Here is a 70,871-nt window from a genome sequence, read left to right as displayed (position 1 = left end):
AGAAGGCTCAAGGTCATTGGCCATAGATAAAAAAGACGTCAAATCATGTTATATCTACAGTAACTTTGATTGGACTGGTCATGTCAACATCATACTTTCAAAATCTTAGCTAGCAAGATAGCAGTCATCATCATGAATCAAGTCGACAATCTACTGGCAAATCCTTTTCAATCCTTGTCATATGAAGAGAAATAATGAAGAGAAATTATAGATAAAACGTATCGGTGCTCATCGGCCATTGGACATAAACATTACACAACAAGTTGGAAATCACAAATTCAACAATAAGTGGTTTGGAACGAATCAGTGGCTAACTGCAAGCATTGCAAAGCAATCACTAGCCTGCTATTCAGTGGAGTGGATGTGTGGTCCAAGTCTGGGTTTAAGGGTCACTTTTCCAAGCTTAAAAGGATAAACATTTAACATTGGCCATGCTGTCAATCCAGCATGACTTCTGCCGCTTTCAAAACAACTGGAAACTTGGAATTGGGAAATCTCTGACTTCAGTGAGTTCAAGACAACTGGGAACTCGGAAGAAAACTAGCTCCGACTGGGAAAATACGTTTTGAACGGTCATCCAACTCAGAATTCCATGTTGGGAACTCAGGCCTCTTTCTAGAGCTCCGACCTGAAGATCACTAACATCATGATTCTACCTTGTTTTTTGGCGAGTTCCCAGTTGTCTTGAGAGCACCATAAATCCAGGCAATGCCAGACTTTGATGACAAAATTTGCCCATGAAGGACCGCCGCGCCACCTTCCTGTTCAAGTGAGCACAGCACAACAACGGGAGTCCAGAAATGTATTGTATGCTGCTGCATAAATTATGTAATATGCCATGGAGATATGTATACTGTAGCTAAGAAGGTAATACTAAGTGTATGTTGTGTAGTAAGCTGTTAGTAGCCCATGTGCCTCACCCTAATAAATGTGGTCCCTTTTCCCCTCATAATTCAGCCTACTGTTCTGACTTGGTTGTGCACATGTAGCGTATAGCCTGTTTTAGAGAAATGTCATCATTGAATATTGTAAGAGCTTTCATTGTCTGCTTATATTCCCCCTTTATTGATCCTACTTGGTGTACAGGGAGAATTCTGTAAGAACAGCCCATGTTCTGAATTCCGTCGCTGTACATTTAAAAAGTGATGAACAAATAGTTATTGACTACGTCAGTCCTAGCTCGCTCATTAATTAATGTCTTAATCGAAATTACGGATTGCCTCATCCACTCGTCGTCCCCTTATGCCATAGTTTGTACATCTCAATTGTCAGTAGAAACCACATTTTTTTAAGCAAGTCAGCCATATCAGCTATGTTTTTTTAAAGGCAGTAAATGAGGCTGAATGAACTGTTTCGCTGCCAGACAAGGCTCCACTGATAGCCAGGTGTAACAGTGGTAAGGTGTTGGGACTGCTGTTGGGACTCTGCTGTTGGGACAGCTTTATGTAGGCCCTAACAGTTTGTGGGCACAGTTTGTCACCGTTACCGTCCAATTAATGTATTGTTTAGTGTTGTGTTGTGCAGTGACTTTGCTGGCATGCATCAATAACAAAAAAATGATTTACATGCTAAAATCGGCACTCTATATGTTCATAGTGACTTCAGTTATTTCCTATAATGCTGTGTGTGCTCCAACGTGATTAAGATATAATAGCGCCAGAGAAGATGGCTGCTGTTTTACGGGCTCCTAAACAATTGTGCCATTCTGTGTGATTTTGTATTTTGTACATAATGTTTCTACCACCATCTCTTATGACCGAAAATAGCTTCTGGATATCAGGACAGCGATTACTCACCTTGTACTGTACGAAGATTTTTTCTTTAAAGAGTCGGACGCGAAGGATTAACTTCAGACACCCGACAAGGCCCAAATCCCTGTCATTCACAGGAGAAAGAGACATCGGGGACGTAGGTCGGGGTGCCTTGTAAGGATCTGACGGTGAGTAGGTAATCTGCCTCTACCATCAGTCCTATTAGCCAACGTACAATTATTGGATTACAAAATAGACAAGCTACGATCACGAATATCCTACCAATGGGATATTAAAAACGGTAATATCTTATGTTGTTTCACCGAGTCGTGGCTGAACGACGACATGGATAACATACAGCTGTGACACTAGCACAGACTGGAATATGTACCGGGATTCTTCCGATGGCATTGAGGAGTACACCACATCAGTCACTGGCTTCATCAATAAGTGCATTGATGACGTCGTCCCCACAGTGACCGTACGTACATACCCCAACCAGAAGCCATGGATTACAGGCAACATCCGCACTGAGCTAAAGGGTAGAGCTGCCGCGTTCAAGGAGCGGGACTCTAACCCGGAAGCTTATAAGAAATCCCGCTGTGCCCTCCGACGAACCATCAAACAGTAAAGCGTCAATACAGGACTAAGATTAAATCGTACTACACTGGCTCCGACACTCGTCGGATGTGGCAGGGCTTGCAAACTATTACAGACTAGTGACTACAAAGGGAAGCACAGCCACGAGCTGCCCAGTGACACAAGCCTACCAAACGAGCTAAATTACTTCTATGCTTGCTTCGAGGCAAGTAACACTGAAGCATGCATGAGAGCATCAGCTGTTCCGGACGACTGTGTGATCACGCGCTCCGTAGCCTATGTGAGTAAGACCTTTAAACAGGTCAACATTCACAAGGCCACAGGGCCAGACGGATTACCAGGACGTGTACTCCGAGCATGCTCTGACCAACTGGCAAGTGTCTTCACTGACATTTTCAACCTGTCCCTGACAGAGTCTGTAATACCAACATGTTTCAAGCACACCACCATAGTACCTGTGCCCAGGAACACTAAGGTAACCTGCCTAAATGACTACTGACCTGTAGCACTCACGTCTGTAGCCATGAAGTGCTTTGAAAGGCTGGTCATGGCTCACATCAACACCATTATCCCAGAAACCCTAGACCCACTCCAATTTGCATACTGCCCCAACACATCCACAGATGATGCAATCTCTATTGCACTCCACACTGCCCTTTCCCACCTGGACAAAAGGAACACCTACGTGAGAATGCTATTAATTGACTACAGCTCAGCGTTCAACACCATAGTGCCCTCAAAGCTCATCACCAAGCTAAGGACCCTGGGACTAAACACCTCCCTCTGCAACTGGATCCTGGACTTCCTGACGGGCCGCCCCCAGGTGGTAAGTGTAGGTAACAACACATCTGCCACGCTGATCCTCAACACGGGGGCCCCTCAGGGGTGTGTGCTCAGTCCCCTCCTGTACTCCCTGTTCACCCATGACTGCATGGCCAGGCACGACTCCAACACCATCATTAGGTTTGCCGACAACACAACAGTGGTAGGCCTGATCACTGACAACGATGAGACAGCCTATATGGAGGAGGTCAGAGACCTGGCCCTGTGGTGCCAGGATAACAACCTCTCCCTCAACGTGATCAAGATAAAGGAGATGATTTTGGACTACAGGAAAAGGAGGACCGAGCACGCCCCCATTCTCATCGACGAGGCTGTAGTGGAGCAGGTTGAGAGCTTCAAGTTCCTTGGTGTCCACATCACCAACAAACTATCATGGTCCAAACACACCAAGACAGTCGTGAAGAGGGCACGACAAAGTATATTCCCTCTCAGGAGACTGAAAAGATTTGGCATGGGTCCTCAGATCCTCAAAAGGTTATACAGCTGCACCACCGAGAGCATCCTGACTGGTTGCGTCACTACCTGGTATGGCAACTGCTCGGCCGCCGACCTTAAGGCACTACAGAGGGTAGTGCGTACGGCCCAGTACATCACTGGGGCCAAGCTTCCTGCCATCCAGGACATCTATACCAGGCGGTGTCAGAGGAAGACCCTAAAAATTGTCAAGGACTCCAGCCACCCTAGTCATAGACTGTTCTCTCTGCTACCGCACGGCAAGTGGTACCGGAGCGCCAAGTCTAGGTCCAAAAGGCTTTTTAACAGCTTCTACCCCCAAGCCATATGACTCCTGAACAGCTAATCAAATGGCTACCCGGACTATTTGCATTGTTCCCCCACGCTGCTGCCACGCTCTGTTTTTATCTATGCATAGTCACTTTAACTCTACCTACATGTACATATTACCTCAATTAACTTGACTAACCTGTGCCCCAGCACATTGACTCTGTACCGGTACCCCCTGTATATAGCCTCCCTACTGTTTTTTTATTTTTTACTTATCCATTTTTTACTCAACACTTATTTTTCTTAAAACTGCATTGTTGGTTAAGGCTTGTAAGTAAGCATTTCACTCTATTCGGCGCATGTGACTAATAAAATGTGATTTGAGATGACTTACGTTGTCTGATCTCAGACATCTTCAGAATGATAAGTTAGTAATACAGGGAATTATAGAAAGCTCAACAGGTCAGGGAGGAGAGAGAGAGAGCGACCCACTGGACACAGACCTCAGTCCAACGTCTAGTTTTGACTTACATTTGGTTGAGTTGTCAACTAACGTGAATTCAACGTGAAATCAACAAAAAAACTTCAGTCACCATGTCATTGGATTTAGGTTAAAAGTTGGGTGAAAAAAAAGACGAAATGACCTTTTTTGATGATTTTTTGCAAATCCAATCAGTTTACCACATCGATTCAACCTCATCACAGATTTTTTTGTTGAAACAATGTTGATTCAACCAGTTTTTGCACAGTGGGGACAGACACACAGAGAGAACTCGTTCACCAACTACCATTGTACCACAGACACAGCTTCTGTCCTGGAACTACATATCAGATGGAAGTGTTCATGTTTTTTTTTGTGGGTTTTTTAACCTTTATCTAACCAGGTAAGACCCATTGAGGTTAAAAACCTATTTTGCGTGGGCGTCCTGGCAAGAAGGCAAATGTATTCAACACTACACATATCAAGACATTATGCCTACTTCGTGATTTGACACAGCGCATCCCATATTTATTTCCCATTTATGGAGTGGCACAAGAGACTATTTTATGTTTTTCTGAGCACTTGTCGTAACAGTAGTCAAACGTGGGGTTTGAGTGCCACCCAGTGCGGAGTACAGATATAACCTATATAATCTCTCAAAACTACACATCGGCTGCGGCACACACAGAGACCATACTCAATCATCTATAATATATCAAATATCTAAATGGAGCCCTAAATTACCCAGTCTAGCAGTTTTAGATGTGATTTGTGATAGCCGTTATCCCTGCAAATATAACCACCACTAAGCATCAGTCAATCTACTCATATAAAGACGGTAAGCTCTTCATTCAGTGGTTTAGAGCTCAGTTTCTCCTTTTCATACATTTTGGCCACATTTCTAAGTAATGTCAGATCACATTCAATGTGTATCAGTCTGTAAATGGAGAGTCCACTAAAACTCAATTTAAAATGATTGAGGGTCCTTTTATGATTAATGAACCAGAAGGTTAGTGTCAGAAAATAGGGTAAGTCAATGGCTGTTGGTGATTAACTGCATATGTGCAAACACACACCCACGCTTATAAATCAGACAATAGATGTCGCTTTTGCTTTATCAGCATGTTCAAGGCAAATCATGAGGAAATGCTCCAATGTTAAGTAGGCGACTACGGGTCCTTCATAAACCACTCACTAGAACCAGACCTCAGGAACTTTCACTCTGTCTAACATCTGACTTTAGTTGTTATCAAACTGAATCTTTCTCTTGTTTAATTGTGTGCTAGGTAGGTACCCTATGCATGTGTCTGGATCTGTACCTATGCACAAACTCTTCATGAAGGTAAATGAGCTCCCTGTGTCTCTCTCTCCCTCCCCTCAACAGTCTTATTTTTCCTAATGTTTCCTAAGATCTAAAAGCCCTTTCAGGATGGAAGAAGCGGAAATAATGCATGTTTCTCGTGTCAGAACGACGAGTAATAATTAGCGCTGAGTTCCTGAACCATAATCTCTCCTTTCAAAGGAAACACATTCTTCATGTTCAAACGCTTAACACACGTTGTGGTTAGCAGGTTTCTCTGTTGGAGCCAGCGCTGTGGAGCGTGCTCGTTAGGGTAAGGATCTGCTGTATGCCCTCTGAGTCATCCTGTTCTCCTGCTCAGCTCAGCAGCAATCCGTCCCAGACAGGCTTCAGAAAGACACTAATTAGGGAAATCTCTGCTCTGGTACTGTAAGCTGTTAGCATGCTGAGGGGAGCGGAGCTCTGCCTGCTCATCCTGTAATGTTATGAGGGGAAGGGAAGGTGAGACCGAGGTATAAATCTCATTTACAACTTGTTCTCGTTTTCGCTGGTTCTCTCCCTAAAATCAGTCGAAAAGAGAGTTTTCTCCATATACTGTAAGTGGCATGATCAAGCCGTGGTTTAAGGTAAACATACATTACAGTCTGTCTTGGTTATGCAAGTTGGGGGATAAGGTTCACTCGTTCCATTGAGGGGAAAGTGTGTGTGTGCGCGGGTCTTAGTTCTTCTCTTTACCCATTCATTTTCCAATTAATTGTTTAATAGGCCTGTTTTTCAGGCTGAAATGAGTGAGAGAGATACTATCGCTGGGGAATTTTCTTATTATTTTTAATTGTGTTATGTATCTGTCTCTTTCTGCCAAGCGGCTGTACTTACAGAGCGATTGTCTCCCTCCAAGAAGCGAGATTAAGATGTAATCAGTTTCGCCACCAGCAGCCCTGTGTCGAGAGCAAAGAGACAAGGACATGCGTCTTAATTCAGCCGCGCACCTGTCAGCATTACACACATGCGCGCGTACACACAATATTCCATCTCCTATGTGCCAGCATGTGTAGCACTGTTTCTCTACTTTAGCTCCTCTTCTCTCCATTTCTGAAACAGACAAAAAGTGTGCAGGCAACAAGGAACCTGTTATCTCCTATTTGGGGTGTATTCTGCTGTTCATAAAAATATGAAGTAAATGCAGATATTTCAAGGCAGGATTGCTGCACTACAAAACCCCTGTCTGGGTGGTAGGTAGGCAAAATATCCCGCTGATCAATGATTAATCTGGAGTAAACTTTACATACTGAAGACTCTACTGTTAGGTTATGTAACATTAGATACCTTAGTTCCACTTTATCATCATCTAATAACACTTTGGGTTCTCAGTATTGCAAACCAATAGATCAGGGATGGACAACTGGCAACCCAGGCCCTCGGATCAATAAAAAAATAAGACAAAATAAAAACAATTGAAACTCAGTCGGGGTCTCAACTTGCAAGTTAGAATAGTAGAATACACAAGGTGCAATTTCAAAATGTGGTTGTGCATCAGCAGTTTTTCTCTTGTTATGTCAGTCACTGATAGTCACTGAATTAGCCCATGTCAGCTAACATTTTTTAGATTGGTAAATTAGTCTAGCGGCCAGCTATCTAAATGTAGTAATCATGGTTGAATTACCGTCCAGGAGGCCCCCACTGATTTTGTTAGTCAGTCTCACTCAGATATCATATTAAAAACTGCAAACATTTCTCTCCACCCTATGGCAAAACGTGTAGAATTGCAGGAAATTAGCTGTAAAACATAGAATTGCATGAAATGAGTTATAAATTTGGCAAATCTTATCTCCGCCCCATGGCAAAATGTGTAGAATTGCACAAAAGTAATGGGGGGGGGGGGGGCTGCTCAAATGTTTTGCTCTAAATATGGGTACATGTGGGTATGCAGACCAGCGAGCAACTGCGGCCCCTCATGATGAGCAGATTTTTTTGTGGCCCCCACCCCCATCAAAGTTGCCCATCCCTGCCATAGATTATCTGGCATGTCCAACATACATGGCCAGAGCAGGGCGAGGAAAACATGCATGACCAGGGAGACATTCTGAACAGAAGTATTCAACCACACTCACACCTGTTTGGTCTCCCCCTAGCTGCGGGTCATTGGTGGCTGGGTGTGATGTGGTCCAGGTGACGGTAGAGGCTGTAGCGGCAGTGGCGATGACAGCGGATCGCCGTTGGTGTTCACCTTCCAGCAGCAGACCGAGAGTGAACTGGAAGCTCAATTTTAAGGAGCTCAGGTAGCCCCTTAGTTAATCAGGCCCAGGTGTGACAGACCGGCCAACTCCAGTCTCCAAGGACACAGGCCAAGGTGGAGTTGTCTACAATAAATCAATTGGAAAGCACAAAAGGCGGGAGAGGCACAGCAAAACATAGAAATTCAACAAACCATAGAAATGAATGCAACATTTTAATAAGGCACGCAAAATATGTTAAATAAAAGATCGATGCAAACTCAAAATAAAAGTAATAAATACACATAAAAAGGGGGGAAACACGGGAGGACAATACGTGACATCTTCAGGGTCAAGCTGCTTGTAGAAAGCTATTTATCCAAACTTCCAGTTGGTGACGTAACAGTAAAGTACATTGCGTGAGAACGCGGTAGTAGCGAGCATAAAACAGCATGAAAACGGTCCGTGCTATCGGGGATCCTTGGGACGTCCCTACACCATTGAAGGTCATATTTAAAATGGTTAGGTAAGGGTTATGGTTAGGGTCAGGGTTGCCATGTCAGTGATTTTCCTGAAATTGGGCTACTTTGGAAACTATGTCGCGGGTGAAAATGTATTTGTCTCGGGTTGCGGGTTTTTGGGCTATTTCTAAATTGCACCGCGGCCGCCATGGCAATTTCTTAAAAATATATATTTCACTGTGACCTGCTACTGCTGACTATCAGGCAGTGAGGCAGCCTGTTTCTGAGTGAGAAGTGGGGAGGGCCGGAGGGGTGTGTGTGTGTTGAGAAGACAGTTGGCTGAGTCGCGTCAGTGAGAGGAGACAGAGCAGCACGCGCACACGTCTGTAGGCTATTTAGATTGTCATTATGGAGACACCTATTTCCAACCCCTTTTCCATAAAACATATTAACGCGCTAGAACTGATGGGCATCAAGAAACAACGGTGACAAAGCACATGAAAACTACTTTAGGCGCTCTAGAAGAGCGAATTCGCTCGGAGGTGGTTTAAACTGCATTCTAACCATATTAAGAGAAGTGTTTTAAGCATGCTCAGTTATTGAGTCTCGAGCGCTGCCCGAGTAGAAATTTGAAATGCAAGTTATGGAACTCCCTCTCTGGCTTCTGTTATGGGGAAAAGAAACTGACATTACATGTGGAGAATGATACATTTGCATCTGTTGGCCATCAATTATCCTATTAATTTATATGCCAATGTAGGCTACTGTAGTCTACCATTTTATACAATAAATATGTTGAAATGGCAATATCACTGGAGTCATTGCAAATCAATTTGTGCCACTTGTGTAGCCTACCTGGCAGGGGCGGCCTGTTCAATAGGGCGATATGGGCGACGCACTGCCAAACGGGAAAAGGAAGGGATTTTTTTTCTAATCAATTATATCACGGCAACAGTAGTTATCAGTGTTGTAATCTATACGTCTGATCTGCCACAGTGCCACACTGCCACTAAATGTCGAATCAGGCTAAAGTCGTGCTTCAAATGGCTCCCCCCCCTTTTGGGGCGATTTCAGTCAGGTTGAAAATCGCCCAGAAGTCTCTCATAGCCTCTAATGTAAAATCTATTTTTTTCAAATTTCAGAGCCTTCAATACAATCTCTATGGGTGTCTGAGGGCTTGCACTTACGCGCTTTCGTCATACGTAACGTAACGTAACCATGAACGTAACTGAGAAAAGAGCGGATTGTGTCTTTGAAAGAAGTTCCTTTTTGTCGGCGAACAAATGAAGATAAATTGGCAACGAAACAATTAGGACCTCCCAGACCAAATTTAATAATTCAACAGGTTTCTACTAAAGGCGGAAAGTCCTACACCCGAGGATTTTCCAAAAATTGGTACGAACGGAAAAATAACATTGCCACTCAACTTGATGAGGGATACAGGCTAGCTGTCCGCCGCCACAACGATGAGGTTAGTGTTGATAATCACAAGTTTACTGGAGAACTGAGACCAAGTAGAGACTTTGGACAGGGTGGATATGGTATAATAAAGGCAGTTTATTCAGAGGTAAAGATATCTGGAATCGCGTGCACGGACCCGTTCGTCAAACTCTTAGGGAGCTATAAATTAAGCCCCATTACTTACCATATCAGATAAGAGAAATTGCTGCAGCTACATATATTTTACATCCTGGCCCTACATAGTTCACTATTTGCATCACTTACCAAAATATTACATGTGGTCATATATGCTTGGAAAGTGGAGATGCCATAGAACGTCAAAAAAGTAAACATTGCTGGAGACACATTGCCGTTTTGGAGAAGACATCGCGTTTGCTAGCGAAGAGATTTGTTGTGGCAAATGAACTTGGGCTGGGAATTGCCAGGAACCTCACGATAAGATATATGCATCAGCATTGCGAGTCTCATGATTCTATACGTATTGCGATTCGATACTGTGATTTTATTGCGCACCATATGTCTGTTGCAGAGGGATCAGAAAGCCATGAGAACGAGTTTTGATCAGTCATGGAAATAAAAGTGCTGAAAACAAATTGGCTCCCAATGTGAAAAGATTGAGAACAAGCTATGAAGGAACAATAATGGTGTTTTGGTGCAGGTACATCCAACTAGCGCTAAAATATTGCGATATTGTCAATACAGTATATCGTAAAGTATCACTATGTAACTCGATTTCTTTCACCCCAATCCCTCAAATTAACGGTAAATAACTGAATTGTTTGCCCCACATTTAGCTAAGATGATTAGCTAGCCAGCTAAAATGTTTTATTTAGTTAGCAGTCGCATCTACAATAGTTTACTGTCAATAACATGTCTCCAAAAATGACGTGGTGTCTCCAATTGTGTTGACATTTTACAATTGCGATGCGCATCCATGAGTATCCACTTTCTGTAGCTCAGCTGGTAGAGCATGGCGCTTGTAACGCCAAGGTAGTGGGTTCGATCCCCGGGACCACCCATACACAAAAATGTATGCACGCATGACTGTAAGTCGCTTTGGATAAAAGCGTCTGCTAAATGGCATATTATTATTATTATTATTATTATCTGAAGAGAGCCCCGAAACATTGTGTGCAGACATTTTATGCAATAAATGAAGTAGGTTGAATCTAGTAGTTCTGATCTTCTGATTGGTCCTGATGAGTTGGGCGAGGTCCCCTCCAGGCTACTGTCACTGTTGCATTGGCTCTGAGTCGGGTTCTCTGTCTTCAAATGTTCAGCCTAAGAGAGGGGATTTGTGTGTGTGTGTGTGTGTGTGTGTGTTTAACAGTGATGATGTGTGTGTGTGTGTGTGTGTGTGTGTGTGTGTGTGTGTGTGTGTGTGTGTGTGTGTGTGTTTAACAGTGATGATGTGTGTGTGTGTGTGTTTGTGTGTGTGTGTGTGTGTGTCCTCAGAGCAAGAACTTGTGAGTTGGAAGAACTGAGAGGCCTATGGCGTGGGTGTTGTCCTTGGCCACCTGCTGACAAGGCTGACAAGATAGGACCCTTTTGTCCATTGTTATTGGATAGGAACAGAACTTATAACCAGCTCCTGACCTAAATAGATCTTAGCACAACATTTTACTCAACATATCATATTCCATATTCACTATAACAAATATATTTACTACGACATTAGCAAGAACCGCCACATCCTCAGCCGGCTAATCCAGTGTGTGAAGTTTTGCGGAGTGTTTGAGTTAGCTTTGCGAGGCAAAGATGAAACTGAGGGCTCCACCAACCCTGGTAAGCCAACACTTTTGAGATCAGTCAATAAATGCTTCTGGTATTGACTTATATGCTGCCCCTGTCTTCATGTTGTTGCTGGACATATCTTTTTTAAAATGTGTGTAGGTCACCTAAATCATCAGAAAAATTGCCCCCCCTGAGAATTTTTTCAGGAGCCGCCACTGCTACCTGGAGCCTGCAAATGGGTTTAATAAATAGCCTATAACTTCAGTTTATTGTTGTTGTAGCCTTGTGTTATTATGCTGTTATTAATGGCCATGTTTAGTTAATGAAATTGGAAGTTATCAATTGTGATCATGGTAACAGTTCTATCGCAATTGCCGATCAACTGTTGTTAGAATGCATTAGATTGAAGGTAATGGTCAGTCAGATTAGGCTACAGGTAGTTTTTTTTTACTTTTAAAAACACTGGCTGTTGTTGACAAGCATAGGCCTATTCATATTTTAATATTTGATTCAGTGATTGAAATTACGAACCCATCCTCAGTAGCCTATTCCAGCAGGCTATTGGGCAACATAAGCATTTCTTACCTCGAAATCGCCTCCCTATTCATGTTGAATAAATTAGTCTGTCAATGTGAACTAAGCAAGCTGCTAAATTGTTCATTTTACATCTTGCCTAGGCTACTGTAAGTTGTCTGAAATAAGATGTAGGCCTATCAGGGGCTATAGGCTACCTGCATCCAGCTAAGCAAACCATTGCAAAATTGAATTACAATCATAAACCCAGATTTTAGTCAGTAGGCCTAGCCTCTACCTATTGAAATGACAAGTACATCTCACAATTTGGCCATTAATAACATCTGGCACATAATAAAGGCACAATTACCAGAAAATAGCCTAACATTCGTTTTTTGAAGTTTAATAAGGGCGAATTATATTTTCTCTTGAAACATATTAAAATTCCTTTATTAGTCACATTAGCTCGCAATAAATATTATTTTGATGGAAAACCGAATTTGCTTCTTAGGTCGTTAGAAGTTAAGTCATGATTCCTTCTTAATTCGCTTGATAACGTTATGGGGAAATGGTTTATTGGCTAAATGTGGCAACTCCTGCTATGGAAAAAAATGTGTATGGACATACAAAGGATTCTTGATTGCACGGACGGCATAAAAACAGCTGTACAGATCAATCCATTGGCAGTTGGAATCGGGGGGTGGTTTTCTGGGAACGTTGCTTTAAATCTCTCAATATAATGAATAATGTGGTTTGATTAAGGGCATCTCTAAACCAATAATTACTACAGATATATTTGGATTGACAAGATTTTCCAGCATTTGTATTTATGGTTTTGACATCATTTTTCGTTATCCCCCCTCGAAATTGTAGTTCAAAGAACCCCTGAGAAATATGATGAAACTTCTGCCGGTTATACTTTGCTACTGATACAAACGTGAGAGAATGTTGTGTTCATAGAATGCTCTCGCTATTTGTATGTAAATGGTTGGAATTTGACAGGGCTGTCGAGTGTAGGGGCTGACTGAAGGAGGCTGTTACGGTAGGCGCCTCGCCGCTCTCTCGTTCACTGGTTGTACCAGAACCTTGGCGACTGATTGTACCAGAACCGGAGCGAGGCATGTATCCGGCTCGTCGGTGTTCGGTCCTTCACCGAGACTTGGCAGCATTTTGTCTTGCCTCCCTGGGGCCGGCAGCTAAGAAAGAGCCAGCTCCGAGGAGATTCTCCCTTCCGGCTTCACGGTACTGTCACACCGGAGGAGGAGACGGCAGAAGCGGCAAGCCACAGGTGAAATCACGCGGCTCATCGTCCGCGTCGGTGAGCTCTGGACCAGGTAGGCTTTTCCAGAGTTCAGGAGGCATCTTCTATTTTAGGCCAGCGTGTCTGAAACTCAGACCTGGGGACCCAAGGGATGCACGTTTTAGTTTTTGCCCTAGCACTACACAGCTGATTCAAATCATACAAGTTTGATGATGAGTTGATTATTTTAAGCTGTCAGGTGCTAGGGCCAAAACCAAAATGTGCACCCCTTGGGGTCCCCAGGACCGAGTTTAGGAAACGCAGCTCTAGGCCTTTCTGTTATGTAAAAAAAAAAAAAAAAAAGACAATTATATAATAACGTTATTCATGGATTCTGTTGAAATGATCTTATAAACCATATTGTTGCTCCTTTCACCATCGGAAACTTGTTTCATTATGTTCAATGAATGTCAAGGCCTTCCCTTGCTGACTGGATTCAGGTTTGTTTTCCAAGACATGTCCCTTCCATGCCCCATGTTAGTTCAAGGGCACCAAAGCCCTTAAAGCTCACACACATGGATTGACCATGCAGGAACAACATTAAGTAAGAACCATGCCACTGAGAGGCCCAGGGTTGACCTACTAGGCACCTCAAGGAGGAATAGCCAGGGAAGTAGGGGTGCTGAGGGTGTATGTATCACTGATCAAAAGTTTGCCAGAACATTCTCATAAAAGGTCTGCAGCAGTCCCTGTACCCACCGTCGCCATGACATCGCCTGCAAGTATGATCAGGGATTTCTATTGGAGAAGCAATTTTAGCCTATCTTCATACTGTACTGTCTGGTTTAAGCCTAAACTTTCACCCCATGGTCTAGCTAGCCTAGAGGCTAGCCTACAGTGGGGAAAAAAAGTATTTAGTCAGCCACCAATTGTGCAAGTTCTCCCACTTAAAAAGATGAGAGGCCTGTAATTTTCATCATAGGTACACGTCAACTATGACAGACAAAATGAGAAAAACAAATCCAGAAAATCACATTGTAGGATTTTTTATGAATTTATTAGCAAATTATGGTGGAAAATAAGTATTTGGTCAATAACAAAAGTTTCTCAATACTTTGTTATATACCCTTTGTTGGCAATGACACAGGTCAAACGTTTTCTGTAAGTCTTCACAAGGTTTTCACACACTGTTGCTGGTATTTTGGCCCATTCCTCCATGCAGATCTCCTCTAGAGCAGTGATGTTTTGGGGCTGTCGCTGGGCAACACAGACTTTCAACTCCCTCCAAAGATTTTCTATGGGGTTGAGATCTGGAGACTGGCTAGGCCACACCAGGACCTTGAAATGCTTCTTACGAAGCCACTCCTTCGTTGCCCGGGCGTTGTGTTTGGGATCATTGTCATGCTGAAAGACCCAGCCACGTTTCATCTTCAATGCCCTTGCTGATGGAAGGAGGTTTTCACTCAAAATCTCACGATACATGGCCCCATTCATTCTTTCCTTTTTCTGGGAACGTTGCTTTAAATCTCTCAATATAATGAATAATGTGGTTTGATTAAGGGCATCTCTAAACCAATAATTACTACAGATATATTTGGATTGACAAGATTTTCCAGCATTTGTATTTATGGTTTTGACATCATTTTTCGTTATCCCCCCTCGAAATTGTAATTCAAAGAACCCCTGAGAAATATGATGAAACTTCTGCCGGTTATACTTTGCTACTGATACAAACGTGAGAGAATGTTGTGTTCATAGAATGCTCTCGCTATTTGTATGTAAATGGTTGGAATTTGACAGGGCTGTCGAGTGTAGGGGCTGACTGAAGGAGGCTGTTACGGTAGGCGCCTCGCCGCTCTCTCGTTCACTGGTTGTACCAGAACCTTGGCGACTGATTGTACCAGAACCGGAGCGAGGCATGTATCCGGCTCGTCGGTGTTCGGTCCTTCACCGAGACTTGGCAGCATTTTGTCTTGCCTCCCTGGGGCCGGCAGCTAAGAAAGAGCCAGCTCCGAGGAGATTCTCCCTTCCGGCTTCACGGTACTGTCACACCGGAGGAGGAGACGGCAGAAGCGGCAAGCCACAGGTGAAATCACGCGGCTCATCGTCCGCGTCGGTGAGCTCTGGACCAGGTAGGCTTTTCCAGAGTTCAGGAGGCATCTTCTATTTTAGGCCAGCGTGTCTGAAACTCAGACCTGGGGACCCAAGGGATGCACGTTTTAGTTTTTGCCCTAGCACTACACAGCTGATTCAAATCATACAAGTTTGATGATGAGTTGATTATTTTAAGCTGTCAGGTGCTAGGGCCAAAACCAAAATGTGCAGGTTTGTTTTCCAAGACATGTCCCTTCCATGCCCCATGTTAGTTCAAGGGCACCAAAGCCCTTAAAGCTCACACACATGGATTGACCATGCAGGAACAACATTAAGTAAGAACCATGCCACTGAGAGGCCCAGGGTTGACCTACTAGGCACCTCAAGGAGGAATAGCCAGGGAAGTAGGGGTGCTGAGGGTGTATGTATCACTGATCAAAAGTTTGCCAGAACATTCTCATAAAAGGTCTGCAGCAGTCCCTGTACCCACCGTCGCCATGACATCGCCATGACATTCTGGACAACTTTTACTTTTACTCCACTACATTCTTAAAGAAAATCATGTACTTTTTACTCCATAGACTTTCCCTGCCACCCAAAAGTACTTGTTACATTTTGAACGCTTAGCAGGACAGGAAAATGGTCCAACTCACACACTTATCAAGAGAACATCCCTGGTCATCCCTTCTGCCTCTGACTCACTAAACACAAATGCTTCTTTGTAAATTATTGAGAGTGTTGGAGTGTGCCCCTGGCTACCCGTAAGTAAGTAAGTAAATAAAAACCGTGCCGTCTGGTTTACTTAATATAAGGAATTTGAAATTATTTATACTTTTACTTTTGATACTTATGTATATTTAAAACCAAATACTTGTAGACTTTACTCAAGTATTATTTTACTGGGTGACTTTCACTTTTACTTGAATCATTTTCTATTAAGGTATCTTTACTTTTACTCAAGTATGACAGTTGGGTACTTTTTCCACCACTGCAAACACTCAGCAAAATGGCTCCAACACAGTAGGAGAAAGGTCAGACTCAGAGGTTAAAAAAGGTAACCTCACCACATAGCCTATAGAGGTTATGGCACCTTTTTTACTTCAGGCCTTAATTTTTCCTACCTGTGACCTCCTTTTCCTGCCTCGTTGAAATAGTGTTTCTGAGTCGTTACAGTCAAAGGTTAAAAGGTGAAGGCTGACTGAGGAGGAGCTATGAAGGCACAGATCAGAATCAGAGAGGGGTTGAGTTATTTTAGGTTTCGTAATGTCAGTAAAAGCAGGTCATGGTGATAGAAGCCCCTGTACCTCGCTGTATCCAGACAGCTAACAGTACACTGATCCATAGAGTGCGGCTAAGGGGGTTTCATAACTAGCTACGTTCACCCACTAATGGTAAATCCTCAGAGGAAGGAATGTGTTTTGTTTTAATTCCACTAGTGGATTAAACTATTATCTAATGACGAGGGGGGTAAAAAGGAAGAAACTAAAATAGCTTTATTTGTTTTTTCCCTTGGTGCACTGCCTGTTTTAATGAGATGAGGGTTGCATAACTGTGTTACGACTCAAGAGAAAGGTTTCCTTATTAAGAATGTGCACTCACACACTCAGAAATACTCTGAAAGTGAGGCGGCCGGGCCAGGCAATTTTTCTGCTGTTCCCCCTCCCATTCATGGGCAGGAGTACTAGGGGCATTTGGGGTCAGTCCTCTGGCTGCCTCCCAACCCCAAAATGTATAAACCATCATCATTCAATGTATTCAAAATTAAGATTAGGAGAAGGATCTTTTTTCATTTCAATTTACCCGGATGACTAATCTCTTCCATGCTCCCATCCTTCATATGATAATTGCCTGGAGCAGTCATGTGATTGTCTCATTCAACGTGGATGTCACCCACATTCCTAAGGAGAGGTTCTGCTCTCCAGTTGAAATGTAGGCCTGTAGATAGATGTGCTGTGCTGTGCTGTTGTAACATATGTATATCATACTCTCCTTGTGTTGTGTTTTCTCTTAATAAATCACATCAGCCAGTGGTCCCAGTTGAGCATAATTTATTTCTGTTGTTAAATGGGAAACAGCACGTTAGTTGTGCAGAGCTTAACGATATTGATGGCTGTCGATGGCAAAATCCCTTGCATCACATTTTCATACTGGGAAAACAAAATACAAAAATACTATACAAAATATAACATGTGTAAATACCTGTTGTTAAATGGGAAACAGCACGTTAGTGCAGAGCTTAACGATATTGATGGCTGTCGATGGCAAAATCTGTAACATGAAGGCAACTGTGTTAGCAGTGGGCTCATGTGACCATTACGTCGGTGTATGCTAGCTAACACACTTATCTACAGCAATCATATGCCAAAGCACATCCCAGAAAGCCCCTCAATCCCTAACAGGTATCATATACCCACACATGTATGAATCAGTAATGTACAGCAACCTTGTACACATTGTAAAATATAAAACAGTATTCAGAACATGACCTACCCCTTGCATCACATTTTCATACTGGGAAGACCTGACGTTCACGATCTCCCTCTAGCTGCAAGCGGGGCCAATCACAACACGCCTTATTGTCATCAGAGTTGAACCAACCAAAAAGAATGCTTGAACATTAAATACACATTTCTTTAGAGGCAAGTGGAAACATAACCAACCCTGTTACACTGTCAATGCAGTTTTTTTTATGGAGAACAACTGATTTAGTTCTACAGAATAAATGAGTAGGCTGTCACGATCGTCGTATGGAGTAGACCAATGCGCAGCGTTAGTTGCGAACATACTTCTTTATTTAAGTGAAAGCACGAACAAAACAAGAAAACGATAACGTGACAGTCAACGGTCAAACACAAACCAACTCGAACAAGATCCCACAAAACACAAAGGGCAAACAGACAGTTTAAATATGGCTCCCAATCAGAGACAACCAGCCACAGCTGACACTCGTTGCCTCTGATTGGGAGTCACTCTGGCCAACATAGAAACAGCACAACTAGAACTCCCGACATAGAAATACGACACATAGAATGACCACACCCTGGCTCAACATATAGAGTCCCAGAGCCCGGATGTGACAGTACCCCCCCCCCCCAAAGGCGCGGACTGCGACCGCGCCTCAACTAGAACCAAACAGGGGAGGGCTGGGTGGGCATTCCTCCTCGGCGGCGGTTCTGGCTCCGGGCTTGCCCACCACCCTCCAATAATCCCCCCATAGCGCCCCTGGTCCGGTCTGGCCCCGCTGGCTGGAGCTGAACTGGACATCGTAGGAGCGGGTAGCTTCAGCTCCGTTGTGGAGCAGCTGACCGGTACCTGATCAGGCACCGGTGACCCAGGCACGGGTTGTGCCGGACTGACGACGCGCACCCCTAGCTTGGTGCGTGGAGCTGGAACGGACCGGACCGGGCTGACAATACGCACCCCTGGCTTGGTGCGTAGAGCAGGAACGGTCCTTACCAGACTGACGACTCGCACCCCTGGCTTGGTGCGTGGAGCAGCAACGGGCCTTACCAGGCGTACGACTCGCACCCCTGGCTTGGTGCGAGTAGCAGGAACGGGCTGGACCAGGCTGACGACTCGCACCCCTGGCTTGGTGCGTGGAGCCGGAACGGGCCTCACCGGACTGACGACTCGCACCCCTGTCTTGGTGCGTGGAGCAGCAACGGGCCGGACCGGGCTGACGATGCGCACCCCTGGATTGGTGCGTGGAGCCGGAACGGGCCTTACCGGGCTGACGACTCGCACCCCTGGCTTGGTGCGTGGAGCCGGAACGGGCTTTCCCGGGCTGACGACTCGCACCCCTGGCTTGGTGCGTGGAGCCGGAACGGGCTTTACCGGGCTGACGACTCGCACCCCTGGCTTGGTGCGAGTGGCAGGAACAGGCCGGGCCGGGCTGGCGACGCACACCGTAGGTTTGGTGCGAAGAGCAGGAACAGGCCGGGCCGGGCTGGCGACGCGCACCGTAGGCTTGGTGCGAGTGGCAGGAACAGGCCGGGCCGGGCTGGCGACGCGCACCGTAGGCTTGGTGCGAGTGGCAGGAACAGGCCGGACCGGGCTGGCGACGCACACCGTAGGCTTGGTGCGAGGGGCAGGAACAGGCCGGGCCGGGCTGGCGACGCACACCGTAGGCTTGGTGCGAGGGGCAGGAACAGGCCGGGCCGGGCTGGCGACGCGCACCGTACACTTGGTGCGAGGAGCAGGAACAGGCCGGGCCGGGCTGGCGACGCGCACCGTAGGCTTGGTGCGAGTGGCAGGAACAGGCCGGGCCGGGCTGGCGACACGCACCGTAGGCTTGGTGCGAGGGGCAGGAACAGGCCGGGCCGGGCTGGCGACGCGCACCGTAGGCTTGGTGCGAGAGGCAGGAACAGGCCGGGCTGGCGACGCGCACCGTACACTTGGTGCGAGGGGCAGGAACAGGCCGGGCCGGGCTGGCGACGCGCACCGTACACTTGGTGCGAGGGGCAGGAACAGGCCGGACCGTACTGGGGACACACACCACTGGCTCTACACCGGGATCTGGAACGGGCCGGACCGGACTGGTAACACACCCCAGTACCTCTCGCCGTGCCTCTACACCTTCCTTCCCTTCCTTGACCAGTGACCCCCGTAACCTGGTGGCCTTCTGAATTCGCCCCTTGTCTGCCTCCGTCAGCCCCGTCGTCCATGCCCTGTGCCCCCCCAAAAAAATGTTTTGGGGTTGCCTCTCGTCCGTCCGACGACGACACTGATTACGCCGTTGCTCCTCTCTCCGTCGCGCCTCTACCGTCTCACTCCATGGCCGGCGATCCATCCCGGCCAGGATTTCCTCCCAGGTCCAGGACCCCTGCCCGTCCAAGATCTGCTCCCACGTCCAGACTGCCTGCTCCTGGACACGCTGCTTGGTCCTGGTATGGTGGGATCTTCTGTCACGATCGTCGTATGGAGTAGACCAATGCGCAGCGTTAGTTGCGAACATACTTCTTTATTTAAGTGAAAGCACGAACAAAACAAGAAAACGATAACGTGACAGTCAACGGTCAAACACAAACCAACTCGAACAAGATCCCACAAAACACAAAGGGCAAACAGACAGTTTAAATATGGCTCCCAATCAGAGACAACCAGCCACAGCTGACACTCGTTGCCTCTGATTGGGAGTCACTCTGGCCAACATAGAAACAGCACAACTAGAACTCCCGACATAGAAATACGACACATAGAATGACCACACCCTGGCTCAACATATAGAGTCCCAGAGCCCGGATGTGACATAGGCCTACATACCGATTTATTGAAACTGTTTCCTTCATCTCTTTGCTTTTGTACTCTAGGGAGATGGGAAGTAAAGTAAGTATAGCTGACTGCACAGATAAAATCATGTTCTTCCGTAGTTGAATAACATGAGTCAGAAACAAAATGGCCACTCCACTGGCGTTACCAGCTACAGTATCTTTAACCTTATGTTTGGGAAACACCAACACTCGGATGCAACATACCATACAGTGCATTCGGAAAGTATTCAGACCCCTTCACTTTTTCCACATTTTGTTACGTTACAGCCTTATCCTAAAATGTATTACATGTTTTTTTTTCTCTCTCATCAATCTACACACAATACCCCATAATGACAATGCAAAAACAGGTTTTTTGAAATGTTTGCAAATGTATTAAAAATAACAAACTGAAATATCACATAAGTATTCAGACCCTTTACTCAGTACTTTGTTGAATCACCTTTGGCAGCGATAACAGCCTCAAGTCTTTTTGGGTATGGCGCTACAAGCTTGGCACACCTGTATTTGGGGAGTTTCTCCCAATCATCTCTGCAGATCCTTTCAAGCTCTGTCAGGTTGTATGGGGAGAGTCGCAGCACAGCTATTTTCAGGTCTCTCCAGAGATGTTCGAACAGGTTTAAGTCCAGGCTCTGGCTGGGCCACTCAACAACTTTCAGAGACTTGACCCGAAGCCACACCTGCATTGTCTTGGCTACGTGCTTAGGGTTGTTGTCCTGTTGGAAGGTGAATCTTCGCCTCAGTCTGAGGTCCTGAGCGCTCTGGAGCAGGTTTTCATCAAGGATCGCTCTGTACTTTGCTCCATTCATCTTTCCTTCTATCCTGACTAGTCTCCCAGTCCCTGCCGCTGAAAAACATCCCCACAGCATGATGCTGCCACCACCATGCGTCACCGTAGGGATGGTATTGGCCAGGTGATGAGCGGTGCCTAGTTTCCTCCAGACATGAGGCTTGGCATTCAGGCCAAAGAGTTCAATCTTGATTTCATGTCATGTGCCTTTTACTGAGGAGTGGCTTCCATCTGGCCACTCTACCATAGAGGCCTGATTGGCGGAGTGCTGCAGAGATAGTTGTCCTTCTGGAAGGTTCTCCCATCTCCAAAGAGGAACTCTGGAGCTCTGTCAGAGTGACAAACAGGTTCTTGTTCAACTCCCTGACCAAGGCCCTTCTCCCCCGATTGCTCTGTTTGGCCGGGCGGCCAGCTCTAGGAAGAGTCTTGGTGGTTTCAAACTTCTTCCATTTAAGAATGATGGAGGCCACTGTGTTCTTGCAGAAATGTTTTGGTACCCTTCCCCAGATCTGTGCCTCGACACAATTCTGTCTCGGGAGATCTACGGACAATTCCTTTGACCTCATTACTTGGTTTTTGCTCTGACATGCACTGTCAACTGTGGGACCTTATATAGACAGTTGTGTGCCTTTCCAAATCATGTCCAATCAATTGAATTTACCACAGGTGGACTCCAATCACGTTGTAGAAACATCTCAAGGATGATCAATGGAAACAGGATGCAGCTGAGCTCAATTTTGAGTCTCATAGCAAAGGGTCTGAATACTTATGTAAATAAGGTATTACTGTTTTATAGAGAGAAACAGAGAGGAGGAGCGAGAGTGAGACAAAGAGGGAGTGCTCTATGTAGCGCCATGGAGACAGCCTGGACACTGGGATTTGAATAGGAGGGCTGTGTGTGTGTGCGCGGACAATATTTAAGAGAGCTCTTAGAATAGTCGTTAGAGGATGTGAAGATGTCATGTGTTCGAGATTTTATCACGTCTGAAAGGTGTCTATGTAAATAAAGATGGTTTGAAAGACATCGCCCCGTAGCACTAACTTCTGTCATCATGAAGTACTTTGAGAGGCTAGTTAAGGATCATATCACCTCCACCTTACCTGATACCCTAGATCCACCTCAATTTGCATACCGCCCCAATAGATCCACAGACGATGCAATCGGCATCGCACTGCACATGGCCCTATCCCATCTGGACAAGAGGAATACATATGTAAGAATGCTGTTCATTGACTACAGCTCAGCCTTCAACACCATAGTACTCTCCAAGCTCATCATTAAGCTTGGGGCCCTGGGTCTGAATGCTGCCCCGTGCAACTGGGTCCTGGACTTCCTGACGGGCCGCCCCCAGGTGGTGAAGGTAGGAAACAACATCTCCACTACGCTGATCCTCAACACAGGGGCCCCACAAGGGTGCCTGCTCAGCCCCCTCCTGTACCCCCTGTTTACCCATGACTGCGTGGCCATGCACATCTCCAACTCAATCATCAAGTTTGTAGACGACAATAGTATTAGGCCTGATTACCAACAATGACGAGACAGCCTACAGGGAGGAGGTGAGGGCCCTGGCAGAGTGGTGCCAGGAAAATAACCTCTCCCTCAACGTCAACAAAATGAAGGAGCTGATGGTGGACTTCAGTAGACAGCAGAGGGTGCACGCCCCCATCCACATCGACGGGGCCGCAGTGGAGAAGGTGAAAAGCTTCAAGTTCCTCGGCTGTACATCACTGACAATCTGAAATGGTCCACTCACACAGACAGTGTGGTGAAGAAGAAATGTGTCTTGGCCCCTAAGACCCTCACAAACTTTTACAGATGCACCATTGAGAGCATCCTGTCGGGCTGTATCACCGCCTGGTATGGCATCTGCACCGCCCGCAACCGCAGGGCTCTCTAGAAGGTGGTGCGGTCTGCCCAACGCGGCACCGGGGGCACACTGCCTGCCCTCCAGCACCCGATGTCACAGGAAGGCCAAAAATATCATCAAGGACATCAACCACCTGAGCCACGGCCTGTTCACCAAGCTATCATCCAGATGGTGAGGTCAGTACAGGTGCATCAAAGCTGGGGCCGAGAGACTGAAAAAAAGCTTCTATCTCAAGGCCGTCAGACTGTTAAATAGCCATCACTAGCCGGCCTCCAACCAGTACCTTGCCCTGAACTTAGTCATTGTCACTAGCCGGCTACCCCCCGGTTACTCAACCCTGCACCTTAGAGGCTGCTGCCCTATGTACATAGACATGGAAATCACTGGTCACTTTAATAATGTTCACATACTGTTTTACTCATTCCACATGCATATACTGTATTCTAGTCAATGCCATCCTATTCAACTATTGTTGTATATATACTATTCTATCCTACGTATTCTACAGATATACTAAATATTCTATCCACAAACTGTCCATAATGTCTATACATCCCACCCACCCGGATTCTGACATTGCTCGTCCTAATATTTTATAGATTTCTTAATTCCATTCTTTTTCTTTAGATTTGTGTGTATTGTTGTGAATTGTTTGATATTACTGCACTGTTGGAGCTAGGAACACAAGCATTTCGCTACACCCACAATAACATCTGTTAAATATGTGTATGTGACCAATAACATGTGATTTGATGAGGAGAATAAGTAATAACTCCAGAATGGAAACTGGAGCCCCACTAGAGGTCAGTAGATGGTAGCAAATAAATACTGTGCTCCTCTCTTCCTCTTCCCTCTCTCTGGATTGGTTTATAGTGTGTAAACATGAACCTGCATTGGAACACTGTCCTGGGTATTGAGGAACTCATCTACCCTTGCCCCCTACACTCTAAACCTGTTTGTGTGTGTGCGCATGCGACTCGAGTGTGTGTTTACTGTCCACCTCCCACTCCCCTGTGGGTTTTTCAAGTGTCCAGATACATCTGTCTGTCAGCTCCACCTGACTAGCGGTGAAACCCTCACTGTCACTGCCACTTATGACTAGCAATGATGACGACCTCATATCCCCCCCTTCCTTTCTTCCCTCTCCCCCTCTACTATAGTCAGTCTCAGACAGGCTTACTGGGGCGGTGCACAATTGGCCCAGCGTCGTCCAGGGTAGGGGAGGGAATGGCTGGCAGGGATGTAGCTCAGTTGGTAGAGCATGGTGTTTGCAACGCCAGGGTTGTGGGTTCGATTCCCACAGGAGGCCAGTATGAAAAAAATTAAAAAGAACTACTACACTCACTAACTGTAAGTCGCTCTGGATAAGAGCGTCTGCAAGACTTTTTTTTAAATGTAAACAGTCACACTGTCACCAGCTGGAATGGCACAGAAACAGAGAGAGAGACTGAGACCGAGAGAGGGAGAGAGACTGGGGAAGATAGACTTGGAGAGAACTGAAAGCAGCAGAGAACTGAAGTGGGAGGAGTCAGATTGTCCGACTTGAGTGAGAGAGAAAATCAGAAGACCCTGAAGGAGAAAGACAGTGAAGGAGATCATCAAATAGAATAGAGCTAGAGAGTAGTGCTGTTTTTCTCAGACCGATAGACAAGACTAAACAGTGGTGAGGATCACTAAACCACACGGACATATTCTCAGGATGGAGATGATGGGTAAGACCACATATGTATGTCTCTCTTTAGATCCAGTCTCTTGTCTACTCTCTATCTATTCTCTTTCTAGCTACTCTCTCACAAAATGGCTTCCAAGGAACGCAGAGGATGAGTTAGAGCCTGACTGTTGTCGAGAGGGTGTGTCCTATGAAATTGCTAGCCTTTTTAATCGGTGGACATTTATTGTGGTAAACGGAGCAAAATAATGTATCGCGGTTGACTTGTCAACCTAAGAGCATTCCATGCTACACTGAGTGGTTACAGATGATCTATTTAGTCGGATTCGGACATGGACATGGTCTTTCATGTGAGAGCCTGAGAGACATCTGCCCCACCGACAGTCTCTGCTGACTGCTGGGTAACTTGACAGGAGCGAACAGGATTACTCTCTGCACTCATGTTTCACAATGTCTCATAAGCTGTCTGGTGAGTTTGTGGGCGTAGACGTGACAATGCACGCACACGATTTGTGTACAGTGTTTTGTATCTCTCTAATATGTTGTCTCTGTGTCCCCAGTGTGTCCGATGGGCAGCAGCAGGCTGTTTGGTACCCTGGCCCAGGCCCTGAGCAGTGCTCCCCTGGTCCAGCAGGACTACTACCCAGAGCACCAGGACCCAGACCAGGACCCAGAGGGCCTGGAGCAGGCCAACCCAGACCAGCTGCTCAGAGAGTGTGAGGAAGCCCTCCAGAACCGGCCGGCCCGGCCACACAGGGACCTGGTCTACGTTGCAGACCCAACACACCAGCACCAATACAGGAACCATGAGCAGCAGAACACACCACCAATACGGGTCATGACGTGGAACATCCTAGCTCAAGGTACATAGACCTCTATAGATGATAGAGTACTACAGATTACAGAAGACCACAAGAGCATCTGTATGTCTGAGTGGACAAAACATTAGGACCACCTTCCTTATATTGAGTTGCACCCCCTTTTGCCCTCAAAACAGCCTCAATTTGTCGGGGCGTGGACTCTACAAGGTGTCGAAAGCGTTCCACAGGGATGCCGGCCCATGTTGACTCCAATGCTTCCCACAGTTGTGTCAAGTTGGCTGGATGTCCTTTGGGTGGTGGACCATTCTTGACACATACAGGAAACTGTTGAGCGTAAAAAACGAAGAGTTGCAGTTCTTGACACACTTAAAAATCCTTCTTTAACCTGTCTCCTCCCCTTCATCTACACTGATTGAAGTGGAATTTACAAGTGACATCAATAAGGGATCATAGCTTTCACCTGGATTCACCCGGTCAGTTTATGCCATGGAAAGAGCAGGTGTTCCTAATGTTTTGTACACTCAGTGTATATCCAAGACTTGGTCTCAAGACTGCAGACCGTGATACTGCTCAAAGTGTTCACGATCAGAAATGGGGAGAACTGTACATAGTATACGTTATGTCTACTCTGGTAATGTCAGCTAACTACATTTACACATTACATTTCAGTCATTTAGCAGACGCTCTTATCCAGAGCGACTTACAGTGGTGAGTGCATACATTTTCTTAGTTTTTGTACTGGTCCCCAATGGAAATCGAACCCACAAACCTGCCGTTGCAAGCGCCATGCTCTACAACTGAGCAAACTGGACCCTGCTAACTGCCCTCTCTCCTCTCAGCTCTAGGGGAGGGTAAAGACGTCTTTGTGCGCTGTCCTCAGGAGGCTCTGATCTGGGCTGAGCGGAAGTACCTGATCCTGGAGCAGATCCTCACTTACCGCCCTGACATCCTGTGTCTCCAGGAAGTGGACCACTACTACGACACCTTCCAGCCCATCCTGGCCAGCCTGGGCTACCACAGCACCTTCCTGTCCAAGCCCTGGTCCCCCTGCCTGGACGTGGCCAGCAACAACGGCCCTGACGGCTGTGCTCTCTTCTACCGCCGCGCCCGCTTCAGCCTCCTCTCTACCTCCCACCTGCGCCTCTCCGCCATGATGCTGCCTACCAACCAGGTGGCCATCGTGCAAACGCTGCGTTGCCAGGAGACGGGCCAGAGGCTGTGCGTGGCCGTGACCCACCTGAAGGCAAGGAGCGGCTGGGAGAGGCTGAGGGGTGCCCAGGGGGCTGACCTGCTGCAGAGCCTGAAGGCTATCACCTCGGGGCCGGCTGGGTCTGACCCAGTCAGTAGGGGAGCTGGGGGAGGGAATGGGACAGAGGGGGTGCCTCTGATAGTGTGTGGGGACTTTAACGCTGAGCCCTCGGAGGACGTATACAAGCGTTTTATCTCCTCCCCCCTGGGTCTGGGCTCAGCCTATAAGCTGCTGAGTGCAGACGGGCAGACAGAGCCAGCCTTCACTACCTGGAAGATCCGTCCCTCAGGGGAGAGCTGCAGTACCCTGGACTACATCTGGTACTCTCACGATGCTTTCACTGTTAACACCCTGCTGGACATACCCACTGAGGAAGAGATAGGACCTGACCGCCTGCCCTCGTACCACTACCCCTCCGACCACCTATCACTGCTCTGTGATGTCAGCTTCAGGTAGCAACCCCATAGGCTGATGTAGGCTGCCAATCACAGAGGTATCAGCCAATAGGGCCACAGTTCAGGACAATGCAGGAAAAGTGACTGGATGGGTGTGTGATACTAGAGAACTAAATGCTTATTTCACTTGACCTGGTGGTGAGATTAGATTTTAGACTTTCGACACCAGGGAGTAGTACTTTTTTTAATATATACAAACCAGCACTTGCAGAAACATACTTTTTTCCCCTGGAGGTAGTTTTCTGGCACAGGTGTGACGTTATCCCTCTTGATTATTTATCTTAATGTAAAGGTGAAAACTGAAGAATAGGATAATATCAATACTGTGGAGAATAACGAAACTCTGCTATTTTCAGTGCTGTGGCAGCTAGATTGCCAATGAGCATGGAATAAATAAAATACATTCTGACACCTTGTTTTAGATTTTTCTTAATGTCTTGTTTATTTATTTTAGTGTTTGATACTTTGTGTAGTTAGTTATGTTAATAACTGAAGTATCATGTTCGCCCAGGCTGAATAAATGCTTGAGCACCAACATTCAGTCAAATGTCAGTCAAACATTCAGTCAAATGACTTTTGGGAATAAATGCTCACGCCTCACTTCTAAAGCCTTTGGTTAGCCATTTAGTCTATAGAATAGTGCCTATCAGCAACACTGCCATGTAGTGTAGACCAGGGGTTCTCAAGGGCTGCGTTTAGTCAGGCAGCCCAATTCTGAGATTTTATCCACTAATTGGTATTTTGACCAATCACATCAGATCTTTTCGCATCAGCTCTTTTTCAGAGCTGATCTGGTTGGTCAAAATACCAATTAGTGGAAAGATCAGAATTGGTCTACCTGTCTAAACGCAGCCAAAGTGGGGTCCTGCAGGGCAGATACGTTTTTAATGAATATTACTCAACAGGTTAAACAAATTTTGTTTCGTGGAATAAATTCAGTGTAATACAATAAAATGTAATCTATAATTTATGTTCTTGCCGCGTTCATTTGGTAGTCGAAACTCAAATGTCCGAATTGCTAACTGGATGAACGCCGCACGTGTTTAACTACAACCAGTTAGCAAGTCGGAATTGTCAGTTTACTAGTTCCAACTAGCATGTGAACACTGCAATAACCCTGGGCAACATGGGCCTGCGAGACTCACAGGGATATTGGTATCCACAGTACTCCACACGTCATGTACGAGTGGCGCAGTGGTCTAAGGCACTATATTGCAGTGCTAGCTGTGCCACTAGAGATCCTGGTTCGAATCCAGGCTCTGTCGTAGCCGGCCGCGACCGGGAGACCCATGGGGCGGCGCACAATTGGCCCAGCGTCGTCCAGGATAGGGGAGAGAATGGCCGGCAGGGATGTAGCTCAGTTGGTTGAGCATGGCGTTTGCAACGCCAGGGTTGTGGGTTCAATTCCCACGGGGGGCCAGTAAAAAAATAAAAAATAAAAATATATATCGATATATATAAAAAATGAATAACGTATGCACTCACTAACTATAAGTCGCTCTGGATAAGAGCGTCTGCTAAATGACTAAAATGTAAAATGTATTCCCCCAAAATAAATGCAGTGTAATTTAAGCTTTAAAACTGACTCATTGAAAAGTTTAGAATTGCAGGATATTGGTGTTTAAAACTGCAACAAATCTCTGCCCCATGACAATGTGTAGAATTAAAGGAATTTAGCATGGAAAATGTTCTCTCGATGCCAAGAGGCAGTCCTTTAAAATGTTCCTTCCCAGAGCCCGAGACTTGGTTTGTCCAGCCATGCACTGCCGAGGTCATAGTAAAACTCTGTATGCTATTTTTATCTCACTCAAGTTGTGTTCTGATTATTTGGGGGTCCCTGATGAATTTTCTATCACGAAAGGGGTACCCGGCCCCTTACGTTTGAGAACCCCTGGTATAGACAGTAGTAGTAGCAGTAGCATGACATGTACTGCTATGTCAGCATATATTCACAGGGACATTTGCCACTGAGTGAAAATGGGCACTTTTAGGGGGACTTAAGTGTTTCCAATGACCGCATCAGTGTGCATCGTGTGATATTAACCAATTATGAGTAGGCATTGCCAACTAATTGTCATTTGAATTTTTTTACTACAAAACATAGTAATGTGCCATTTTCACATATGTTGATGTTGGGGTGGTGCTGGAGATGAATATAACGCAGAAAAATGTTTGTAATTTCCCTATTTAAGTAAAATCAAATGTGAGCAGTGCGAGATCTGGTTGTTTTAAGGAGGTTCCAGGTGTTTTGACCGGTGGACCCTTTTCACCTCTCAGCCTCCTTGTGTAGGAACCATTTAGACACTTGTCAGGGTCCATGCCTTGCAGCCATACAGGACTGATGGCAACAAAGAACCTCAGCTTCAAAAAATGAGTACAGTATACAAGACCAACTAAATCCAACTGAGTTTTATATTTGTAACTCTATTTGAAAGTGATTCAGTTCCAACAAGCATTGACTGAGACGAGATGTTTCGATTCATGTTAGTTTTTTTTTATAATACATATTTCAGTAAAATCTACATCAATACAGAGTACAAGAAAATAGCATAAATGTGTAATATACTATCTAGATCCGTCTTTTCTTGACACAAACATCCTTTCGCTCCCATTCCTGAACAGTAAAAAAAAAAAAACACAAAAGAACATTGAGTGTAGGGACAGTGCTGTGGGGGACTACTGTGTGAAAGCCATACAGACTGGGAAGTCAGATGAAAACCCAAAGCAAAGATTCCAACGATGAGACAAAATAACTGCAGTTGCATCGAACTTAGAATACATCATACGTAACCTGCTGCAGAGTATCAAAAAGGTTTTACACAAAGACCTTTACCAGGCTTCCTTTATATTATGTTTCTGATTTTAAAAAATGATTTTCGATGTACAATCTAAGGCTTGCCCGTCGTTTGAGTTCCAACAAGCTTCTAAAGAGTATGCATACAAAGTCCCATTTCCTCTCTCGTGTCTCTTCCTGGTTTTCTGATGTGGAGGGACGGAGGGCACTGCAGCTCCAGTTTGAAGACTAGCTTCCTGGTAACTAGGCGCTCCATAGCTGAGGTCCAGTTCAGAGCTCTCCTACTCTGTATGGTCCAACAGCTCCACTGCCCAGTAAGAGAAGGATGGGAAGGGAAGACTCCACTTCAAACAGTGCCAATATGGAGTCAGTAGCCCTCGGGCCCCTGGGACTAAAGTTCTCAAGATTCAGGGGCCACTGGGTTCTGTGCCGACTCCGAGGCAGAGGGGTCCTTCGGGCTGGACTGGGAGGGCTCCGTGCTCGCTGAAGGGGGGGACGGGGTGGAGTCTGGGAGGGCTGTGGGGGGTGAGATGGCCTCTTTTACAGGGGGTGTAGTGGGGGTTGGTACAGGGGTGGTGATGCTGGTGGAGGGAGGGGGCTGGGGTTTACCTACAGGGGAGGCCACAGGTGGCTGCTGGGTGGGGGGCTGCGTCACAGGCTTTGCAAGTATGAGCGGAGGGGCTGGTTTCTGCGTTATCTGGAGCGTGGCGGGTTTAGCCTGCACTAGCTGGGTGACTGGTTCGGCCTGCACTAGCTGGGTGACTGGTTTGGCCTGCACTAGCTGGGTGACTGGTTTGGCCTGCACTAGCTGGGTGACTGGTTTGGCCTGTATGAGCTGGGTGACTGGTTTGGCCTGTATGAGCTGGGTGACTGGTTTGGCCTGTATGAGCTGGGTGACAGGTTTGGCCTGTATGAGCTGAGCTAGCTGGCCTGAGAGCTGGGCTGAGAGGTTGCCCTGCGTTAGCTGAGCTAGCTGGGCCGCCGGGATGGTGATGATGGTGATCTTCTCTCCGCTCTTGGCCCCGGCGGGCATCATGGTGGGTAAGGTCTGGATCACCAGCTTGGGCCCGCCGGCGTGGGCGTTGCCCAGGGTGATGGGGGCCTGGGTGGTGAAGACGGTGGAAGGGTTGAGGGTCATCTGACCCAGCGTCGTCGTCATGACCATGGGCATGGCCAAACGCATGGTCCTGTACATCAAACAGAAACAAAAACAGATTTATTCATGAACCTTCCAAATGAGTTCACTGTGCATTTGTATGAAGATGTAGACAGAGAGAGCATCTCTGCCCCTAACACTACATTATTTATAAATAGCACTTGAATTATTTCATGACTAATCATGCCTCACCTGTTGCCGGACGCGGTGGGGATGACGGTGACGTAGCTCTGCTGTGTCTGGGTGGAGGTGGCAGGGTCAAGGGTCAGGGTCTGGACCGCAAGGTGGTGCTCAGAGGGTTCCCCCTCCTCCTCCTCCTCCCCGTCATCGTCGATCACCCTGATGTTCTTGGGCATGTCTTTAAACTGGTAGGCCAGTCTCTGACCCTCCACCTTGGCTAAGATCCCCCGCTGGTAGTAATACCTGGACAGGGACAACCATACCAGTAAGACGACTGCACTTACACTCAGAATACTTGCAGAAATACAACCCAAGATGTCATTTAACACCCAAGATGTCATTTAACACAAGTGTCACACCCTAGCATGTATTTTGAAAAGGGGACTTTAAAAGGGTTAAATGCATGCATTTTAAAACAGACATTCTAGCCCAAATCTAGAATGTCATTAGTCATTCCTTAGCATAAAAGTAGTAAAGATATGTTGGGTCGACAACAGTCAGCCTTACTCACTAACTATAGTGAGGAAATGGCTATCAAATAGAATAGAATCCCGTGGTTACCTGAGTGCCCTGCCCATGGTCTCGTAGTTCATGTCAGGTTTGTTCTTGTGTTTGCCCCATAGTTTGGACACCGCCTTGGAGTCCACCAGTTTGAAGATGCCCTTGTCCCGCTGCATCCACTTGATGTACCTGGGACAGGTGTTCTTGTCCTGGAGGAGATCCAACAGGAACTCCCATAGGTAGGTGGTGCTCCCTGGAGGACAGCGGGAGAGAGAAGACCAACATCATTCATACAGAGGATTACTGAATCAGCCTGTGTGAGTTGCTAGCTTGAGTGTGAGTTGCTAGCTTGAGTTGCTCTACGTAGAGAAGCATCCCTTCACGGGCTTGACAAACCCTAGCCCCTGCTGTGTGGGGTACCTTTTCCCTCTCTGGGTCTCTTCCTGATCCCCAGGTCAATGGTGCAGTTGGTGTCAGGCTGAGGCTGTTGTGTCTTCGACTTCCTTCCCCCTGCAAGGAAACCGACCAAACAACTTAGCACACTTTATATAATATACAACTTAACTTTTAATACTGGGTTGGAAACGGTGACCAACACAGAGACAGATAGTACGAAAGCATTTGGTTGTGTCGGAGGCAGACCTTTCTTCTTCTTGGCAGAGGGAGGCTCATAGTCAGGGGGAATAGGGAAGCTGTCCTCCTCTATGGGCTCACACTCTGTAGACACCTCCACCACAGTCTCCATCATCACGTCCTCCACTGAGACACACACAGAGAGACAATAGTTCTCATTATTATAACCACAGAGCAGTGATGATTCAACTCAGACTGGCAAATGGTAATAAAACAAACGTAGTGGTAGAATGAACTGACACAGGTTACACACACAAATTCAGTCGGCATCATGGCCTACCCACTTATAATGCCTAATCCCCAGCAAGGCCAGTGGGGGAGGGGTTGAATGGTTACCTGTGTTGTTGCGGTCTCCATGGAAACTGCTGGGGGAGTCCATGTGAAGAAGGGCCTCGGCCGCCTCAAAGGTCTTATCAAAGCACACCATGCCCCCGTGTGATGACACCTCTACTACGACAACACAGGAGAGATGAGGGAAGAGGAGGAAGGAGAGAGGTTAGAGAAGTGAAAATCCATTCTACATTTCAAGTCAATTTAATGTTCATTCAACTAGTTTGTTTCAATGATTATATAACCATATCTCCCTATGGCTGGGGTCCTATAACCGCAGACACCAATCCCCCTTGGAAGTAGTTAGCTGGGCAAGACAGCTGTTGCCTTTCAGTAAAAAGTAGGGGTGAGGCAGAGTAAACCTGTACTTTTGAGAAAAGGGTAGTAAACTGTAGCCTTTATCCTTGTTGGAGACACTCTTTATCACACTCATTCACTACACTTTTTCCCTTTAGGACCCTCCTCCCATTCCATGTTTGGTTGTGCATAGCAACAACTGCCTACAGAAGTAGTTATATCTTTAGGGTGGTCATTGGTCAACAACCAATAAAACTGTCCCCTCCCTCAAGCCTCAATGGCTTCTGTCACTCTTCCAATGGGCTCAGCTCATACACCACCAGATGTCCTTCTTGAGATGGTCCTGGAAGGAAACAATACTGTCCCACTACTACTCTCAGTGGCAATGTCAACTCTTAAGGAGCTAAGTTGGTATGATATGTTGAAAAGTCTAACACCCACACTCCTCTTGCCTCCCTCTAAAGCGATTACTAAGCATCCAATCCTTGCACATCTCTCTCTCTATCGACACTACCCAAACCCTCCAACCTCTCACTGCAGAAATACGTCACTGTCCAACCCTGTACCCCCTCCCTCTCTCCCTGCAGCCCTCTCACCTGTCTCTACCACCTCTGTGACCACCTCCTGCTCGTCTCCCACGTCCTGCATCAGGTAGGTCCCGTCGTCGTAGACCAGCACCTGGGCAGCGTAGCACTGCTCCACCTGGGCACTGGGCACCTCCTCCACAACCACAGCAGGATACTCCTCCCCATCCTCCCCTATTACCGTCTCCACTATCTCCTGCACCACCTCCCCCTCCTCACTCTGGAGACAGGACAGAGACACACATTGAGGGAGGCGCAAGCTGAAACGTCCATTGTGTGTATGTTTGAACATTGTTGAATCATTTACTCCACAAAACTGCAGGACGGAAATGCCATGGTCACCAGACAAACAAGTTGTTATTTATTGTTTCACTTCCCAATATTGTTCATGTTGATAAGATCAGCTGTGGCCCTGGTGCTTTACAATTAGAATAGGCTTCTGTGTTGCGCTGGTATAGCAAGTGAAATACCTTTGACATTTTGTATGGGGAAGGTTAGGGTAAGGCAGTGGTGTAGTGGAGGGTATATGTCGTATACCCACTTATTTTTCAGTGGGCATTGTGTATACTCACGTCTTCATCCCCACGATGAGTATCAAAGTAGTGTAGTGGAGGTATACGCTGTATCAATTAGTAAGGATGATTGAACCAATCAGAATGTTTAGCTTAAAATGTTGATCAACTATTAAATGTGCACATGGCGGTAGGCCTATGTGCAAAAAAAGATCCTAAATGCAATTTGTGGGAAAACACTGTTCTAAAAATGCTCACCGCACATGCGAGCGGTTTCATGGACAGAGACGGAAATATCAGCTAGAAATTTAGAAAGAGGGGAGATCTAAAGATGCAACAAATATCACGGGTTGCTATTATGAATAGCATAATGCCTTTCGCTGCTAAACAATGAAAGAAAGTTGATTTGAAAGCCAATAGAACAGGAGAGTGCATATGAGGAAGTCTTTATAAAATATTTGCCTCCACATTTCTATGGTGAGATTTTGGCTATAGGTTAGACATGCCTAAGCAAGGTAAGACATGCCGCATAATATGAAGTAAAATGTGCTGGTTTCAAACAATTAAGGAACAGGAAAAGTATATAAATGCTAATGATAGGCCTAACCGTCTTCTGGTAGATGGAAAGGCTTTCCCAAAAACCTTCTTAATTAAATATTAACAAGCTACAAAGTAGCCTGTGCCTACCTCGCAGAATGATATCATGATTATTTGCATCAATCCAGTGGCTATTAGTTTTGCAAACTCCATCTCATGTGCGCTACAGAAACACAGCTAACCAAACAACAGTGCTAGGTAATAATAATATGCCATTTAGCAGACGCTTTTATCCAAAGCGACTTACAGTCATGTGTGCATACATTTTTACGTATGGGTGGTCCCGGGGATCGAACCCACTACCCTGGTGTTACAAGATCTGGCCGTGTGGTGCCAGGACAACAACCTCTCCCTCAACGTGACCAAGACAAAGGAGATGATTGTGGACTACAGGAAAAAAAAGAGGACTGAGCACGCCCCCATTCTAATCGACGGGCGGTAGTGGAACAGGTTGAGAGCTTCAAGTTCCTTGGTGTCCACATCACCAACGAACTATCATGGTCCAAACACACCAAGACAGTCGTGAAGAGGGCACGACAAAGCCTATTCCCCCTCAGGAGACTAAAACGATTTGGCATGGGTCCTCAGATCCTCAAAAAATTCTACAGCTGCACCATCGAGACCATCCTGACTGGTTGCATCACCGCCTGGTATGGCAACTGCTTGGCCTCCGACCGCAAGGCACTACAGAGGGTAGTGCGTACGGCCCGGTACATCACTGGGGCAAAGCTTCCTGCCATCCAGGACCTCTATACCAGGCGGTGTCAGAGGAAGGCCCTCAAAATTGTCAAAGACTCCAGCCACCCTAGTCATAGACTGTTCTCTCTGCTACCGCACGGCAAGCGGTACCGGAGTGCCAAGTCTAGGTCCAAAAGACTTCTCAACAGCTTCTACCCCCAAGCCATAAGACTCCTGAACAGCTAATCATGGCTACCCGGACTATTTGCACTGCCCCCCCACCCCATCCTTTTTACGCTGCTGCTACTCTGTTAAGTATTTATGCATAGTCACTTTAACTCTACCCACATGTACATATTACCTCAACTACCTCAACTAGCCGGTGCCCCCGCACATTGACTCTGCAACGGTACCCCCCTGTATATATAGCCTCCCTACTGTCACTTTATTTTACTTCTGCTCTTTTTTTTCTCAACACTTTTTTTGTTTAAAATAAATGCACTGTTGGTTAAGGGCTGTAAGTAAGCATTTCAAATCAAATCAAATCAAATTTTATTGGTCACATGCGCCGAATACAACAGGTGCAGACATTACAGTGAAATGCTTACTTACAGCCCTTAACCAACAGTGCATTTATTTTATACAAAAAAGTAAGAATAAAACAACAACAAAAAAGTGTTGAGAAAAAAAAGAGCAGAAGTAAAATAAAGTGACAGTAGGGAGGCTATATATACAGTAAAATAAAGTGACAGTAGGGAGGCTATATATACAGGGGGGTACCGTTGCATAGTCAATGTGCGGGGGCACCGGCTAGTTGAGGTAGTTGAGGTAATATGTACATGTGGGTAGAGTTAAAGTGACTATGCATAAATACTTAACAGAGTAGCAGCAGCGTAAAAAGGATGGGGTGGGGGGGCAGTGCAAATAGTCCGGGTAGCCATGATTAGCTGTTCAGGAGTCTTATGGCTTGGGGGTAGAAGCTGTTGAGAAGTCTTTTGGACCTAGACTTGGCACTCCGGTACCGCTTGCCGTGCGGTAGCAGAGAGAACAGTCTATGACTAGGGTGGCTGGAGTCTTTGACAATTTTGAGGGCCTTCCTCTGACACCGCCTGGTATAGAGGTCCTGGATGGCAGGGAGCTTTGCCCCAGTGATGTACTGGGCCGTACGCACTACCCTCTGTAGTGCCTTGCGGTCAGAGGCCAAGCAGTTGCCATACCAGGCGGTGATGCAACCATTCAGGATGCTCTCGATGGTGCAGCTGTATAATTTTTTGAGGATCTGAGGACCCATGCCAAATCTTTTTAGTCTCCTGAGGGGGAATAGGCTTTGTCGTGCCCTCTTCACGACTGTCTTGGTGTGTTTGGACCATGATAGTTCGTTGGTGATGTGGACACCAAGGAACTTGAAGCTCTCAACCTGTTCATTCACTGTAATGTCTGCACCTGTTGTATTCGGCGCATGTGACCAATAAAATTTGATTTGAAGCACCATGCTCTACCAATTGAGCTACAGAAGACCACCCAGAGGACTGTGCAGTTGAATTTAAGGGTAACTACACTCAAATCTAAATTTCTTAGATTTTTCCCAGACCTCAAAAGTACTCTCCTGATGTGGTTTAAGCATTGTTGTGGGCTTGGAACATCCAATTTTGTTGTTTTTCTATTAGTGTGAGAGAGAAAACCTGAAAAAAATTGAGAGAAAAACTTTAACCTGTGAATTTCTGATTCAGTTGACAGCCTCATTGGTCTATTTCAATAGTAGGCCTATTATTAGCCTACTTGCACAGTACAGCTTTGGTTGGCTTGACTGTGAAGACCAATTTGGTCATTCAGAGTGTGTGTCACTGTTTGTCATATAATTTTTCCACACAGGGCGCCTTTCCTTCACCGGGCGGGCCTTTTGGGGAATATTGGGCGAAATTAGAGTACACTCACTTCTCCAGGCACCACTACACCACTGGTGCCAGGTGATACTCTCTTACCTGCTCAGTCTCTTCCATGACAGTGACGTACTCCACCATATTCCCTCCACCATCTGCCACCACAACAGAGGTCATCACTCATTCCTATGGGAATAAAACTGTTTCAGGAAGGGAACCTGAGCCATCCTCTTCCCCATCACACAGACTTGGAACAGTTCTGTATGGGGCCCTAAAGTAAGTACTAGTATCTTCATTACAGCTAAGTAAGAAACAAAACTAACACAAACGTCAATTTAGCCAACATAATAATAGCTAAATGTATCATTTGAAAACCTTTTTCAGGAATAGTACGGAGCAAACTCTGCACACTGTAGAATGCGATAGTTGCTGGTTCGGACTTCACGTTCACAAGCGTGCCCCAATGTTTACATCGTTTGAGCAGTTTCCGGCCTGTACTGTAACTAACGCGTTAGCTCTAGTTATCTAGCCAGTAACGTTATCTAACTGTACATTGACTGGTATATATCGTTAGGCGTGTTTTCTAAGTTGTGTGTGTTATAAAGAGAGATGAAATGTAAACAAATAGAAGCAAGTTATATAACGTTAGCTAGCTAGTTAGCGGCTAACATTCTAAAATAGCTAACTAGATGGCTTGTTAGCTAGCAACGCTAAAGTTGGCTATCATATGGCCATCCTTGCCCGATAAACACCACAAATCAAACAATGGCATTGTGTAAAATCTCGCAAAATAACTTTCCTTACCTTCTGATGTTGCTTTTCCTGCGGTGGATAGCTTCAAGTTAGGCCTAGCTAGCTGTGTAAACTAATTGCTAGCTATCCAAGTTGACCAGGCCGACGTCGACGCGCTCCACAATTTGAATACGCTCAGATCTCAGGAAGTGTTTGCAAGCTAGCTATAGCAAAATCTTGATTATGTGGATTTTCACCTACAAACAATACTAAAATGCTGTATGTTTCATTTGTTTACGTTAGTCCTGTTTTACAGGATGTTTCGATCTCACTGCTTTCCTGCGCGCCGTCTCTTAGCGAAGGGAGCCTGGCCAACCTCCTGCAGCCGGATAGCGAATGACACATTGGTCACGATGACGTCACAGCATCGCACTACGAGCCCCTGGCTTGTAGCTCCAGTCGTTACAAAAAGTCATTGATCGATAAAGCCCTTTCATACACACTTCTGTAAATAGAAATGGCTGCATGAATACATCCATTGTGATTACTGGACGACTGCCTGAGTATGTCATAATTTTAACTACATGAGCCTCAGCGTCAGTCTGAATATTGTGTTGTAGTCCTATGGTTGTGAGTTTATATTCAAATCCACCAAATTGAGCCTGGGGACAAGGTTAGTGGGTTTACTATGACAAAGGTAGTGGATGCTCATATAGGACATAATTCGTGCCATGTTGTGTTTTCAATAGCAGACATGGTAGTTGACACACACAAAAAGTAAAGCAACAGACAACTGAAATATTCCTTTTTGATTCCATCTTTATTTCAGAAAAACAGCAATGTTTCACAGTCAGTTTCTGGCCCATGCTAGGCCAGTGCGCAGTGCCAAGCCATCCACTCACATGGCAGAACAAGCCACTATATCCCATACAAAACGTGCCTGCAAACATTGAATTATCCCACTCCTTAATTAGGAATAAGCTTACATTCACTTATCAATGGTCTCAGTCCCTTTTGAAATATGCCTAACATAGCAAAAAATCCGATATAGAAAGTGAGAAGAGAACTAGTTCTACAACAAATCTGTAGAGTACAGTGAGAGCCTTGTATTGGACTACAGATTATTTTAACTGGTTCTGACAAAGTTGAACATGTATTTATGAATCTAAAACAAACAAATAAGTCAGAGATGACATTTGAAAAGCAGACAAAACCATATCAACACACATTACTGTGCCATCGAGCGCTGAATTAACTTATGCAACCACACAAGCCTGACTTGAGTAAAAATGCAACTATCATTTGATAACAAGAACAACACTCGACTGTTTATACCAGGCTCGGAAAACATGCTATACACTCAAACAATAAGCTATAGAGAGGGTCACCATTAAATGAATTGTCTATCTAACAGCTGTGTATTCTATAGCCATGGTGTGGAGCAGAGAAAGGCTCTACAACAGAGGGGGAGGGAGAAAGTAGAGACAGAAATGTCTGCCTTATGAAATATTGCTGAATAGCGATATCATGAAATATGCTACAGAGTCTAGCTTAAAATGAATGTAAAAACCTGACTCGTCGTCATGCTCATTTCCCAATATGAATCCCATGTCTGTCTTGCAACTGAGAAGGTTTGTTCAACTGTAACACTCCGACTGCATTAATAAAGGTCTGTGGATCACCAGCTGGAGGAAAAGAGGAGGAATACTGAGGTAGTGAGGTAGCCTACTGTGTCCCGTCTCCCAAAAACAAGCCAGTGACTCAGAAATAGAGTGCGATTTACAAACGCCGTCTCCGATCACTATGTCTTTGAGAGTTAAATACTTATGATGTTCACATTGGAATCGTCTCAAAGAGGAAAGACCTAAGGATAGTTAAAGAATGCTGGTCACACCAAAACCACGCCTTGTCCTGCCCAGCCCTGAAGCAATTGGTGGTTCACTTTTGGTGGCGGAGCATCAGATGTGTGGTATTTCATTGGAGGGCAATAAATCAGGAAACACCATGAGTGAATCTAGTGTGAGGTTTCTTAGGTGAAGTGAACTAGGACATGGGGAGGATAGTCAAGGGCATGACCACAGTGTGAATTACAGGGGAGCTCCCCTAAAGGTGAAAATAATGATAATTTGAGTATTGGTGATGTAGCCTATTGTCATTTTACCCTATTGAAGTTGATATTCGATCAGATGTGCTTATCTGAAGCCTGTATGTGTTCATGTGTGTAACATTGCCTCGCTGACAGGGGTAGGCCTACCGGTGTTCAGAGTTAATTGTAATGAACATTGTAGTCTAGTAGGTTGACCCTGTGTGTTCGGGTGACCATATGTCCCGTTTAGCCCGGGACAGTCCCGTATTTCAGCCACTTTTCAGGTGTCCCGACATAGTTTTAAAAAAAATGTAAATTTGTCCTGTATTTCCAAGTATTTTTTTGTATTTTTTGAAAACTTTTACTCCACTACATTCCTAAAGAAAATAATGTACTTTTTACACCATACATTTTCCCTGACACCCAAAAGTACTCGTTGACATTTTGAATGCTTAGCAGGACAGGAAAATGGTCAAATTCACCAGAGCACTTATCAAGAGAACATCCCTGGTCATCCCTACTACCTCGGATCTGCCGGACTCACTAATCACAAATGCTTTGTTTGTAAATGATGTCGGTGTTGGAGTGTGCTCTTGGCTATCCGTATTTTTTTATATATATTTTTTTCAATTGTGCTGACTGGTTTGCTTAATAGGGAATTTGAAATGATTTATACTTTAACTTTTGATACGTAAGTCTATTTAACAATTACATTTGATACTTAAATATATTTAAAACCTTTAATTTTAGAATTTTACTCAAGTTGTATTTTACTGGGTGACTTTCACTTTTACTTGAGTCATTTTCTATTAAGGCATCTTTACTTTTACTGAAGTATGAAAATGTAGTAGTTTTTCCACCCCTGCGTGTTTCAATTCAGACTTCGCATTAATTTGATTAGAATTTACACTGATTGCATTCCAACCCGATGAAACGTAGGGTATAGGCTAGCTAGCCAATGTGTCATACCGTCAACCAATCACATTGGGTCAAATTCTGCCAGGCTCAGTTCCAGCGAGCTTCTAATGGAGAGCTACAAAAGTAAGTTAATATATAACTATTTCAGTCCCATAGTTAGTCTAAGGTATTTTGGCAAACTTGTGTAACTTTGGCAAACAGTTACATTCTCCTGATGTCAACCAGGAATGTTTCCATGGCCAAATATTCCCAGATTATAATAATTTTGCTCGCTCAGTGTGACGAGAGGGACCTTTCTTTTTTGGGGGGGGGATTTTTTGGGGTGTTGTACATCTAGAAAAATATACCAGATAATCTTTTTTTTTTCTCCATAAAGCAAGCATTATCTGAATATATACACAGATAATTCCCTGGACCAAGACGGGGAGACAAGTTTTATACTACAGATAAATATCAAGGGTCAGGGGTCAAAGTGTGTGGAGGGGTCAATGAGAGGGGGGTTGGGGAAGGCACATCCCCTCTTCTCCCTCAGAGTAGAGAAACTATATCATCCAGGGGCTCCAAGTGCTACTGTGATGAATAGAAAGAAGAAAAAACATTTTACATAAATACACAATGTCCCAAGACTGGTACATTTTACATTTACGTCATTTAGCAGACGCTCTTATCCAGAGCGACTTACAAATTACATGACAGACCAGAGACATAAAAAAGTTACACAAATAAGTAGGCATCTATTCACCAAGAAAAAACTCGTACAGGTTTAGGTTTGACTCCATTAAACTACGCCCACAAAGGAATATTTTGCTTCCTATTTTCTTAGAGAAGTGACTACAGGAGGTGACTGTAGTAAAGCTCAGTACCTGTCAGTTGGTTCTACTGCATCTGCATCCTAAGCAGCCGTCGCTTGCCCTGAAGACAGACGTGGTGAGATCACATTAGATCACAATACCATGACTAGCACTGAAATGGCAGCACTCTATTCATCTAGATTTCTAAATGTGAGATACAACTCCCGCTACTACCGCCATGGCTGTTGCATCATCATTCATGATTTTGTTATTGAAAATGATCTATTTGAACAAAATATATAACCATCTGTGCATTTATAGACAGTGTTAGTCCTATTTTTAATCTACTCATCCAACTAATCAGACATTCTATTGATCAGTTGCATGCTTTAGTTGTCAAATTACCTGTTACCTCAGCAGCAGGGGCCTCGTCATCATCTGGAGCTGGGATGATCCTGCCGGTCATGGGGCCGACCCCCAGGACTTTGGGCCTCTTATCGGACTTGGCTGCTCCCTCCAACACCACTACAATGTACTCCTTTTTGGGCGCATCCACAGGTGCCGCCACCTCAACTGGGGCCTCTTCCACTGCAGCTGGGGCCTCTTCCACTGCAGCTGGGGCCTCTTCCACTGCAGCTGGGGCCTCTTCCACTGCAGCTGGGGCCTCTTCCACTGCAGCCTCTTCCACTGCAGCTGGGGCCTCTTCCACTGCAGCTGGGGCCTCTCCCACTGCAGCTGGGGCCTCTCCCACTGCAGCTGGGGCCTCTCCCACTGCAGCTGGGGCCTCTTCGATTGGTGCAGGCTCAAGTGGGGCAGCTGGGGCCTCCTCCACTGCAGCTGGGGCCTCTTCCGCTGCAGCTGGGGCCTCTTCGATTGGTGCAGGCTCAAGTGGGGCAGCTGGGGCCTCCTCCACTGCAGCCTCTTCCATGGGTGCAGACTCAAGTGGGGCAGCCGGGGCCTCCTCCACTGCAGCCGGGGCCTCCTCCACTGCAGCCGGGGCCTCCTCCACTGCAGCCGGGGCCTCCTCCACTGCAGCTGGGTCCTCTTCTACGGGTGCAGCCTCAAGTGGGGCAGCCGGGGCCTCCTCCACTGCAGCCGGGTCCTCCTCCACTGCAGCCGGGGCCTCCTCCACTGCAGCCGGGGCCTCCTCCACTGCAGCTGGGTCCTCTTCTACGGGTGCAGCCTCAAGTGGGGCAGCTGGGGCCTCTTCCACTGCAGATGGGGCCTCCTCCACTGCAGCTGGGGAAGCTGGGGCCTCCTCCACTGTAGCTGGGGCCTCCTCCACTGTAGCTGGGGAAGCTGGGGCCTCCTCCATTGTAGCTGGGGCCTCCTCCACTGCAGCCTCCTCCACTGCAGCTGGGGCCTCTTCTACGGGTGCAGGCTCAAGTGGGGCCTCCTCCACTGCAGCTTGGGACTCCTCCACTGCAGCAGGGGCCTCTACTGGGGCCGCCTCCTCAACTTCTTCTACAACAGGCACAACCACTTCAGCGACTGTCGTCACCTCCAAAGCAGAGGCTGCTGCCAGAATGACTGGTGCCACTGCAAGACAGAACCCAGCGCCCGAATATCACTCACACTCATGTTACAAAAAGACTGACTCACAATTTCTCTCCAACTCAATCAACATAGCACATATGCGCCCAATGTGACAGGAGAAAGGATATCCAGGAAAATAGAGGCAGTTAGACATGCCAACGTGAACATTGTAGAACTCTGTGTACAAACCCCAAGAGATGGTGAAATACGCATTCTTGTTTAAATAGTGCAGTTTGACCAGAACCCTTACTGTATCAGCCCACTGTGGGTTAAGGAGAACAGTTTGACCAGAACCCTTACTGTATCAGCACACTGTGGGTTAGGGAGAACAGTTTGACCAGAACCCTTACTGTATCAGCCCACTGTGGGTTAGGGAGAACAGTTTGACCAGAACCCTTACTGTATCAGCCCACTGTGGGTTAAGGAGAACAGTTTGACCAGAACCCTTACTGTATCAGCCCACTGTGGGTTAGGGAGAACAGTTTGACCAGAACCCTTACTGTATCAGCCCACTGTGGGTTAGGGAGAACAGTTTGACCAGAACCCTTACTGTATCAGCCCACTGTCGGTTAGGGAGAACAGTTTGACCAGAACCCTTACTGTATCAGCCCACTGTGGGTTAGGGAGAACAGTTTGACCAGAACCCTTACTGTATCAGCCCACTGTGGGTTAGGGAGAATCCAAACAAGTGCACAGACCAACACGTAGCCAGTAGCCAGACAGAGGTCACATTGAGAAGACAAACAAGGCAGCTTGCCATGTAAAAACGTGACATTAGTCTTAGAAAAAGTAAAGACTTGTACAGACATAGGTGTTAGCTAGTGCTTCTTCAGAGAAAAAGGCAATCCGAATGTGTTGAGACCACTTTTCGGTCATCCTTGCATTTTTGTTGCGTTTGCATCAACATTGTCCAGACCCAGGTGTACCTTCACCGTGCATTGACCTCTATTGCATGCATCACTTGCTCCCCAAAAGTTCAGCTGGACCCGTCATTAAAAACTCAATTGTTGCACATTTTGGTGAATGATGCAAAGCAGAAATGCATTTGACCAATGCAGACTGGCAGGCTATGGCTTGAATGTACCCACCAGAGCATTGAGTGACCGCAAAATAAATGGGTGGTTTTGAGAGGGTTAGGATGGAGCCTACAGGTGGAGAACTTCAACATACAGGGTAGCAGTGACATGGGTGCAGATGACAGGCATAGAAAAAAGGCACGGTGACAGGAAAAACATTGAATGGAAGAGGGTACAGGAAGCAGTAAAGGTGATGAAGGAATAGTGTGTGGAATAGCAGTTAACTGTACATTAAAATTCCCCATACGGTGCATGTATGCAACACAAAATGCCTTGTAAGAATAGAAGTGTGAATTAGTCATTTCTAATGTGAATAGAAGACATTCCAAAATAAGTAATCAGAACATACAGCGAAGAAGGTACTTTTGCATGTTGTCCACCATTCTTTATAAAGAGGCCAGCTCAAATAAAATAAAATGCCTTCCTGCCAAATATCACAAAGGAACACACATCAAATGGGATAATGGTTTGATTTCAAACATTTGTCTTGACATTTTTTCACAACTAGGGAACTTTTCTGATTTGTCTCCTGGGCTAAAGTAAATCATTTGTTGACTCATGGGGCAACAGTGCAGAGGTGAATTAACTCTAGTGTCAGTGTGATCGGTTCTTCATGGTACAACTATAATATTATATCAGAAGTGGATTGTCTTGTCATTTTTACTCGTGATGGAATCCATTGCCGTTTTGGAAAGACTGGTTTTCTTCACCCGAAAGCCCTACAAGCGTATTAGCACAAGCAAACCCAGACAAATTCAACACGCGGACGGGATCTTTCCAGTTTCGCAAATAATTTTATTGTAAGGCTCGATTAATTCCCTTAATCAATTACACGACTACTCACTGCGTTAGCTAGTTTAAAAAATAGCAAATCTGAATGGCAACACATTGTTGATTTCCTCACGTTTTAACGTTATGAGGTAATTCCTTCAAAGTTCCAGTTTTACAGTTAAGAATAAAAACACATGGCAACAGTTTGTTTTGTTACAGAGCTTGCACAGGTTTCAGAGTTGTCTCTACTAGCAGAAGCCATCACACGGCTGCATGAGATGTACGTACAGCGGGTTAAACAAAGCTTTAACGTTACATCGGCATGTACCAACTCAGTGATATCTGGCAGAAAAGCATAAGTTAAGAGGCTTAAAAAAGTACAGTTGTTAATGTAATATCTCCCAAATAAAGCCTGAGTATTAGTGGTTGGTTGGCCGTGGACTGGGCTTACACATTACAAACAAAATAACATAATCAAATGGCGCATTTGAGGTGTTTTCCTGTTTGTGTTTGCATGCAGCGTCGGGCCTCTGAGGTAAGGCAGGGGAGAGGTTAAAGGTCATTGATACGTGAGGTCAGTGGAGCTTTGTAAACAGAACGGTGAGTGGGCAGTGTTTGAGAGGAAGAAGGGAGCGAGAGAAGGGATGAATAAAGGTAGTTTGGAGGGGGAAAGAAGCACGTGTTTGGTCACATTTCACTATGGGGGGAGTGGGGGGGGGGGGGGCACAGTGATTTGCACTAATGTGTATTTCTATCCTTACTGTGATATGAGGTTGCAACCATTACATCCTTAACTGTGCAAGAGATGGATGACATCACTGCCACTTTCTAAAAAGGTCTAACAGCGGTGACCATCTGCTGTTCTGATTTTTTAGCACTTTTACCATCTCCAGGACACAACAAATATACTGTACATAGTCAGGAGAGATTTTGAACTACACAAGCTTTTAGCGTGAAGGGGGGGGGGAATAACAGAGCAATCTATTCTTCTAGCTTTTCACACTTTCACTTACAATCAGTCATATCATTAGTTACGCCTCTGCCCTCTAAGTAAACTCTAATGGATAAAGTGTCCTCTTCGAGAGAATAACCTTCACATCTGAGTAGTCAAGCTCTAGTGGTTTTAGCACCAGGTCAGATCAGTGTTAGACTCTGTAGTGGTACTATATGGTGTGGGTAAGGAACAGTGTACACATAACCTCCCTGTTGCTGCTGGCCTATCGGAGTGCGTGTGTGTGTTGGGCTGGTGGTGAAGGACAGTGTGTGCCTCCCTGTGGTGTGTGTGTGTTACTCAGCAGCAACATCAGCCTCCTCCTCTGGGCCCGTACCGTTGATCTCCGCCTCTGGCTCGGCCACGGCAACTGCCTCCTCGGCGGCGGCATGTGCGGCAACAGCCTCAGCAGCCTCTTCCACGGCCTCGGCCACTTTGACCACTTCCTCCGCTGCCGCCTCCACTTCATTTGCCACCTCAATGACCTCTTCTGCGACCTCAGCGATGACTTCAGCAGCCACCGCAACAGCCTCTGCCATCTCCTCCACCACAGTCTCCGCTTCTGCTACCGCTGGTGCCGCCTCTACCTCTACTGCTGCTGCCTCCACAGCAGGTTCTTCAGAGACTGCCTCGGCCGCTGCTTCTGCCTCGACTGAGGCCTCTTCCGCGGGTTCTGCTCCGTTTTCCGCCGCTACAGCCTCTTCAAGTGCAGCTTCCTCTGCTGCCACCTCCTCCTCTCCTCCCTCCTTTGCTGCCACCTCCTCCTCTCCTCCCTCCGCTACTGCCACCTCCTCCTCTCCTCCCTCCTCGGCCGCCTCCTCTACTTCCTCTCCTACCTCGGCTGCTGCTTCCTCACCTGAAACAAAGAGAGAGAGAACGAGAGAAGAATATATAAATCAGTAAAGATGGCATCGGCCTTTGAAACTCACCTTCACAACACTGCCTGAGTAAGCTTTACAACACAAAATAAGAGTATTTGCAGGGTATGTGAATTACACTACTCACCCCTACATAACACTAGCCTATAATATAACAGAATATTCAGATAAAGTACTATTTCTATATTTTTATCTTAATCATATTTACATTCATAACTTATCATTTAGCTGCTGTGTGCACAACCACACACTGAAACAATCATACACTGCATCACACACGCTACGCCCATGCCACTCATCTTACCACACCTCCGGATCTTACCACACTCCACCTGGAACGGGCAAAACCCCAGCAAAACAAATAACTGCAGAAGAGAATTCACCACATGCATTCACCACATGCAAAACCCAAAAGAAAGGGAGGGGAGAGAGGGATAAAATCGACAAAGGGAGATTAAAGTGACATAGGGGATGTATACAGGGTCAGGGGATAGAGGTTAGAGGTCAGAGGGTGGACTGAGGAGTGATGGGATAAAGATGGTGAATCTTACCATCCAATCAAAGCTACCAGTACCTGGAAATTCCAACAATAACAGACAAGCCAGGTGGTTTGTGCGCGTTTAATTTTAAATTGAGGCAGTCTGTCTTTCTACACATTTACCCATTAGCATTATTCCATCCTGGAAGAGGCCACAAAAACATGAGTTCATCAAATAAATAAAAAATGGGGAAATACATAGAACGAAGCTATAAAGTGTCCAGAGGAGAAACATTCGGAAACAGACAATAGTTGAATGTATGGGACGTAGCAGGACTTGTTCAGTCATACAGGAGAAGGAGGAAAGTAGGAGATATCCCCCTTTTCAGATTCATCCAAAGAGTCCAGTACGTCCCTGACGTATAGTCAATTTAGTTTTACACTGCAAAGAGTAAAAATAGGAGAGTGTTAGCGCAAAAGGGAGGAAGATAACCTTTAATAAAAAAATAACTTTAAATCAGATTACAATTTCACCTTTATCAAAAATTCTAGTTCAACATCAAAGATTATGATCATTAATTCCCTATGGGCTTATCTCATCAAAATGACTGCTTGTACAATGCGCTGATAATGCCAACAGTGCATTAGCATTCTAGGTTTAAGGGGGCACTAAGATGACGTCACCTGTTTCCGTTTGAGGGGTGGCGTCAGTGTGGACATTGAGTTTGGTAGCGAATTAAGACTCTTTAATAAAGAGGTACAGGTTTACGAGAGGTTGGGAGTGGGGGATTAACAGTGAGAGAAGCAGGGTTGAAGGGTGGGCACATGTTTTGACGTGGATCGTACAATAGGAAAGGAGTAGTGTCAAGGAGGGGAGCCCCCTGTTCTGATTAACAGGTATTTCAGCCAATAGGATCAGGTTAGGGTCAGACAGGAGAAACTGGGTGGGGTGGGGCCAGAAAGGAGAAGCTGAGTTTTTTTTCTACTTTCAGAATCACTCCGTTAAAAATGCCTATATCAAATTCATCAACAAGAGTAGGCTAAGTTGACCATCTAGAGAAACCAAAACATTGTGTACAGGGAAACCCATCTCTGAACAGGTCCTCCCAAATATGACCATCAACAGTAGATTTTCCACCAACTACATGCTTTGGGTCCCCTAACAATATTTTCTGCCAATGACAGAAAGCCAAGGCATTGGGTTGTGAAACTTCCAAAACTAAGTCCAGAAAATCAGAGAGCAGAACCTGTTCTAGACCCGACACCTTATCCGGGTGTCAATTCAAATAAATTAGTAATCTCAGACAGTTATGCCAGTTCTACTATGAGTAAAGAGAACGCATTTAAGGCCAGAAGGTTGGAAGCACTCGTTATTAACCAGAACAGGGAGATCTCCGAGCGTGGGCATAAGAATCGATGTGATTGGTGCTCTGCAGTAACTAACCAATGAAGATTCAGGAACCCTACGATGAGTGGGGACGTCACTAATAACTATACTGTAGATTATCATCATGGCATTTCACAGCATTTGGCTCAATCATTGAAATGCAATACATGAAGACTCCACCCATTTCAGAGCCCATGAATCCACTCCTTTTCCCTACCATTGGTCCTCAGAATTCTTGGAAATGCAGTTTTGTGAATATATCTAGAGAAAGATCTAGGTGTGAGAGCACCTATAGAGAAACATACATTTCAAGGCAATCAGTGAGAGAATAATCAAATCCATGCCAAGTCAGTCTAAAACAAAGTTTCATTGGTCATTCAGAAAGAGAGTCATTTAACAGGCTGTGAGTTATTACAAATGAAAGACATTAACCAGTAGAGCCACACATAGGAACTCACCCTCCTCTTCCTCATCCCTGCCTGGAAACAGACAGAGAATCACAGTGTCACAGATTTACAGGGTATGTATTATATGGATTATATACTGAACAAAAATCTAAACGCAACATGTAAAGTGTTGGTCCCATGTTTCATGAGCTGAAATAAAAGATCCCAGAAATGTTCCATACAGACAAAAAGCTTATGTTTACATCCCTGTTAGTGAGCATTTCAACTTTGCCAAGATAATCCATCCATGTGGCATATCAAGAAGCTGATTAAACAGCATGATCATTACACAGGTGCCCCTTGTGCTGGGGACAATAAAATGCCACTCTAAAATGTGCAGCTTTGTCACACAACACAATGCCACAGATGTCTCAAGTTGAGGGAGTGTGCAATTGGCATGCTGAATGCAGTAATGTCAACCAGAGCGGTTGTCAGAGAATGTAATATTAATTTCTCTACCAATGTTGTTTTAGAGAATTTGGCAGTACGTCCAACCGGCCTATCAACCACAGACCACGTGTAACCACGCCAGACCAGGACCTCCACATCCGGCTTCTTCACCTGCGGGATCGTCTGAGACCAGCCACCCAGACAGCTGATGAAACTGAGGAGTATTTCCGTCTGTAATAAAGCCCTTTTGTGTGGAATAACTCATTCTGATTGGCTGGGCCTTGCTCCCCAGTGGGTGGGCCTATGCTCTCGCAGGCTGCGCCCCTGCCCAGTCATGTGAAATCCATAGATTAGGGCCTAATTTATTTATTTCAATTGGCTGATTTCCTTACATGAACTGTAATTGTTGCGTTTATATTTTTGTTCAGTATAATATAGCCTATGGAGTATATGGACTAGAGATGCATCATTCGTGGGGGACGACATGTTTACTGTTGCCTTCTTTATCTTTTCACACATGTATGAGCGTGCATAAGGGTTCATGGGCGAGATAGCCATGCGCTTGTGTGATGGTATCTGTGTAGTTGGAGTTTATCATTATGGTGAAGCCTGCCAAAATAAACATCCATTACAAGTGGGAAATAAAAGCTAATTATATATATCTAATCTCAGCTGTTTATACAGCACCAGTAGTACCATACGCTCCTCCCCCAGTGTCAATAAACCAACTCCCTGGCCACTGTTGGATGACATAATAGCTGCAGGTATAAATAGAATGGACTTGGACGGGAGAGTGTTTTTATTAGCAGGAAGTGATTTTGGCAAAGACAGAAAAGGAGTGATAGTGGAATATGCAGGTCTCCGACAGCTGCCTGGACACTGGACAGCAATGACTTTGTTCAGCCAGAGAACGTGAGGGGGGCTGGCCTGTTTGGCTAGGAGTCCCTGGTGGTCTGGCCAAAACTACTGACCGCTTGTTATTTCCAGAGATATTAACACACCATGACAGGGACACTATAAGTGTGTGTGTCTATTCTAATGAGCTCAGCAGGATTTCCACTGCAACAGGAAGGCTCTCCCAGAGGAGAAAATAGGACACACACACACACTGAATAGCCATGCTACGGCTTTAGGAGCATGAGCGTGTGGTCCCTCAGCGACATTCCTCGGACATGGTGAAATAAATCAAGGATTATCCAGGCCTCCTGTCCCACAATCCCTAGCTTGGATCACATCCCTCTTTCTCTTGCACACAGACAGGTCAGAGCTACACTGCCAACCATGACTCATGAATAGAGGGCTTAGGCCACTGAACTGAAAAGGGGGGGGGGGGTAGTGTATGGTGTACGGCATTGCAACAGTGGACAATTAATAGTTATTTACGGTGAGTGTGTCACAGTCCTTACAGCCATGACCAAACCCAAACCCTGTCTTATCCAACAACCTGTCATGACATGATGGGTTTATTGAGATTGTGCTGTAAGATGTTGAGTGAGATTGTGAGGTAAAAAGGTGGGTGAGGTTGTGAGGTAAGATGGTGGGTGAGGTTGTGAGGTAAGATGGTGGGTGAGGTTGTGAGGTAAGATGGTGGGTGAGGTGAAACTTACTCTTGGGGGGCCATGGTTTGGGCGCCCACTCGGTCTTGGGACGAGCATTGATATCTGCTACACGGTCGTTGAATCTGGCGTGATCTGTGGTCACAGTGCTGTATGTCTGTTGGAAGAAACACAAATAACATTTGAAACGCTCAAAATAGTCATATCTTCACCTCTACCAGAGAAATATAACATTCTTCTGAGGGCAACTTTAGCCATGTCACATAAAAGAGAGCACATTCTAGAGTTCTAAAGGTTTATGAAATAGGCCAGTCTATATTTTATCTCTGAGCTACGTCATCTGAACTCAAACAGATCAAACTAAATGGTCTGGCGTAGACTCACATAGGCGATGGCTCCAGCAAAGGCCCCGCCACACAGCAGCGCGTAGACGATGTTATCACCAGTACCACCAGGGACCGACGACATCTGTCGCCTTGGCAACACTACAAAAAACAAAGGTCAACCGTTAGCTAAAGGTCACAGCACAACTCACCCAGCCTTCAGAGGGGTCATCAGTGAGAAGGAAACATGGTAGATGTAACAGGACATTCGACATTTGATCTTGATCCTGCCCTATAACCCGACTCCCCATTAGATTGACATAGACCTAATGCATCAAAACAATCCTCAGAAAGAGTAAGAGGGAAGCGTGAGGACAGAGGCTTTGTTGAAGCACAATCCCTGGCTGTTTATTGGATTGGGTGGAATGGGTTTAGGTGTCCAGGAATGTGCCTGTCAGAGCTCATTTGCCTCCCACTGAAATAGACTTCAGTGGTCCTCTGGTAGACCTTCAACCAGAGTAACACTAGGCAGAAATAAAAGGAATAACATTTTAAATAGGCAATTGTAAACTAAAACAAAGTAAAATAATACAAGTTTAGTTAAATTCTAGCTAATGTAATCTGCTTAGGTCAGTGCAATAGTAACATTCAAAAGCAGGTCAAATGACCCGCCATCAATATTCACGTTTTTTTTTTACTCCCTCTCCAGACTGACGCATATTTTTTAATGATACTCAGCACAAGGTGGTGCTGTGTCATTTGATGTACACTACCAGTCAAAAAATTTAGAACACCTACTCATTCAAGGGTTTTTCTTTATTTTTACATTGTAGAATAATAGTGAAGACATCAAAACTATGAAATAACACATATGGAATCATGTAGTAACCAAAAAAGTGTTAAACAAATCAAAATATATCTTATATTTTAGATTCTTCAAAGTAGCCACCCTTTGCCTTGATGACAGCTTTGCACACTCTTGGTATTCTCTCAACCAGCTTCATGAGGTAGTCACCTGGAATGCATTTTAATTAACAGGTGTGCCTTCCTAAAAGTTAATTTGTGGAATTTCTTTCCTTCTTAATGCGTTTGAGCCAATCAGTTGTGTTGTGACAAGGAAGGGGGGGTATACAGAAGATAACCCTATTTGGTAAAATACCAAGTCCATAATATGGCAAGAACAGCTCAAATAAGCAAAGAGAAACGACAGTCCATCATTACTTTAAAGACATGAAGGTCAGTCATTACGGAACATTTCAAGAACTTTGAAAGTTTCTTCAAGTGCAGTCGCAAAAACCATCAAGCGCTATGATGAAACTGGCTCTCATGAGGACCGCCACAGGCATGGAAGACCCAGAGTTACCTCTGCTGGAGAGGATAAGTTCATTAGAGTTACCAGCCTCAAATATTGCAGCCCAAATAAATGCTTCACAGAGTTCAAGTAACAGACATCTCAACATCAACTGTTCGGAGGAGACTGTGTGAATCAGGCCTTCATGGTCGAATTGCTTCAAAGGACACCAATAAGAAGAAGATACTTGCTCGGGCCAAGAAACATGAGCAATGGACATTAGGCCGGTGGAAATTTGTCCTTTGGACTGGAGTCCAAATTTTAGATTTTTGGTTCCAACCGGGTGTCTTTGTGAGACGCGGTGTGGGTGAACGGATTATCTCTGCATGTGTATTTCCCACCGTAAAGCATGGAGGAGGTGTTATGGTGTGGGTGTGCTTTGCTGGTGACACAGTCTGTGATTTGTTCAGAATTCAAGGCACACTTAACCAGCATGGCTACCACAGCATTCTGCAGCGATACGCCATCCCATCTGGTTTGGGCTTAGTGGGACTATCATTTGTTTTTCAACAGGACAATGACCCAACACACCTCAAGGCTGTGTAAGGGTTATTTTACCAAGAAGGAGAGTGATGGAGTACTGCATCAGATGACCTGGCCTCCACAATCCCCCGACCTCAACCCAAATGATATGGTTTGGGATGAGTCGGACCGCAGTGAAGGAAAAGCAGCCAACAAGTGCTCAGCATATGTGGGAACTCCTTCAAGACTGTTGGAAAAGCATTCCAGGTGAAGCTGGTTGAGAGAATGTCAAGAGTGTGCAAAGCTGTCATCAAGGCAAATGGTGGCTCCCGAGTGGCGCAGTGGTTCGAATCCAGGCTCTGTCGTAGCCGGCCGCGACCGGGAGACCCATGCGGCGGCGCACAATTCGTCCAGGGTAGGGGAGGGAATGGCCGGCAGGGATGTAGCTCAGTTGGTAGAGCATGGCGTTTGCAACGCCAGGGTTGTGGGTACGATTCCCAATAATAATAATCTATGCACTCACTAACTGTAAGTCGCTCTGGATAAGAGCGTCTGCTAAATGACTCAAATGTAAATATTTGAAGAATCTCAAATATAAAATATATTTTGATTTGTTTAACACTTTTTTGGTTACTACATGATTCCATATGTGTTATTTCATAGTTTTTATGTTTTCACTATTATTCTACAATGTAGAATTGTGGGTGTGTCCAAACTTTTGACTAGTACTGTAGTTATTTCACTTTGATTGTGTTTTGCCTGAGTACCATTACATCAGCAGGAAAACACTGCAGCCAGGCACTTTGTTTACTACATCAAGACTTGGACCAGAGTCAGAGTTTCCTGCTAATGCTGTTGTAGGTCAGTGCCATGCCCTCACTGCAGACAGGCACACAAAAACCAGACACGCACAACACACAAAGACGGACACAATCGTACGCACACACTTACAACACAACAAGCATGCACATCCAGACCCTAGACAGACAGACATCAGACACACGCAAACTCACAAAGACAGACATTTACCGTACAGACAGACTTTCACAAAAACAGACTTACGGCTTTGCCACAGTGAAAATAAATCTGTCAAGTAGCTACAGTTGAGAAAACTACCATGAATCACAAGTGTCCGGTTTCACTTGTACAGTAAACAAGCACAGTCCAAACTAATAGGTGAGCCTGCATGCCTTTCACAATGAGTGAGCAAAGTGGGGGACCAGTTATATTAGGTCAAAATAAAGTTGATAATTTAATGGGGGTAAAGGCAAGATAATTTTATTCTAGACATAACTAGTCCCATTGGAAGAAATGTCCTCTTGATCCTGATAATTAGGAAAGAACAATGTCGCTGTTTATAAATGTGTTCTAACTACAGTAGTACCTGAGTTTCTCCTTTCAAAACAACACAGGGATTGTCACTGCAGGGGGATTTTAACCCTCAATGTTCTCATCCTGTAATCCATTCACTGTGGCCCTACCCCAAGGCTCTCCCCACCACCGTGTTATTTACACCAGCTAATCTGTTAAACCCTCACAGGAGTCGCAGGGTTAAAGTGGCGTGGGATTGAGAGAGTACGAGGGGTCGTGGGTCATAAGATTAAACTATGATACCTGTTCTGTGTGCCTAAGTACTGGTCAAGGGAGGAGAGTGGGCAGGGAGGGCCCCACTGCCATGAGAAGAGGCCCCTTCTTGCATGTAGAGTTGTATCAAAAAAATGTTTTTATAACTAACCCAAGATAGACCACAGCCTGTTGTTTCCAACGGGAGCAAATGGATCATAGTGGGCAGATCAAGCAAGGAGGTGGGGCAGAGCCAAGCACGAGATAGAGAGATCCTATTGGCACATTCTAGCATTTATCTGTATTTCTGTTAGGGAACTCTGAAGCGCGCGTGTGCAATAACTCCGGTGAAACATCTGGCTCATTGTTCCGTCTGTGGTTGTATACTGTACAGACGCAAAGCAGAAGCCGGTGTTGTTGCGTAATCTCCTAAGAGGCCACCAATGGTGTCTGACAGCAGGACACCGGACAAGCTCACATTTGAGTGTGTGTGTGTGTCAATGGGGAGAACGCTGGGCCAAAAGCTCAAGGCACGTCATGTTGCTATCGTTGCTTAGCCATTGGGCCTTTGTCCAAGAGCAGCTAAACCACGTTCTGCAGGGGCTACAGCAAATTACCAGCAATGCCATGTAAGCAAAGGGTGTGGACATTCCACTAAAATGTGAAGGAAAATAGTGTAAGGTAAAGCAGGGTGGGTTGACAATTTAATAAAGTTCCAAATATTAAAAATGACCTTCTCAGAAGCTGACCTTATGTCAGCCTAAATATATGTGTAGGTACAGCATATGGTTGCCTGAACTATTGAATATATTCCTATGGGAAGTATTTCATATGAATGCTGACTCCGGCTTTGAAACACTATGATTAGGCCAACCATTTTTTGTTCAGAGAATGCAAGTTGGTGCGCGCTCCCGCGGAGGGAGCTGTATGGTGGGAAACGCGCGCCTCTGTCCACAGTCTATACATTGACACCACCGTCACACGTTCTCTACCACGTGAGCAAAAGCAGGAACCATATTTCTATGCCACCTTTTACATAATGAAGGTCACATATTAAGAGTGTTTAAAACCAAAGGTTTTGTAACGAGCTTCAATTAATTTATAAATAACCTTTCAAGTGCGTGTTTCGTAACTATGGTTAAAATGTATCATATGAACACCTAGGCAGTGCAATCGCGGTTAACACAAAGTGACAAGCTGCCATAATCTAATGATTGGAGAGGATTTCAACGATTTATTGGCACAGTAGGCCACCGCTGCATAGTAACACCGAATTGCTTTTCAATTTCACCAAATTGTTAGGATACTTTGAGCATGAGATCACTTGAACATGGAGAAAACAGGACTTTCCCTTTAAAATGTAACAATGTAAGACTCCAATAAAATGATCAAAATAAATACAATTAAAAGATTCAGACCATCATTGGCCAACATTCCAATTGACCTTCACTTCCCTTGTCCTGTAACACCGGTGCCATCTTTCAAATTTGGGATGCGACTGTTTCACATGGGAACAAAATGTTCTCTTCTGAAATGTACGCATATTCCTCTGCCCGTAGCCTATCCTACCGAGGAAAGAAAAACCAACAGCGATACACAGTTGCCATCTTGTATCGTGTACTAATGTAATTAGATCTCTCCATCTTTTGAACCCATGTAATACTCACCATCTCTAGATAACTGGTGGGCTGACTTCCTTGCCAAAGGCCCACATCTTTGCCAGGCCGCTCTGCAGAAAAACATCGCCGCTTGCTATCCAAAATATACGGGAGGAATGCAGCGTGTGCCAGAGCAAGCGAGGGCAGAATGAATGGCGTGAGCTGGTCGTGTGTGAGATGAGCGAAGTAGAGCCCTATCTCGCTTGCGCTCAGCGCTGGATGTGTGTCTTCTCGAACCGTTCATCACCTCCCCCTTTTCTCACACACAAGAGAAACGGTCAAACGTCAAGCGCGTTTTCCTGTACGTTTATCATTGCATCCAATTTACGAGGTCAATTTACGCACCCAAACCCCCTAGACACACCGTTGCATCACCCTAAGTAACATCATTTGAAAAATCCCTATCAAATGTTTTTATGCATTGGATGCGTCTCAAATCGCCAATGTCGTACTTCCACATCTGCTGTGAAAGGTGGCAGAGCTAGAGCGGTGTTTGTCAAATCATGAGACATCCCGAAAATTGGTTTTCTCACGAAAACATCTGTAGCTTTCGAACGGTTTGACCCACAAACTATTATGTCCACTATGGAAAGCGGAGACTCACAAGTGTCACAGGACTCGTCTGACTCGGTACCGGTGGTTTAAAAAAAAAAATGAATGGAAGTATGAAGGTAGTTTTGTGCCTACCCAAAAAGGGGTTAAATGTGTAAACAAACAAAAAAATGTTTCCTTAACTTTCTTATATCTTGTAGATCTAGGACAAACAGTTCAAAACCTTGTTACTTATGGCTGATTTTTTTACTGTATGTTTTGCCATTTATGAATGCGTTATTCATTGCGTTTCTCTGGGCTACAGTAGTCCGGTGTAGCTCAGTTGGTAGAGCATGGCGTTTGCAACGCCAGGGTTGTGGGTTCGATTCCCACGGAGAAAAAAAAATGTATGCACTTACTAACTGTAAGTCTCTTTGGATAAGAGCGTCTGCTAAATAATGAAGGCCAAATTCAATATTTTATCAAGTCATTTTTGTATATTTGTTTTTATACCTAAAGGGGTCCAAAAATTCCATATCAAATAGCTCAATGATTCATAGTTTGACCATCTTAAAACAAATCCATGTCAGCTTAGAACCCCCATTTAAACCAATTTAGGCAGACACTTTCAGATGCATTTATTTCCACTCTGTTCAGGTATTCAGGCATTGCATTCCACATAGCCTAACATTGGCAAACATGTCTCAATAGCCTATAGCCAAGACAATTTATGTTAGCCTTTTTTTAAATGTCAATTTCATCTGTAGGAGCGTTTGTTCCCACGTGTGCGCGTATAACCTCAAGAAAGAGTGAATGCAGGAAATGGGGTGCCAGACCACAGTGGGTTAAATATGATCCACAGAGAAGTATCATCTCATTTACAATTAGCATTGGTTTGGCAGTGGTCTTTTGTGTATGTTCAAAGCTGTCAATTTGATATATAGAGGATGGGCAGGTGGTTTTTCATAAACCACAGGCTATGCTCCTGTTCCTTCATTGCTGGAAAGTTCTAGAAACGCCCGAAGGCAGGGGAGGACTGGGACCAGAAATCGGTTCTGGTATTTTTTTCCCTTGAGGCCCCCATTATTAGCCAGATAATTATCATTTTACATTTACAGTGCCTTCAGAAAGTATTCAGACCCCTTGACTTTTTCCACATTTTGTTACGTTACAGCCTTATTCTAAAATTGATTACATTGTTTTCTTTCCCTCAATCTACCCACAATACCCCATAATGACAAAGCAAAAACAGGTTTTTAGGAATGTTTCCTAATTTATTAAAAACCGGAAATATTACATTTACATATGTATGCAGAGCCTTTACTCAGTACTTTGTTGAAGCACCTTTGGCAGCGATTACAGCCTCAAGTCTTTTTGGGTATGACGCTACAAGCTTGGCACACCTGTATTTGGGGAGTTTCTCCCATTCTTCTCTGCAGATCCTCTCAAGCTCTGTCAGGTTGGATGGGGAGCGTCGATGCACAGCTATTTTCAGGTCACTCCAGAGATGTTAGATCCGGTTCAGGTCCGGGCTCTGGCTGGGCCACTCAAGGACATTCAGAGACTTGTCACGAAGCCATTCCTGTGTTGTCTTTGCTGTGTGCTTAGGGTCGTTGTCCTGTTGGAAGGTGAACCTTCGCCCCAGTCTGAGGTCCTGAGCGCTCTGGAGCAGGTTTTCATCAAGGATCTCTGTACTTTGCTCCATTAATCTTTCCCTTCGATCCTGACTAGTCTCCCAGTCCCTGCCACTGAAAAACATCCCAACAGCATGATTCTGCCACCACCATGCTTCACCGTAGGGATGGTGCCAGGTTTCCTCCAGACGTGATGCTTGGCATTCAGTCCAAAGAGTTCAATCTTGGTTCATCAGACCAGAGAATCTTGTTTCTCATGGTCTGAGAGTCTGTACGTGCCTTTTGGCAAACTCCAAGGGGGCTGTCAGGTGCCTTTTACTGAGGAGTGGCTTCCGTCTGGCCACTCTACCATAAAGGCCTGATTGGTGGAGTGTTGCAGAGATGGTTGTCCTTCTGGAAGATTCTCCCATCTCCACAGATGACCTCTAGAGCGCTGTCAGAGTGACCATCGGTTCTTGGTCACCTCCCTGACCAAGGCCCTTCTCCCCTGATTGTTCAGTTTGGCCGGACGGCCAGCTATAGGAAGAGTCTTGGTGGTTCCAAACTTCTTTCATCTAAGAATGATGGAGGCCACTGTGTTCTTGGGGACCTTCAATGCAGCAGACATTTATTGGTACCCTTCCCCAGATCTGTGCCTCGACACAATCCTGTCTCGACGCTCTACGGACAATTCCTTCGACCTCCTGGCTTGGTTTCTGCTCTGATGTGCACTGTTAACTGTGGGACCTTATATAGACAGGTGTGTGCCTTTCCAAATCATGTCCAATCAATTGAATTTACCACAGGTGGACTCCAATCAAGTTGTAGAAACATCTCAATGATGATCAATGGAAACAGGATGCACCTGAGCTCAATTTTGAGTCTCATAGCAAAGGGTCTGAATACTTATGTACATAAGGTATGTTCTTTGGGGGGGGTTTTGCTTGCAAAAATTCTAAAAACCTGTTTTCACTTTGTCATTATGGGGTATTGTGTGTAGATTGCTGAGATTTTTTTAAATATTTAATCCATTTTAGAATAAGGCTGTAACGTAACAAATGTGGAAAAAGTCAAGGGGTCTGAATACTTTCCGAAGGAACTGTACGTTACATTGTACAGGTGTAAATAATGGACTATAAATTGTGCCTTCCTGTATTATACTTATGCTAAATTTTTTATTCTATTCTACTGAGCCATTTACTTAATGTTCATATTCTTACCTTTTATTATTTCTTATTGTTGTTACATTGTCGAGAAGGAACCTGCAAGTAAGCATTTTGTTGGACGGTATATACCGTGTGTATCCCGTACATACGACATAAAAGCTTGAGACTTATTTTGCACAAAAAAACTAATTATACAGGCCCACAGTGGTTGAAAAAGTACTCAATTGTCATACTTGAGTAAAAGTAAAGATACCGTAATAGAAAATGACTGAAGTAAAAGTGACACAGTAAAATTCTACCTGAGTAAAAGTCTAAAAGTATATGGTTTTAAATGTACTTAAGTACAGTGGTGGAAAAAGTACTACATTTCCATACTTGAGTTAATGTACAAAGTAAATGCTCTAAATCTAATTTCTTATATTAAGCAAACCAGACAGCACAATTTTCTTTTTTTTTTACGGACAGTCAGATGCACACTCCAAAACTCAGACATCATTTACAAATGCAGTATTTGTGTTTAGAGAGTCCACTAGAGCAGATGCAGTAGGGATGACAACACGTTATATTGATAAGTGTGTGAATTGGACCGTATTACTGTCCTGCCTGAGCATTCGAAATGTAACGAGTACTTTTAGGTGTCAGGGAAAATGTAAGTAAAAAGTACATATTTTCTTTAGGAATGTAGTGGAGTAAAATTATTCAAAAACATAAATACTCAAGTAAAGTACAGATACCCCAAAAAGCTACTTAAGTAGTACTTCAAAGTATTTTTACTTAGTAACTTTACACCACTGCAGGCCCACTAGGGTAAAAATGAACCAGCCCATCTGGCATTTGGTCATTGTCACAGCCTATGAGATTATATATTGACACCAGGGGGGGAAGCACAGGGGGATGACTGTCAAAATTGACCACAATTTTACAAATGACTTTTATTGGCAAGGCAGCAAGTCATCATCTCCTGGCTATCAGACACACAGTAGAGTTGCACAATATAAGTGACAAATATCTGCAGTGCCACTGGAGAGCACAACATTAGCCAGCATTCTCCGTAATCAAATTAACAAATGATGCAATGCTGCAGATCTGTTTACAACAGGGAGGTATGGGGACTGGCTTTGCTCTCCCTCCACATCGTTATCTGGCAAGTGTCTGGACTAGAGGTGCCTAGACACCATCTACGGATGTGAGACACACGCATGCAAGCATACCCACCATGAATACAGCAGGCTTTAATAATAATAATAATAATATGCCATTTAGCAGACGCTTTTATCCAAAGCGACTTACAGTCATGCGTGCATACATTTTTTTTGGAGCACCACATCAATGGTAGCCATCTACAGTATTCTGGAGCACCACATCAATAAGGCATCTACAGTGGGGGAAAAAAGTATTTAGTCAGCCACCAATTGTGCAAGTTCTACCACTTAAAAAGATGAGAGAGGCCTGTAATTTTTATCATAGGTACACGTCAACTATGACAGACAAAATGAGAAAAAAAATCCAGAAAATCACATTGTAGGATTTTTAATGAATTTATTTGCAAATTATGGTGGAAAATAAGTATTTGGTCAATAACAAAAGTTTCTCAATACTTTGTTATATACCCTTTGTTGGCAATGACACAGGTCAAACGTTTTCTGTAAGTCTTCACAAGGTTTTCACACACTGTTGCTGGTATTTTGGCCCATTCCTCCATGCAGATCTCCTCTAGAGCAGTGATGTTTTGGGGCTGTCGCTGGGCAACACAGACTTTCAACTCCCTCCAAATATTTTCTATGGGGTTGAGATCTGGAGACTGGCTAGGCCACTCCAGGACCTTGAAATGCTTCTTACGAAGCCACTCCTTCGTTGCCCGGGCGGTGTGTTTGGGATCATTGTCATGCTGAAAGACCCAGCCATGTTTCATCTTCAATGCCCTTGCTGATGGAAGGAGGTTTTCACTAAAAATCTCATGATACATGGCCCCATTCATTCTTTCCTTTACACGGATCAGTCGTCCTGGTCCCTTTGCAGAAAAACAGCCCCAAAGCATGATGTTTCCACCCCCATGCTTCACAGTAGGTATGGTGTTCTTTGGATGCAACTCAGCATTCTTTGTCCTCCAAACACGACGAGTTGAGTTTTTACCAAAAAGTTATATTTTGGTTTCATCTGACCATATGACATTCTCCCAATCCTCTTCTGGATCATCCAAATGCACTCTAGCAAACTTCAGACGGGCCTGGACATGTACTGGCTTAAGCAGGGGGACACGTCTGGCACTGCAGGATTTGAGTCCCTGGCAGCGTAGTGTGTTACTGATGGTAGGCTTTGTTACTTTGGTCCCAGCTCTCTGCAGGTCATTCACTAGGTCCCCCCGTGTGGTTCTGGGATTTTTGCTCACCGTTCTTGTGATCATTTTGATCCCACGGGGTGAGATCTTGCGTGGAGCCCCAGATCGAGGGAGATTATCAGTGGTCTTGTATGTCTTCCATTTCCTAATAATTGCTCCCACAGTTGATTTCTTCAAACCAAGCTGCTTACCTATTGCAGATTCAGTCTTCCCAGCCTGGTGCAGGTCTACAATTTTGTTTCTGGTGTCCTTTGACAGCTCTTTGGTCTTGGCCATAGTGGAGTTTGGAGTGTGACTGTTTGAGGTTGTGGACAGGTGTCTTTTATACTGATAACAAGTTCAAACAGGTGCCATTAATACAGGTAACGAGTGGAGGACAGAGGAGCCTCTTAAAGAAGAAGTTACAGGTCTGTAAGAGCCAGAAATCTCGCTTGTTTGTAGGTGACCAAATACTTATTTTCCACCCTAATTTGCAAATAAATTCATTAAAAATCCTACAATCTGATTTTCTGGATTTTTTTCCCTCAATTTGTCTGTCATAGTTGACGTGTACCTATGATGAAAATTACAGGCCTCTCTCATCTTTTTAAGTGGGAGAACTTGCACAATTGGTGGCTGACTAAATACTTTTTTCCCCCACTGTATTTACTGTATTTCAATGATCACCCTGATGGTATACGTACAGTGAGGGGAAAAAGTATTTGATCCCCTGCTGATTTTGTACGTTTGCCCACTGACGAAGACATGATCAGTCTATAATTTTAATGGTAGGTTTATTTGAACAGTGAGAGACAGAAAAACAACAACAAAATCCAGAAAACGCATGTCAAAAAATGTTATAAATTGATTTGCATTTTAATGAGGGAAATAAGTATTTGACCCCTCTGCAACACATGACTTAGTACTTGGTGGCAAAACCCTTGTTGGCAATCACAAAGGTCAGACGTTTCTTGTAGTTGGCCACCAGGTTTGCACACATCTCAGGAGGGATTTTGTCCCACTCCTCTTTGCAGATCTTCTCCAAGTCATTAAGGTTTCGAGGCTGACGTTTGGTAACTCGAACCTTCAGCTTCCTACACAGATTTTCTATGGGATTAAGGTCTGGAGACTGGCTAGGCCACTCCAGGACCTTAATGTGCTTCTTCTTGAGCCACTCCTTTGTTGCCTTGGCCGTGTGTTTTGGGTCATTGTCATGCTGGAATACCCATCCACGACCTCTCACCATTGAAAATGGGGGTCAAACACTTATTTCCCTTATTAAAATGCAAATCAATTTATAACATTTTTGACATGCGTTTTTCTGGATTTTTTTGTTGTTATTCTGTCTCTCACTGTTCAAATAAACCTACCATTAAAATTATAGACTGATCATTTCTTTGTCAGTGGGCAAACGTACAAAATCAGCAGGGGATCAAATACTTTTTTCCCTCACTGGATCTTTGTATTGGTATCCAGCCAGAGCCCGGATTTGAACCGGATCGAACATCTCTGGAGAGACCTGAAAATAGCTATGCAGCGACGCTCCCCATCCAACCTGACAGAGCTTGAGAGGATCTGCAGAGAATGATGAGAGAAACTCCCCAAATACAGGTGTGCCAAGCTTGTAGTGTCATACCCAAGAAGACTCAAGGCTGTAATCGCTGCCAAAGGTGCTTCAACAAAGTACTGAGTGAAGGCTCTGAATACTTTTGTAAATGTTATATTTCAGTTTTTTATTTTGTATAAATTTGTAACAAATTCCTAAAACCTGTTTTTGCTTAGTAATTTGGGGTATTGTGTGTAGATTGAAGGGGGGGGGGGGGGGAACAATTTAAATCCATTTTAGAATACGGCTGTAACGTAACAAAACTTGGCAAAAGTCGAGGGGTCTGAAAACTTTCCCAATTTACTGTATCTGTGTATTGGTATGTACTATAGCTTAAAAATAGTGTGGTGTAAGGGAAAATATTGTTGAATGGCAGACCTTGACCCCCTTCTTCGATGGTGTTTCAGGGAGAGTGGGATATGCAAAAAACACATTTCCAATTCACAAATGCATATTAATACACACTTGTACATGTGTGAAATATAAGCACACACCAAATTATTAATTTAATAGCTTTATTACACATAGATGGGATCATTAAAACAAAATAAAAATACGGAAGAAAAAAAGGGTGAAGATGACATCTTCAGATCACCCAGATGGATCCACGAAATAGTCCTGCAAAGAATAATAATGAATCACAAAAACATTAGACTATGTCATGTTGTTTTTCTTTTGTAATATAATAATCAAAAGAAGAAACAATCTGAATTCAAACGGCAGACATTTTTACAAGTGTTAGAACAGCACAACACACTTATTCTTGAAAGTCCCACATGCATGATCTTTGAAATTACTAAACTGAGGGAGATTTGAAGAGGGTAAGACTCACATGTTGTCATAACGATTCATTCCAGGCCATTCCTCACTTTGTACTCATGCACATCAGTGCTGTGCTGTTTGAAGAGCTGCAGAAGAGAAAAAGAAGAAACCATTCAACCAGCCTCTATAGTTTGGCATTCAGCCTGGACTGCAAAAAAAAATCCAAACAATGTTCTGCAGTATTGTGAAGGGAAATCATTGGAGAAGTCTACAAATATCAGTAGGCTAACTAAGTACTCTTATGTTTTGATCCTGGGACAGAATTTGGTGCCAAAGGTCATGTAGTTTAATGTGTGTAACCCCCAATAGAGGAGGTGTGCCATCATTACCAGGCCCCAGAGGAAAGCGGAGGTCCCGAACGCTAGACCCACACGCAGCCAGTTAGGGTTGGTGTGATCTGGTTTTGCTGCGGTGAACGCAGACCGACTCCCAACTGCAAGATAAAAGGACAATGAGATTAATAATCAATATTTTGTATTTGACTGACAGGCAATTCAACAGAAAGACATGTGGGGTTGTAATGCTTCAGTTGTTACTGTTAAGAGTCTGTTCTTGTTGACTCCCAATAGAGACCCCCACAAGTGACAAGTTTGACACAAATTGTGCATAAATTATTGTAGACTACACCAACACTAGGTAGACAAATCTGTCTCTCTATATCTCCATAAAACAATCATTCATGAGGTACTTATTGTGCATGACAATCCTGTGTTTGGACTAATGATTACATCCCAGGTGGCTAATAATCTAACTAACTAACTAGTAGGCTACTAGTAAGCTAACGTTACTTGGCTAAAATATTATTTGTGTTTTCATGTCAATTGCAATGTTATTAAAATGTGAATTGCTATCAATGTTGCCATACAGTACTTCACTTAGTCAAACCAGCTATGCCCCACCTTGCTAAAATAATGTTTGTTAGCTAGCTAGCTAAACTGATTGACATTGGCTAACGTTAGCTAGCTAAGCTAAGGTCAGGCCTCAAAACAGCCAAATAGCCAGTCTTCTCACAGGGTTAACGTTTTCCAATAAAATAATTTTACACAAATTATACATCTGTTTCCTTTTTATTTACTTACTCTTGCTGACGCTTGCTGCCCGTAGTAATAAACGATTGAGTGTCATTTTAGCCACAGGATGTGTTCCCTCATCCGAAGTGGGTTCGTGACGAGCTGTGATCGATTATTTGGCCTTTCCGGTGCTTAGTAGAATTTAAATGATCCCAGAATAATAGATTGTAAAAAGAGGGATGATTTTATTTAAATATGAAAGGCTCGGTGTTCTTCAAATAAAGTACACATTTGAACCAGTTACTGTAACATTTTGCAATAAAATATTAACTTCTATTCAATTCTAGTTGTGTCTGAGAAATAGCTACTGAGTGAGTGTTACATATTAGTCATGTTTTTACGTCTATGATGCCAACAACATAACAGTGATGACAATGCTGCAATGATGGCTAATGAATATGAAAATGACCTGTAATCCTATCTAATTCATATTTTTCTATGAGATTCTTTCTGTCTGGGGCTGGGCACAGTGCAATGTGGCTAGCTCTGGAGAACCCAATGCTGGTAATGAGAACAGGGAAGAATACATGTTATATCACGTCTATTGCAGAACCGAAGTGATGCACTATACTTTATAACACGTCCCCTTCCATAATTGTTTTTGATTGATTGGTTACATTTGTAACTTTTCCGTTTGATCATTTTGCACCGTACAGCAGTACGCACGCAGACGCAGAGAGTAGCTTGACCCGGAGTAGAAGGCGGCCATTTTGGTCTGAAGGGGGCCTTGGCTGTCACCACGTGAGGAAGAAGAGACCGAAAGAGAGCGAGACAACTCCGGGAGCTTTGACTCGAAGAGACCGAGAGGGGAGAGAGAGAGAGGAAACTTCGATTCTGATTCATGCGTGAAGCTACAGAAGAGTAGCCAGTTTACAGAATGCCCTCAATTACTCTACCGCCGAAGGAGAACGCTCTATTCAAGAGAATATTGGTAAGTGCCTAGCTGCCGCTTGCTAACTTGCTAAATATAGCTAGCTAGCGCACGTTACAGTAGCTACTCTATACGTTTCACATAGTTAGCGTTGATTCGAGTAGCGTTGTTTGCAATAAAACAGCATGCATTCATGTTGTATCGTTAGTTGACGTGCTGTTTCTTCCATCACCCTCTCAACGAATGTAACGTTATAGCTAGGTAACTCGTGGGTTACTATGTCGCGAGGCACTCGAAATGGCCTGATTGTCATCATTAGCTTGTTAGTTAGCGGTTTCAGTTTTACACCGGTAACTAACTAGCTAGTTAACATGAAACGTGGCTAACTAGCGAGTTAACTCACTATCTTGTTATCTGTTGTATCAGTTTGTTGAAGCGGGGTCGTTCAAAATAAACGCATGACTTTGCTCCAAAACATGATTGACAAGTAACGTTAGCTAGCTAGCTACGGCTAGATAAGTTTGGCTAACGTAGGAAGCTAGCTCGCTGCAAACTGATTCTACATCTAGCCGCACAGGTACTTCATCATTACTCAGCATTTTAGCAACAAGAGTATCTAACTAGGTATGAAGGTCGCTAGGCGTTACATTTAACATGCACAACGTATGTGCAATGTTGTCCCCAAAGATATTACTGCAAACTTGGGTGTGTTAGGTAATGCAATCCTTTACCACTGATTGCACAGTTAGCTAACAACCTAGCTACCCAGCCAGCTAGCTGTCACTCACGCTTTGCTGAACCACAGATCATATTGCAACTAATTATAAACAATTAGCTTCCTATCATGCCAGCTAAAGTGTACAAGTTTGGTCTACTTTGCTGAATATTGAGTACCATTCACACAACCATTTCCTATTTCTGGGCATGGTGTTTAACGATGTTGGAGGTATTAGCGAAGTTAGGTGGTGTCATTAGCTCGCCATCTCTCTAGGCCTGCAAATTAAAGTAAGCCACACCTACAGTGTTAGGTATAAACTGTCAGATTGGTTGCCAACATGTTTTTTTTCATAAGTATACTTCCATATTTTTGAGCAATTATGTCAAATGAGCAAAGTACATTACTGAATATATTTCTACAGGGTTTGTTCTCTCTGTAGAAAAAAGTCTGCTCTGATGCAAAAGTCTGCTCTGCTTTACTCTGCAAATATAATAGTCATTCATTTGCCACTGCTGTTTTGAGGAGAGCTCTCAAGGTTGTGGTGGGTGGGACTAGTTGCCCGGTTGTAAATGCTTACCACAAGTAATAATGTTTTGCATAGATGTGAATTGTCTGTACCCACTCAGAGCCTCTAACGTTCTGTTCAACATTCTGAAAACATTTGTTTTAGTTGCTGTGTTTAACATTCCTCAGTTTCCTTGGAGCCCCTGCCTTCTCCCTATGCCAGTGGGGATTCCTGGGCGTTAGAATTGTGTGGGGAGTTGGCAGGCTGATCACTGGGGTGCTAGGCCACACTGTGCTGATCCAGGCAGATAGGAATCGACATCTGACTGGTTCTCTAATCACTGCATCTCATCACCCATCTGACCACACATTCACACAAGGCTAGCAGTTTATTCAGACCCAATCATACAAGATATTTGTAACGATCTATTTGGGCGATTCATCAGATCTGAACTCTTAAGAACAGGCTTTGCAAAAACCTTGATGACAACACACCTCTCCCCTGTTGCAGAGATGCTATGAGCACAAGCAGTACAGAAATGGACTCAAGTTCTGCAAACAGATCCTCTCCAACCAAAAGTTCGCCGAGCATGGAGGTGAGGCCTGCTTCAACAGCTACTACTCACTTGTCTTTCAGTAGTGGTGAACATCAGTATTGGTAATTCTTTTCTTGGCCTAGTTAGTGTTTTGGCTGTGGCTGACACTAATTCCTCTTCTCCCTCATCTGTCCCTCAGAGACGCTGGCGATGAAGGGACTGACCCTGAACTGTCTGGGGAAGAAGGAGGATGCGTACGAGCTGGTGAGACGAGGCCTGCGCAACGACCTCAAGAGCCATGTCTGTATCCTTTTATACTAGGGCTAATGAGGTGAGGATTCGTATGAACATCCTAGTCAGAGGCGGGAAGACATTAGCCAAAAGCTCGACATCATAATAAGCCCACACTTTCGACTCCATCCCACAAGCCCTTACTGCGCCATGTCTACTGCACATAATCCAGACAGGGAATGGGAGAGCGCTAGATTGGCACTGACTGTTACTGTGACACCTAATAGTATAGGCCTGGTTGCATTAATACAGGGTCCACTGTTTTCATTTGTCACCATGAGTATTATGTTTCTTTGTTGCCTTGAAATTTAGTCATGCGCTTTCAGTAGTCCTCCAAATGGGTTGTTTTAGCGAGGGATTTCATTTCTCTGTGGTTTGTCTGTTTTAGTGTGTGTGTAGTCTGTTTTGCCTCCTTAACCCTTGCTCTCCCAGGCTGGCATGTGTACGGTCTGCTGCAGCGGTCAGATAAGAAGTACGACGAGGCCATCAAGTGCTACCGCAACGCTCTGAAGTGGGACAAGGACAACCTGCAGATCCTCAGGGACCTTTCACTGCTCCAAATCCAGATGAGGGACCTGGAGGGCTACAGGGTGAGGACCCAGGGAGAGGGGCCATTGTGTGTGTGCGCAAGTCTCCACTCATAAGTATTAGCTCCTGCTGTGTGTAATAATTTTTCTGTTGCGCTCTTTCTCTCTCTCTCTCTCTGCAGGAGACCCGCTATCAGCTCCTGCAGCTGCGTCCAGCGCAGAGGGCCTCATGGATCGGCTACGCCGTGGCCTACCACCTGCTGGAGGACTTTGAGATGGCTGCCAAGATCGTCGAAGAGTTCCGCAAAACACAACAGGTGAGCTTGACCTCTGTGTGTTCGAGTCCAAGAAGTCTCATTGGGTGCTCTGTAGTGTTCCTGTATCACCCATCTGTGTCAATTATTCTGATTGGTCACCCTGCCTGGATCAGTACACCCGATTGGTCAACTTGTCTGTCAGTAATTTATTTGGTCGCTATGTATGAGTGAATCTCATTGGTCCCCTGCCTGTATCAGCACATCTGATTGGTCACGCTGCCTGTGTCAGTAAATGTGGTGGGTGGTGCTGTGTTTCAGACGTCGCCAGACAAAGTGGACTACGAGTACAGTGAGCTGCTGCTGTACCAGAACCAGGTGCTCAGGGAGGCGGGGCTGTTCAAGGAAGCACTGGAGCACCTCACCACCTATGAGAAACAGATCTGTGACAAGCTTGCCGTGGAGGAGACCAGAGGTGTGTGTGAGAGAAAGAGGGGGAGAGTGAAAATGCATGTGAAAGTATGCATGTGTGTATTGAGTGTTTGAATCCTAGTGTGGGTGTAGGGGGTTATGTTTCTAGATCTATGTATAAAATGTGATTCATGGGAACCTATCTATCCCTACAGGAGAGCTGCTACTGCAGCTAGACCGCTCGGAGGAGGCCACAGAAGTCTACCGACAACTCCAGGAGAGGAACCCTGAGAACTGGGCCTACTACCAGGGTCTGGAGAAAGCACTGAAACCAGGTAACCTTTGAACCCTCACTGCTACCCACCCCATTCCCACTGGACCCTCTCTGCGGCCCCCTCTTTAGCGTGAGTCCTCTCACTACATTGACTTATGCGTTTGGTAGATTTTCTGACCAGATTTGAATCTGTGTATGAATGCCATGCTCTGACTGTTGGCTTCTTGTTGTGTCCCCAGCTAGCATAGAGGAGAGGCAGAAGCTCTATGAGGAGGCGTGGGTGAAGTAT

The 70,871-nt window shown here is 44.9% G+C and overlaps 4 protein-coding genes across 9 annotated transcripts in view; 2 read left to right on the top strand and 2 right to left on the bottom strand.

Moving 5' to 3' along the window:
• Window positions 1-15,042: 15,042 nt before the first annotated feature.
• Window positions 15,043-28,499, top strand: LOC311105305 (nocturnin-like). Of its 3 annotated transcripts, none has more exons than XM_084147408.1 (3): window positions 15,043-15,452; window positions 25,572-25,874; window positions 26,672-27,955. In XM_084147408.1, exons 1-3 carry the CDS (start codon window positions 15,239-15,241, stop codon window positions 27,535-27,537), a joined length of 1,383 nt encoding a protein of 460 aa, XP_084003534.1. In that variant the 5' UTR covers window positions 15,043-15,238; the 3' UTR covers window positions 27,538-27,955. The 3 variants fall into 3 exon arrangements, with proteins under 3 accessions (XP_084003534.1, XP_084003536.1, XP_084003535.1); XM_084147410.1 differs by lacking the exon at window positions 15,043-15,452 and adding an exon at window positions 24,599-25,054 and having other exon boundaries at window positions 26,672-28,499; XM_084147409.1 differs by lacking the exon at window positions 15,043-15,452 and adding an exon at window positions 25,226-25,480.
• A 1,509-nt stretch (window positions 28,500-30,008) lies between these two features.
• On the bottom strand, window positions 30,009-38,777 carry LOC311105304 (ETS-related transcription factor Elf-2-like). Of its 4 annotated transcripts, none has more exons than XM_084147404.1 (10): window positions 38,483-38,777; window positions 37,781-37,864; window positions 34,584-34,631; window positions 34,024-34,231; window positions 33,137-33,250; window positions 32,810-32,926; window positions 32,588-32,677; window positions 32,228-32,420; window positions 31,679-31,909; window positions 30,009-31,517 (listed from the first exon to the last, which is right to left on the bottom strand). In XM_084147404.1, the coding sequence occupies exons 2-10, from the start codon at window positions 37,853-37,855 to the stop codon at window positions 30,731-30,733; spliced, it is 1,863 nt and encodes a 620-aa protein (XP_084003530.1). In that variant the 5' UTR covers window positions 37,856-37,864; window positions 38,483-38,777; the 3' UTR covers window positions 30,009-30,730. The 4 variants fall into 4 exon arrangements, with proteins under 4 accessions (XP_084003530.1, XP_084003531.1, XP_084003532.1 ...); XM_084147405.1 differs by having other exon boundaries at window positions 33,137-33,247; XM_084147406.1 differs by lacking the exon at window positions 34,584-34,631.
• Window positions 38,778-40,849: 2,072 nt separating this feature from the next.
• LOC311104888 (uncharacterized protein) lies at window positions 40,850-57,321 on the bottom strand. The gene is made up of 8 exons (XM_084146854.1): window positions 57,081-57,321; window positions 52,099-52,199; window positions 51,766-51,871; window positions 49,781-49,801; window positions 46,917-47,435; window positions 42,611-43,744; window positions 42,278-42,326; window positions 40,850-41,984 (listed from the first exon to the last, which is right to left on the bottom strand). Exons 1-7 carry the CDS (start codon window positions 57,154-57,156, stop codon window positions 42,307-42,309), a joined length of 1,977 nt encoding a protein of 658 aa, XP_084002980.1. The 5' UTR covers window positions 57,157-57,321; the 3' UTR covers window positions 40,850-41,984; window positions 42,278-42,306.
• Window positions 57,322-66,662: 9,341 nt separating this feature from the next.
• The window catches only part of LOC311104725 (N-alpha-acetyltransferase 15, NatA auxiliary subunit-like), a 10,539-nt gene continuing 6,330 nt past the window's right edge, over window positions 66,663-70,871 (top strand). Inside the window, exons 1-8 of the mRNA XM_084146617.1 lie at window positions 66,663-67,127; window positions 68,801-68,885; window positions 69,025-69,129; window positions 69,549-69,706; window positions 69,826-69,960; window positions 70,219-70,372; window positions 70,524-70,643; window positions 70,822-70,871. The exon at window positions 70,822-70,871 is cut by the window's right edge and continues 46 nt beyond it. Of these exons, the coding sequence (XP_084002743.1) occupies window positions 67,074-67,127; window positions 68,801-68,885; window positions 69,025-69,129; window positions 69,549-69,706; window positions 69,826-69,960; window positions 70,219-70,372; window positions 70,524-70,643; window positions 70,822-70,871 (861 nt within the window). The 5' untranslated portion in view covers window positions 66,663-67,073. The remainder of the gene's footprint in view (window positions 67,128-68,800; window positions 68,886-69,024; window positions 69,130-69,548; window positions 69,707-69,825; window positions 69,961-70,218; window positions 70,373-70,523; window positions 70,644-70,821) is intronic.

The sequence above is a fragment of the Coregonus lavaretus genome, assembly GCF_964263955.1.
Source record: "Coregonus lavaretus genome assembly, chromosome: 29".
NCBI lineage: Eukaryota > Metazoa > Chordata > Actinopteri > Salmoniformes > Salmonidae > Coregonus > Coregonus lavaretus.
The sequence above is the reverse complement of the archived record's forward strand: the minus strand, read 5'-3'. Positions and strand labels throughout refer to the sequence as shown.

Bases quoted from the DNA above. Each gene is read 5' to 3' on its own strand.
- LOC311105305 (XM_084147408.1), top strand. From the start codon at position 15,239: ATGTATCCGGCTCGTCGGTGTTCGGTCCTTCACCGAGACTTGGCAGCA. The intron at 15,453-25,571 runs GTAGGCTTTTCC...CTGTGTCCCCAG, and splicing joins GTCGGTGAGCTCTGGACCAG to TGTGTCCGATGGGCAGCAGC. The intron at 25,875-26,671 runs GTACATAGACCT...CTCTCCTCTCAG, and splicing joins GTGGAACATCCTAGCTCAAG to CTCTAGGGGAGGGTAAAGAC.
- LOC311105304 (XM_084147404.1), bottom strand. From the start codon at position 37,855: ATGACCTCTGTTGTGGTGGCAGATGGTGGAGGGAATATGGTGGAGTAC. The intron at 34,632-37,780 runs GTAAGAGAGTAT...TAATTGATACAG, and splicing joins TCATGGAAGAGACTGAGCAG to CGTATACCTCCACTACACTA. The intron at 33,251-34,023 runs GTGAGAGGGCTG...GTGTTGTCGTAG, and splicing joins CACAGAGGTGGTAGAGACAG to TAGAGGTGTCATCACACGGG.
- LOC311104888 (XM_084146854.1), bottom strand. From the start codon at position 57,156: ATGTTTTTCTGCAGAGCGGCCTGGCAAAGATGTGGGCCTTTGGCAAGG. The intron at 49,802-51,765 runs GTAAGTTTCACC...GTCTGTTTCCAG, and splicing joins CAAACCATGGCCCCCCAAGA to GCAGGGATGAGGAAGAGGAG. The intron at 47,436-49,780 runs GTGAGTTCCTAT...TCTTTGTTTCAG, and splicing joins CAGGGATGAGGAAGAGGAGG to GTGAGGAAGCAGCAGCCGAG.